Below are 71,499 nucleotides of genomic sequence, written 5' to 3'. Positions count from 1 at the left end.
AAATACCTTATGGACAGTTCAGGCAGCTGATTCCAGGAGTAAACAACAACCAGAGAGTAAAAAAGAAGAAGAAAAAAGTTAAATTTCAAAAACTCTCAAATGATTCTTATGACTTTTTATAGTACATATAAAAAGAAAACTTTGATTCCAAGTGCAAAAATGGTTATTTTTGAATATCTTAAAGGGGAACTTTGTTTTTTTTCAACCTGGGTTCTGTTTCCATATGTAATTTCATACATGCGAGTGATGGAGAAATGAATTTTCGACATAGCTCCAGTATTTAGCCAGGCAGGCAGCTTAGCAGCTCAGCTAGCAGCTCGGCTAGCAGCTCGGCTAGCGAAAAGTATGGGGCAGCTGGCCCCCCCGCGTCAAAGTCCACCCTTTATTAAAATAGAAGCATCAGCCTGTACTATTCTACACATGCTGGAATGTCCACAACTGATTTAATGATGTGTCTTAACAGTTTATGTCTCTGAGTGTAGAGAGAGAATGTAGTGTGAGCCCAAACACCATTAGAGGTGACAGAGAGGTGCAGACAGACAGAGAGAGGCTGAGTTTTCCACTGCTTTTCCGCTGCAATTTAACATAAGCAGAGCTCCTGCAGTTTTCTCTGTGCTGACTGTGCTGAGTGGGGACAGCTGTGAGAGTTGTAATCACCGTCAATAGACAGCCGCTCTTTTCCCAAGCTAACACTCCTACCCACAACTGGTCAGCGTGGGATCATTTCGAGAGTGCGTACATTCAGATTCTGTTGAGGGTTTTTTTTTTCTTATTTTTTATTTTTGGAAGGCAAGCTTGCCAAAAAAAATCCCAGAGGCCAGGACCTCATTCTGTCATTTTTCAACATTTGGAATTTACATAAAAACCAAACCGCTTCTGCACTCAGTCCATGTCAAACTGGCTCTGTTATTCTCGTTTTAGTTTACACTGATTGAGATTTGTTTATTTAAAGTCTCATCAGCTTAGATAAAGTTCCATTGTACTTAACTGGAAACCAAAACTCCCTAATTACACAATCAAATTTTGCTCTCTGGCAGGAAACCTTACTGTGCACGGAGTGACATACTTTAGCTTTTAAATTATGTTACAGCTTTCACCTCTAACAACCACCAAAAAGAATAAATTCAAATGTGAGACACAGTTTACATTACACCTAATTATGCACATGATTTAGGGTAATGGCACTCCAAAAATCCAACTTTCAATGATCATTTGGGACTCTCATGTATCTAAAATAAAACAATGTGGCCAGAACATGAAAATGTGATTGGATGAAATGATTCTTCTTATTCACTGAAAGGTTAGACTTGCATGGAAGATATTCAAGTACACAGATCTTCCAGGAAAAGCTCCTCTTCAGCTTGCTTGATGTCAGACACCAGTTCCCACACACGTGGCAGCAATAAGGCACTGAATTTATTAGCTAACAAGACCCATCTGCTGAAATAAACAACTAAATTTAACAAAGGGACCATGTTTGCAACCCCACATAAAGAAACCTTACTGGTTCTTCTTATGTATTTTACTGGACTGAAATGCACGTGGAATTTTGCTAATCTGAGATAAAACCAAAAAGCTTCGCAAGCAAGAAAAGATGCTTTTTGTATGAAGCTCCTTAAGTTGCCAGATCCTCAGCATTTGAATTATTGTGATTTATGTAATGGGCACAGAGGAGGAGTGTCCCCAAATGTGGGTGGAAGAGAAATACTAAACAGTCACATTTGAAGGCTTCAACGAAGATTTTACATTCTTGTGTTTTTGGAAACATTCCAGTAATCCTTACAGAATAGATACACATCAAGCAATTTACTTATTACTAAAGAATACACAGAAATATGATTTTAAAAAATCACATTATATGTAATCTGTCTTGTTGTTGTCAGCTGGATTTTGTTGATTCATGGATTCATTGCACTGTTATTGATGATATCGATGTGTAGTCCAACAACTAGCGTGTCAAGAAAAAACACTTGGCCTGAAACATCAGTATGCATGAAGTTGCATGTGTCAGTTGTGAAGCACCTCTGCACTATATTTAAGAAATGAACCTTGAATCTGAAGCATTTGTTTTACAATAAGTTGCAGATTTATCTTCTTATTTTCAGGTAATAGTAAAGAAAAATATTCAAATTACGGTGGCTTCTTCGACAGATAAACAGTATTTCAGTCTGAATGGTGCTTGTTTAAGATCTTTCCAGTAGGAAAAGTATCAGTACAAACACACAAACACACTCACATTTATAACACACACACGCCTCCTTGTTCACCTTGTGGCAGGCTGTTGACAGGGGAGACAAGGGCTCCCATTGACGGGGTCGCCCTCCTCTCCGTAGGACCAGATGTTCAGTGTTAGCGGGCAGTTTGAAAATGACACACTCATTCTTGCGCCATGCTGGATTTCCCACTTGGCTCCTGACGGATGGGTTGAAGAGGTGAAGAAAGGTAGAAAGAGAAGTGGGACTTCAGTAGGATTTGAATGTGCAAGGAAAGCCTGTTCAGAAACAGTACAAACAAGAAGTTATTTGAAAGGACAAAAAGTGACAACGTTGCAATAAGGTTGGCTGGCCTGGTTCTTATCAGCATCTTACTGTTGAGATTTAGGGAGAGCGTGCTCATTCTCACATTAAAATAAAGCCTTGTGTAGGCAAAACATGCAAGGACCGTATGGACCATCACAACATTCCTGCATCATGTCAAATGGAAATGCTCCGAAGACTAATTAAAGAACATACAAATATCCCAAGATGTCATCCTGAAAGAGACAAGAAACAGAGCTGTTTCTCTCACAGAACAGCACAAGGTCAGAGAGAGAAACATAGCAGCTGTAAACAATCTTCTGGCCACATGCACTCTGATGTGTTTCAGATGATTGTGAGTAAGAGGGGTTATTCCCTGGGTCTGCATGGAGCTTTTGCAATGATACTTCCTGGCAGGATTGCATACCAGATTGGTGAATGTTGATGCCAAACAAAGCAGAACAATTCTTAGTTAGCAGCCCTCTATGACTAATGCAACAGGATCTTCTGCAAGTTAAACATCAGATCCAACCACCTGATTGAGTTAGATGGAGAAGTTGAGACGAGTGCCTCTCATATGTAGGTGGAATCAGGTGTCAGTTAAGTTAGCTCAGTGTAAGGACACAAAACAGGACATGCATCCACAGAAAAGGCCAGAAAAAGTTCTCTGTGTGTCCTGAGTACAAGCCCAGAGGTGCATGGGAAATATTGGAGCAGTGCTGCATTGATCTATCCAACCCACTCTGACTTACAGATGACCACCTACTATCCTGCTATCCCATATCCCCTCACTCTCACACCAACTGGTCAAGGCAGATTGCCACCTTTTCCCTCCCTATCGAAAGTTTATTTTTGTTTTGGTTCCTTCACACTATCGCCGACTGCTTGGTTAAAGGTAATCCAAAGGCAACCTTGGACTGTTGGATTCTCTGTTCTTTGTTTTAAATATGTGAGGTGCTGAGATGACATATGCTGTGAATTGGCGCTATAAAGATGAAACTGAATTGAATTGAAATGACTGACTTTCCAGACATGGAAAAAGTCACTGAATATGACAACTATTTAGGGTAAGAATTACTGACTCTACTTTTAAGTCACACTTTGTGGCTTTCGTTAAACACTCAATAATAAAGTGTCTCTATTGATTTTCCCTTGAAAACTGAACACATTGACCATCACATTGTTGCACCCTTTTATTTGTTTGATTGTTGATTTTCAATGCATAGAGAGAGACAGTTGATTAATCACAAGAAAACAATCTTTATCTTTTTAGACTTGGTCGGTTCAGTTCCCTGATCACATTACTGTGCCATGTGTATGGTGCCACAACAAAGTCTTCTCCTGCTGGCACCAGTTTTACAGCCACATCTAAGTTGCTGTCTGTGACTGAATTTGGTTTTTCTGTTTAATGTGGGGAGAATATGAGGACTAGTGGTTTTGTTCACACATTTGTTTTAAATGAAGTTATCACGTAAAGAGATAAAGGGACCCCCCTCTAGAGTAATAACGCTGATTTCAAAGTGACTAGCTGAAAATGAAAGAATCAACGATAGAACAAAGATTTGACAATTTGTGTTTTTGTGGCACTGTATCCCTTCACTACTGTAAATATGTTTCACTTATAAATTGTCTGTTTTATCATGTGTTCTAAGACTGAACAAGACTGAAGACAAACCTAAAAAAAAGAAAAAACAACTTCCAAATGTTTTCCCTCTTTGCTCCTCACATGGGGACCGTATGCTCTTTCTGTTTCGAGGCCTGTTTTGCTGCTTGCCAACAAAAATGAACTCAGCTGAGAATGTCTGTAGTGCAAACCGTAAAGCTGCTAATCTCATCTTCTCCTCTTTTTAAGAGTCTGTCAGGTATTGACGGAAAACAAATGCTTGTTCAGTACTGTCTCATTCAAAGGGAGAGTGGATATTACCTATACAGGTTTATGCTTTTGGAAGGTAAGAATAATTATCAAGTCATTTCTGGGCCAAAAGTTCATCTTGTATAAATATCAAAATGCATTTGCATCAAGAATTGATTCATAACTGGAAGACGTTGCTGGCAACAAGGTGGTTGGAGCATTCCTACAACTGCAACCCTGTATGGAAGAAACAGTTTGGAGGATTGTTACAACCCAGCTGTCTAGGGTGAGCAAGGTGTAACAAAAACAGCAGATGGACATTGTCTACCTGAGTGAACTGAGGGGATTATTGAAAGGATGTTAAGGGTCTTCCTATCTATGCCCTCAACCCTCAAATGTAACAAGTGTCTCAACCAAGTTTGACACAAGTTATAGAAACACACATGGGCGAGCTCATCACTTCTCACAACAAACGGTCCCAGAAGGCCAGGTTGACGAGACTTTTAAAAGCAGGTGTGCAGCTTGATTGGAGACTGGAGTCAGGATTGGCCCAATCCAGCTGCAGCTACCAGTCGGGATGAGGGTACGGAGGCTACACACAATGCACTTTACTATCATAAAAGGGGAGAGTGAGTGCAATGGCAAAGGGCTGTAGCAAGAATTCTAATAATGGTGGTGATGAAATATCAAAATTGAAGCACAGATAGCTATTTGCGATGTATTTTCATGCTCCTTAGAGGTTGAACCTGGGGGAAACCACATCTCCCGGCTCTGTCCTGGAAAGGACAGTTTGTTCATGACGTCCTTCATAAATTTTGCTGGATTCATGTTCATCGCAACTGACCTCGAAAATACCCGTTTTTGTGATTGAGTGAGGGCAGTATTTCTTGTTTGCTTATCTGCTTGACTGACACATTAGGAATAACATACCAAGTGCAGCCTGGGCCTGCCTAGACATTGAATAATCATTAGGGAGTGAGGGCACATGTTCAGTGGAGCAAACTTCCACCAGCTCATCATTCACCTGCATGAAATCTCATGCTCAACCCTATGAGGCGTAGATCATCTGATTTTATGTGGCGGGTACTCAATGTTGTAAAGCCATTTGTTTTCAGCTACAATGCAGCATACAATTTGGTTTTGCGTGTTTTGCTCAAGTGCCTTCACAGGAAAGCCCATAAAGCCTTACCATGCCTGACACAGCTGGAGACTTACATTCACACGGTCCAACAGACATAAACACAGAGTAATAACTACCAGGTTGATGCAGCTGTGCACTTGGATCGGTTATTTCTAACACATTTTTAGCAACTGAATACACTCCACTACCAATAAAACACACGCACAAAGCTATGATATGACTGCAACATACACACGAGTGGAAATGTGGATCCCTGTTCATCCTTTGTTATTCATGTCCAGCTGCATAAATCATGCTCTTTTCTAGAGAAACCTAATATGTAATGCTCTCTAAGGTAATTAGGCAAGAGCATTGTAGATGTCTGACATAGTCTTTAATGAGCACTTGTTTGTTTGAGATACATATGAATCCAGGATGGACCTCCTCATGGCCAGCTGGTTGTAATTTATGGGGACAAAGCATCTGTTAAACTTTGACCCTTGAGATCTCTGGATGTTTCCACCCATCTTGACATGTTGGAAGAGGGGTGCATGATCCAGAGGAGAGACCTAATCGAGACACAGAGGGGTGTGAACGGTTACAGGCAACTCTTGTTTTGAATTAGTATTGTTGCCTTTGGGAACTAAAATGCAGACCCACAATGTACTTGTGGGTATGCGTCAGTGGACTAAAGCAAAGGCTAATATGCTGACTACACAGTATTCCATGTGTCATTCACCTTTACCACAGATTTAAGCCAAAATATCTATCAGGTCTGCTTATAATGGCTTTGCGTTTTGGGCATATATAACATTTCTAATGGAATTACTGCCAAGCTCCAAGAGGATGTGCATGTATTCAAAGACCCGACGTAAGGTGAAAGCTCAGCAGAGAAACCCACAGGGTACTGCAGCGCTGCCAGTCAGCAGGAGGCTTCCTGTCTGAGCAGGTCTCCCTTGGTCTGGCCCAAAACTAGACTCACCACAAGGCTGAGGCACTATAGACGTACAAAGAGTCAGTTTTTGTAGTTTGTTTAGTCTTCATAAAAGTAATACAATGTAAAAGCACACACAGATGACTGGCATAGACAAATAATTTATTATTTTTTTCTATGTTGTATTGCCCACATCTGGTAAAGAAATATGTAAAAGAATACTCAGTATTATGTCTTGTAAGATTCCACATTATATACTACTCTTACTGTGGCAGTTACATTTTCAAAGAAATTGCTCCACCTAGTGGGGAGTGTAAGAACTCATTTAAGACGTGACCAAGTTGAATGTTTCCATATCAAAGTTTATTGCTGACATGCATGTAGAGATCTGATGAAGTACAAAAATATGTTTTTTTATACAAACGTGTTTTTCATCTGTACAATTACGCAATTTTCTCTATTTCGATGCCCATATCCAACCAAGCAGCTTACAACACATTATCCCATTGGGTTTAAACTACACCACTTTTCACATCCTATACCAAGTTTCCAGTTGAAACAGTCAGCAATATATCAGTTTATATACTGACAACTTTAGAACCAGGGTGAAAAAAAAAAACTCAACTTTTTGAAAACTAACAAAGGTTGTACTGTTCATCCAGTTGCGGGGCAGATAATTCTTACTTTTGAAGTACCTATTTTAGGACCCAAAGGGGTGAATTAAAATTAAAATTTTAGTTGTTCTGGCACACCTTGCAAGTTCAAAATCATGCAACACTCACATGTTTTACAGAGCTTAACCTCACACTATTTCCATGCTTTTCAGTCCACAATGCAGTCTACCAATACAACTCCGTAAAACAAACATCGAATGTGGTACAATCCACTAGCTAGGAAGTGAAACACTTTTTGATTGGGAGGGGGGCTGATATTAACATCTACATTAAACCTCTAGTTACTAATCTGTAGTTGTGTCTCATGGAAGATGGCGTCAGACACTTTCCATAGACGATCACTTAATGTCAGCATTCAGCAATGGCTACGGTGTTCAGGAAACACCCTTTTCTGATGAACAACCTAAACTACTACAATACTGCTGTATACCCATGGAATTCACATTGAGGTGGGAGAAAGCCGGCAGCTCTCTTTACATATTATTTTAGCATCAAGATGTGGTGGCTGATGGCCAACGTGGCCTAAAATACACGTCAGTCGACATGTGTTGAAACAGAGTTGGTATCTCACTGGGTGGAACTACATACAACATGACTGGCGCAGTTTGTGATGTTACATTATTTACATACTGACCAGAGTGTAGCCTTGTGTGGGGAACTGGGGGTAATGGCAGAAAAAATACACTACAAAACCCTTCCCGTAAATCAAGATAACGTGCGAGTATTATTTAGTTTTCTTTAAAAAATAGAACTATGCAAAAGTCAGTCTCGTTATTAGTGTAGCTTAAGGTGACCACAGAGTTTGTGGCAAAATGGCAAGAAAATGATTTAGTAATCCACAGAAGAAGAAAAAAATGCTACCATTTCATGAATGTGGCTGAAAAGGATTAAAATTAGATGGGTAAAGTTGAACCACTGTTGGAGTTAACAACACTTCTTAAAGCTGAGAGAGAGCAAAGAGTTTTGGGGCCTGTTTCACTAGCAAAAGTTCTGCCAAGTCTCAGACAAATTCAAGGACATTTTTTTAGACTGTCTACAATCAATGTCTGTGATACAAGCCCCAGTGGTTTGGGTGAAAAGTCTACACAAGTGAATAAATAAATCAACATGAAATTACAAGGAAAAACAAACAAGTAAAGACATTTAAAAATATTCCAGAGCCTATGTTCATGCAATCAGTTTGAATATAAATAGGAAGAAGTGTAGAGAGCCTAAAGCAGGTACCAATAAGCAAAGGCAAGTCGCAGTGTACAGATGCTTAACAGTCACTGGTTAGTAGCTTCGCCATGGTTTCAAGAAACACTTTGATAAAACGGACGAATGCATCAAGAATGGCAAGAAAACCCAGCAACTAAAACCTAAAATCCATGAGTCTGTATTTTCATTTTTCTATGAAATTGTACAGTACAACACTTATCCCATGGTCTGTCTTGAAAAGGAGAAACAGGGAAGCTGGAATACCTGGAAGCCATCTGATTCTGAATGAGCCTGTGGGTACCAGTTTCCTTGGCTAAGAGTAAATTTAAGACAAGATTTTTGGCAATAGAACCGTGACAGTGCCTGATCTTCACTATAGTGGCACTGAGGAAGCGTTACCATCAATATGCCTTGGCAGGGAGGATCCAACAGTTTTTCCCCATTCAGTTCTTGGCATTGTGACTTCCAGGTACCTTACACTAGCTGCCTAGATGCTAAAAATAGATTTCCACAGGGATGAGCAAAAGCAGGAGACAATGCACTCCACAAATATCAAAGGATGCTTGTATACACACTTTGATATTCAGTTCTCTCTTCAATGCAAATATAGGGATGAAATGCTACTTATTAAGGTAAATATGATAAAAAAGCTTATTCAGATTTTTCGAAACCACTGAAAAGGTTTCAAAGCATGATCACTCTGACAGAAAACATTAATGCTTTATGTCACTGGTGGCATCAAGACTAAATTGTTACAATCCCTTGTCTCAGAACAGTGAACATGGTTTACCAACAGAGAAGAGAGACAGAGAGGTAGATTGATTTGAAGTCAGAGTTACAGACAGGACCAGGATCATTTTCAATACAGGAAAACCGTAAAGAGGAAAAGGAAGGAGTGAGAGGAGGCGGGTGGAATGGAGGTATACAGAAGTGACATCTGTGATCAAGTGATCTGACTTGAGGCATACCATTAACCACTAGGAAGAGAAGGGTTGCTACATGGTATCTGGCCCTGTATTGCTCAGGGAGCCCAGAACTGACAGAGGAAGTGTTACGGTAAGGAGATTCAAAAGAGGAAGAGGAGGAGGAGGAGGAATATGGGGTTAATAGTTTCTTCAACACTCCAGGCAGAGCCTTGTGTTAGCGCCATGTGTGACTGTGCCATCAGGTTAGTTGCACAGTGAGATCTGTCAGTGGGCAACCTGAGGGCAAGGAACCTTTGGTTCTGATCTTCCTCCAGGCCTTTCCACATTCTACGAGAGGATTCAGACATGGGGAGAGAAGTTCCGGGTTGGCAGTTTTTCTGGTGCCCATTTCATGTCTGCTCCACCTAGTTTGCCTAAACCCGCCTACATACGAGGCCGTCCGTACTCCAGCTCAGGCTGAGCTTTCTGTATGCCAGTTCAGTTTTTGGATTTATCCTCCTCAGCTCTCTCTGGGCTCTACAGTTTTTTTTTAAATTTACTTCCTGAGGAGGCCAGAGAGGCTGGAATAAGTGTGAGTGGGGACTACTTCCGGAGGAAACGTTGTGCCAGGATGGCAGCATCTAGCGGGCTGACAGGCTGGGCGTCGTGGCCCAGACGCCTTACAGGTGGGATGCTCCCAAACTGGCGCTTGCTAAGAAAGCTCTTGGATTCATGGATAGTGTTCTTCTCTTCAGCCAGCAGCAGCTGCTGGCGCATGTAGTTCTCAAACTCGTACTGTGAGGACTCCTCTATTACTTTGGCCTGGGGAAAGAAAGCATTAGTTCAAGGTGTTGCAGTTATTGTGGTACCATAAGGAAAACTGCAGTCAAAAAGTAAACATGATGTAAACTGATGGTGAACTATGTCTACTACTTGATAAAGGTTGGCATAATTAATTTTAGTCTTAGCTTATTTGTTGCACATGTTAGCATTTAGCAAGGTATCAAGCATCAGCTCAGTGTAACCTAGACACATTTACTCTTTGCAACAGTAAAACATACCTCTTGCAGATGTTCTGGGTGATTGACCTGATCATCAATATCAGGAACCACCTGCAGAGGGCCACTCATTGATGACACAGACTGCCTGTGATTAAGTAAACACAACATCATGATTAACAAATGACCAATGATGAGCGTGACAATTTGAAATGGTGAGTGTGCAGTTAGTAAACAATGCAAAGCAGAATTCCTCAGTTCTTCTATAAACTGCAATCCAAGACCAGACAATCAGCACATCTGATGTAGTTTTTCCAAACATCCAGCAGGCGGTGCAATTACCATGAGGCAATGATGGCACTGAGAGACTCCAGCACCTCTCCTGCAGTCAGCCTCTGCTGAGGATCCAGCACCAGCAGTTTTCGGATGAGGCACACTGTGTTCTCTGACACACGACCGTCCCTGTGAGGAAGTGGAGGGGACAGGAATTGCCAGTTTCATTAGCAAAAATGTACCAAATCTATAAAGCCAATTTTGAAAGGTTATGCCTCAAGTTAAAACAGAGTATGCAAATGTTAGTAAATGCCAGTAAATGTGTTAAAGCCTTTTTCAGGAACTTCTACAAGATTTTAGTAAAGGACTGCACACCCTATTGAGGCTACAATTATGCCTCTGATCCAGGCTAGAGCACGCCAACATGCTCATTTTGTTGGAAACTTGCTGTTAATTACAGTTGATTCCATTCTGCATTATAGAATTATAAAAGACTGACAACAGAATTAATTGTGTGCTTTTAATTTCTTATGCAGTCAGAGCATCGTGATTCCACTGCTTTAAATTAATGTCCACCAGGACAAATACTCACTCTGGGATGGTGTACTCGGCAGCTTTAATCTTGCGGAAGAGCTCTTGAGGTATGCTGTCATAAAAGGGGAACTGGCCATAAAGCATGGTGAATAGGACTACACCGAGAGCCCACATGTCACTGGGTTTACCACGGTATGGTCGACCTGGAGACAGGACGGAGAAAGAATCAAGACCTGTGCTCAGTGTTCACAAATGTGTGGACGGTAGAATACATTGATCTAGTGCAATGACAGTTTTTGCCCTGTATGACTCTGAAGTATCCAACCCTTTAACAAACTCAATTCCTACCTTTAAAGTCTAATGATTAACGAAGTGAGCAAACATCAACACAAGCTACGACTCTGTATTCTATTACATTCCCTGGAAATTTCAAGCACACTCCTGACTTTGAAATTGGCAGAGCTGCTTTTATATCAACACTGAGACACTAAATCGGTCATGAATCAAATGCATAAACTGGAGCTCGTGAGGGTGGAGCATCATAGCTGTGCATGACCATAGGCAGTGTTGTTACAGTCAGGGAGGCGGCAGCAACAGCAGTAGACAATTATGGTAAAGCTTGTGACACACACACACACACAGAGGCGGGGGATGGGAGGGGAAGGGGTAGATGGGAGTAGTTTCCCTCTAGTGAGTCATCAGCGCATGAGTCACTGAAGCTCTGTTTAATTGTGTGCCTGTCACGTTATGCTGATATACACGCAGTGGTTTTATCTACAGTTTTCAACTGGCTGGACATGAAAGATCTGTGTTTGAAATTCTTCTTCTCAAGCTTGTACACTGTCAAGAATGTTGCTCTGGAAATCAATGATTAAATTGATGGAACTCAGGTCTTGAATGGAAGAGAGCATCAGTGCGACTGGTGTGTGTGGTGCTCAGGTGTGCACATTTACTTTGACAAACGGCCACTACACAGCTGAACAATAAAAATGGATTTCTGCTTAATTTTCAGACAAGGTTTCACAAAGAGCAAAGCAGCTTCTTCTGCATTCACATACCATAGCTGAGAAAATGCAACATCACAGAGATTACACAAACAAAAGCCAAAAAAAGCCATTTCTTGCTTTTACCAGTCCGAGATTGCAACATAGCCTTCTTCTTGTTGCTTAATAACCGGAAAATCAAACACAAGACTGACTCCTCAATGTTATGCAATGCAATTCAAAGAATCTCAAGATCCTGTCTGCAAACAGACCAACAAGGGTTTTAAAAGCAGAATTTTGGGGGTCTGGCATTTTGGGAAATACATTGGACAGTTGAATTTCCTTAGCAGTTAATACACTTCACAATCCTACTAACAGTGCGAAATGATAAATCGAAGACAGTGAGGAAGTTTTTCACACCTGTGTACACATGGTTAGTCAAAGCAAAAACAGGTCTGATTGTTGCAATTGGTGTCTAAAAGTGACAAAAACTAGATGATCCATCGTCCCTCCCCTCAACCAAATGTCAGAGAGAAGCTTTTCAGAAAAAAAAAAAAAAGCCTCCCACCACTTTTTGGACTGTATGAAAAGCACCTTTCATATATACAGTTTCCTTAAAAAGCAGATGCATACAACATATGTTTTACACTCACCACTTAATACATCGGGGCTAATGTAGGCCGGACTTCCTCTCTGGTCTTTCAGCAGGTCGTCTTCGCTTACAAGGTGCTTTCCCAGGCAGAAGTTGGTGATGGTGATTCTGTGAGTCCTGCAAATACACACAGACACACTTAATATATAATTTATACATCTGAGTTTGGTTCAGAACTCAGTCTCGAATCAAATAATGAACACAAGTGCAGCAAATTTAAGTGTAGAATGTGAACACTGCACTGCACACTTGGGGCAAAACACAAAGTAAACAAAAGAAACAGGGACAACTTGATCGCACAACTTGTTATTTTACTAATCCTATTGTTTATTGGGCCTTAGAAATATACATATAAGTATCTCATAAAAGCCAAATGCAAAGCAGAGTATGCACAGCCAATAGAAGCCTCCCATTTTGCATAACCATTAGAAATCTAACATTTCCTTACATTAGGGATGATACATGGAGTTGGCCATAAACACATACATTTTGGTCTTCTATTCTGTAGCTTCTTTGTTGCACTATTCCTCGTGGCAAATATAAATAAAAGCAAAGATACAGGATTGACGTCATCTCCATACATAATAAATTTAGAAAGAAAGTAAAAAGTGGAGGTGCAGAGGGCAACTAGAGCAAAGCCATTGCACTGCATTGAGATAAGGTTCTGAGTGACTAGGATAAACAGTGTGACACCAGATGGGGACCCTGTGCCAGTCTCTCTGCACACCCCGACATCAAATCTGTCAGCCCTAGGAGCAAGACGCTGGGACTACGTTGCTTAGATGGATCTGTTGGGGGGACACAGAGTCATGGATGCAAAGCCCATCTTGCAAGGGCAAAAATCGATCAACACATGCCTCTGCTAGGGGAGATCTGCGGGCCGGGAAAGAGCAAGCTGACGACGAGCACGCTTTAGCAGAACTGCACGGATGCCATGGAAAGAGCGACCACTGGTGCTGGGGCTTCATTAACAAGGTATAACGGGCTGTTTAAAAGTCAGGGAGGAAGCGGGTTTGGGGCTTGATCAAGCAACTGAACTGTGTTTTTGCTGTGTCTTCATCAATTGGCAAATATTCTATGAACCAATTTTCTCATTGCTATTGGTGTGTCTCTCGTCAGTACATCACTGTTGTTCTATTATCCAGGCCTAAACAGAAGTACAGAACTAATTTTAAGATAACAATTGGTTGGTAAGTACAGACTTCTTTTGTAGCCTGATGTTTTCTAAATGTTCTTGCACTGAATTTACAGATGACTGTTTTTGACGTGAGGGGCCTTTAAACATTTGTGCACCCCGCAGGAAGTATTCACTGAAGAGAAATCGCTTGAATGTGAAATGTACTCTTGAAATACTTGATGGCATTATCATCTTACATGTTCCTGTTTTTTCCAGTATAAATTCTTACACTCTGCATGAACTAAATTTTGTACCAATATCATAGTTTAATGCAGTGAGCATCTATCTTCCAGACACATTGATGCTTCAAAGTCTGAGAAGACACCCTGCTTTTACAAGTGACATTTGATAAATTTTATTACTGTGTACACTATGTTGCATTGGAAGGTTTTCCTCTAAGTCATCAAGGGAAATTTTGTTTGCTTATGACAATGTGAAACAGAACTGTATTAAAGCAGAGGAACTATGGACTGTGTTCTTTTAGCAGAGAAAGAGAAAATGAAAAAGCTGCACTTTGACAAACATATGAGTCAACCTGTGGTTTAGGATAATTGTCTCGATGACTCAGCCTGCATGGTGATGGGTTGGCAAACGAATATATAAAGCTCAAGAAGATTTTAAATATGTACACAAACACGCAACTTCAAGTGCACCCACACGATCACTCCCATGCTGACCATGCACACACACAAATGCACTCAAAAGCACGAGAGTGCACAAACACAGTACAGCCCGAGTCCTCTCTGGATCATGCTCTTCACCCACATCCGCTTTCTGAAAAGCATGAGGTCAACAGCTTCCCCTATTCTCTCTCACTTTCACACCCTGCTCCATCACACACATTCACTGCTCCCATTACAGCGTCTGGAGCCAATTTCTGTTAAATACTCAATTTTCGACCAAATGCTTCAATCTTAGTCCTCTCCATAGAACATTCGCTCAACATAATTTCCAGCTTCCTATGAGATCCAAACCATTCAACAGCCTTTTGTGATCCAAGTCTCTATCTCCATACAGACGCCTTGTGATCTGCACGAGGATGGGCCAAAGAAGCAGCGTGCGGTGTTCAAGGACCCCCAGCAAAAAAGCTTTCTTTATGCAGGAGTCTGTTCTTTTGTCTGTGTGCATCACGACCCAGGCTTCTATTCTTGTACTGGAGATTGGGTAAATGAAATTGCATGTTAGCCTCATGAGGCAAGGGTCCCTCAGGACTGAAGAGAGACCACACCATCTTTGCTTCCTGGTCATGTGACCCTGGGTAAGTCAGGAAACCAGAAACCGAAACATCCCCCATGACATCCCTCTCCCTGGCCCTCCTTCCCTTCCCGCAACATTCTGATGAAAATACACCAGCTGACTAGAAAGAAGGTTACATAGAGGGCAACTTCTACAGACACCAGCAAATTTCATTTCCCAGAACTGTTACAAACCAATGACTTTAAGGCCTTAAGCATAGCAGACGTTGGAATGCTATTTTATGCTAAGGTATCTCTTACTGTATTGTGGGTGGTGCATGTCTAATAGCATGTTCTTTAAAATACAAATCATCGATGATTACAGTGTGAACCATTTCTCCATTTTCACTGCATTTAAAAAAAATAGGAACACCTTGATGTAGGATATGTCCAGATATGGCTAAGGATCCTCAGAAATACAATACAATTTAAGAAGTCAATACGCTCTGACATTCATTGTGAATGACCCTGCAGATTGATTTATGACATCCTGCTGTCATAGCAGCTGGCACTGCAAGAGGAAATCGTATCATTCTAGCACAAACTGCTGTGCTGTTTGATAGCATTGGTGCATTTCCCAGGATGATGACATGTAGCATGGGTGGAGAGGGAATTTTGGAATCTGTTTGCCTCTAAATTAACCATGTTCATCCCACACTAACAGTACTTTCATACACATCCAGGGCAAGGTGATGAAGAAACATGAACAAGGAAGTATGATGCATAGAAAAGGGAAAGGTGATTAAAATAAATAAATGATGTGATAAAGGGAATATATCAGAAAAACAAGAGAGGCCGGAATGAGACTGCAGTGTAAAAGAGAGAAAAAGCACAGTATAGGGTAAATAAATGATGACTGTGTGTGCATGTGTATGTGTGACGTGCATTACAGTGTGAGTCAGCTCTGAGCTATGGGGCCTTTGGCAGGCCTCTCCTTTGTCTCCAGCTGGGACGGAGTGTTCCGCTCGTCTGCTCCTCTCCTAGCCACCCTCCTCCCCTGGTCAAAACACTCCTGTTTCATCACCACCACCACTACTAGTACTACTGCTGCTGCTGCTAGTGGGTGTTATGGTGCTGTGCATGAAAAGCAGAATATGTGTGTGGTTAAAAAAAAAAGATAAAAAGATAAAGCAATGCACATACTCAGACATTTAGATCATGTTATGTTACGCTCAAGAAGTTACTGATTGTTTATGAGACAACTCTAGGCTCACTTGCACGCAATAAAAGCATACTCAATGTTTGGGTGTGACAGTGTGTACAAGTGAGCGTAGCAACAGAGTGTGCATGTGTCAGCTTTAGTCATTCAGACCTTGCAAAATAAAACGACTGGCTTTATGGAACGATCGTCAGATTCTTTAAGCCTGCACACTTCTATCCAAAATCTACCTTGCTTACTTTTATTGCAAAAATTTCTTATATTTTCTAAATGTGGACAAGTGTATTTAAAAACGATATGAACAGTCAAAAACAGCAGTATCTCACATTAGAAAGAATGGTTTTCATCCCTTGAATACACACTATCTTTCATACACTCCATACATGAGGTGGTTGGAGGGTTTAAAGTGGAATAGTTTTTCATTCTGCACAGCCCATCTGAACTAAGCCTTCTTGCAACTTTTCCACCAAACCGTCTCTTGTTTCTCAGCTTGTTCTGCTCAAGATTCTTGGAACCTTAGTACAGACTAGCAAGCCAGCCTACAGTTCCACCAGTATCAAGAATGCTTCATCATGGACGACACGACTGACCCTTTCCTTTCAAACTGCAGAAAGTGATATGTCCTCTGATGTTGTCACTGTCTGCACTTCAGGTCAAGGAAAAAGTGCTGCTTTTTGGGATTCAAACCAATACATTTGTCAGTGGTTCAAAATTAAGTCCAGCTGGCCGCCTATTTTCAAAAATTCAACCATTGGGAATGAATCATCAGGCTTTACTCACAACACACACTCACATACTCAGTCAGGCACAACAGAGTGGGGCTTTAGGTTCCTGAGACTGATCTCACTCTTTGCCCAAGAATCTGACCTCCGTTTGAGTTTACAGCCAAATGTACACAAGATACAGGCTGCTGGGGCTGACTGAGTGCTCTCACACACATGAGCTGAGGCGGAATGACTTACTGGCAGGCTAAAATGACTGACCCAGGATAATGGGAGAGGTTATTGGCCAGCTAGCTGATTGACAAGGCTGAATGAATGACTGAGCATCGTCTTACCGTTTGTTCAGCACCATGTTTCCCAGCTTGAGGTCTCTGTGCACAATGTTTTTCTGCAGGCGGGAAAGAAAAAAAAAAAAAAAACACAGAAGAAAAATAAACAGGAAAAAGTTTAGTCACGTTGCGCTGAGTGAATCACTGGTATCATGACAATTAGTTTGTTTCAGGGAGTGGCACTCGAGCATGGGAAGTGAGTACATCAGAAAGGATGTGCAAACAATAACAAAACCATTTCTCCTACCAACTGACAACAACACTGTCGTATCAATGCTTTTTATTAATTAAAACTGAAAATTTTGCAGTTATATTTTCTTCAATGTACACTGTAGAGGACTAAAACAGAAAAGACCCTATTAAAGAAGTGCAGCTTTTCTTGTTCTAGTCCATCTAATTCCACTCGAGACTCACCTTATGAAGAGCCTCCACTACACGAACCACATCATAGAAGATGACAATTGCCTCGCGCTCACTCAGTCGCTTCTCCTTTATGACGTAATGCTGGAGGTTTATTAGATCTGCTGTCTTGTCGCTGAAGTCATGAGCACACAGGCAATCCAGCACAAGGCAGATTCGCTTCTTCATCTTGCGCACTTTGTTCGCCTCCCTGTCCTCCACTATTTCATAGGCTCGATCCTGGACAGCAATAACAAAGAGAAGTGTGAGAGAAACGACCTTTGGGAAGATCCTTATTTGGTAAGTGGACAGAGCTGTTGATGTATTTCAGAAGCATTTTCCACAAGCATTCAATCAATATAAGTTGAGGCATCCACAAATGCACAGAAGGGATTCCTGTACTATATCGGCTGATCAAGCTGATTCATTCAGCTTAGAAGGACAGATTTAAGGAGGGTACGGTCAATCAACAGCCAGTGTGTAGCCGATATGAAAAAGAAAGACCTCTATGGTTGGAGGAAGAATAGCAAAGGTCATTCCTCTTCTTCCAACTCCAACCTAAACAGAGTCACCACTTCGTGATTATTGATTTCTGTATCAGGTTGTCAGTACTTTTTTTTTTAGAAGCAGTCAGCAGCACTGAAAGAGTACATTATTAACTGGTTCTCTCACAGTGGAGATGCACTATAATAATCCAATCAATATTGCAGGCCTAAATGAATCAGAGTACATGGTTCAATGCTGCTATTCTGAGAACACCGGCAAACTGGAACAGACAGGATGTGAAAGAGAGACAAAGAAGGAAAACACAGAGGGAGAGAGAGAAGGAGAGAGGGAGAGAGAAGGCAGATGGAAAAATAACAAAGTTAAAGGAGGCAGACAGGAAGACAGGTGAGGGAGGGGGATTCATTGTGAATGGATGGGGCTAGGAGCAGAAAACGACTGCAGATAAATATAGCTTTTAATGGTACTCCCACTGCTCTATTGAAACAACCTTGATAAGGAAAGTACAAGCAGCTTGCTGGACTAATGACAAGCTTACCACACTATTACTGAGCTGATAAGAGCACGCTGTTACTTGTACTTGCATGGTGAAAACATATTCTAAACTGAACAGAAAGTGACAGAAATTTCTCCATAGTGTTGTTGCTGTAGTTATTTATTAAGCTTAATTATGCAGAATGCCTGCCCACACAGTACTGAGTGAATCACTATAACCTATAAGACACTGGTTTTGGCCATGGCACTGGTTAGCTGACAAACTATGTACCTGTCAAAAGATGTGTCACTTAATTGACAAATGTGTGCAGGTCACAAACTACCTGAAAGAGGCCATGGTGGTGGACCACCCCATCCTGGTTATGCAGCAGAGAAAGGAGGGAGTATTCTGTGTGCAGCAGCATCTTCCCCTGCCTCTCCTCCTGAGTCTCCCCAGCAGAGTTCACTCGTTCCTCCAGTGTCAGGATCTATCATAATCACACATGTGAAGCCAACAAAGGTGGGTTACAAAACCAAAACTCACAAATGATTAGACAGCAAAACAAAGAGATATTTAGCTATTTAGTATAAGCTAACCTTCAGTCATGACACTTAACATTTTAATGATTGAAGGCATGACAGTAAGTTGCAACTTTGTAGAATTGTAACAGAAATTATAGTCAGGAGTTGGTTAGCCTAAGCACAACTGCCGTTTTCCAACGTGGTCTCAGATACAAGTGTGAAGTTAAAAATAAATTGCACAATAGACACTGAGTCACTGCAGTCACAGGTATTGTGGAGGGGTCACTACATGGTTACAGGGGTTAAAAGTTGACATTCCAGGTGAGGTGCTACTTTGCCCTCTTTCTTTCTCCCGTTCTACAGCCCCTGTTTAACAGAAGCTGGATAGCCCCAGTAAACGGACGGCTCGGCTGATGTTTTGTTGGTGTGCAAGACTGACAGGCAGCAAGAAAATGAACACCAACAAAGGAAGGTCAAAGGTTCAGAAGTCTACTGGGACATAACAACGTTGTTGTGAATGATATATATATATATATTTTTTTTTTTTTTTAACTATCTGTTTAAGTCGTTGTGTTTCTGTAAAAGCAAAACACCAAAATCCTGACAGACTTACTTTGAGCTGATAGAAGTCATCGGTGCCGTCTTTTCTGGCCAGACATTGCACTATGCTCGGCACTGGTGAGTTGCCCAGGCGAGGCCCTGCAAGGATAAGAAAAAGAACAGCTGCATGACCAAAAGGCAGGCTATACGCTGGAGTGTGTGCTCTCACTGCAACTCATTAAAGGCTGCATGTGCTCATTAACACCCCAAGTGTAATGTTTTCTTTGGCACTCTATATTGCAAACAGTGGAAGAGTTGTGGAGCAGAAAGCATATACGTTTCAGTATTTGGGAGAGAAATACATTTTCCAGAGGAAGGAAATAACCTTGCTCCAACACCGACCTTTCTAGCCAATGTCATAGACATCAGCAAAATTTTTCACATTCTTGTCTCAGGTGTGCATACACACAGAAACGTCCCACAACTCATACAAACAAATACCTTTCCCCTTCTTTCCCTCACAGGTTACCTGTATTCAGTCTGCACTAGATGCAATTTCATCTACACAGATATGTTTTACAGGGTAACATTTCCTTACTTTTAAGGGTTGTGAAAACACCAGTAGCTTCCTTACCAAGGATGAAAGGCCCAGCTCTCTTAGCATTACTGCCGGATATCCCAGGACATTGCAACTTGCTGGCTCTGCCTGATGTCTCCCCAGCCCCCCTCTCCGACGAGCGCCGTTTGGACATAATGGAGCACTACGGGGGAATAAATCTGATTAGTACAGGGGATAAAGATAGCCAAGTTAAAGGGAAAGGGCATATATGTGATGGCCAAGATATAAACTGTCAATGGATGACAAAAAATAACATCACTGATCTGTAACTTATCCAATTGTTTTATAAACAGTAATATATATTGTTATATAAAGACTATATTGAAAGCTTTAGCAGGCTGGTCAAGAGCACAGTGATTAGTGAACAAAGGTGAAAGGAGGTAAAATTCAGGGCAGCTCCTCCCAGCCTATTTTAAATACCCCTCCCTCACATTTACTAACACTTCAGTGTGAATGTGAGGCCATTACGGCTCCATTCAGAATAATGACTGCTGGTGTCAAGGGCAACACCTCAAATTCAATCTCCCCAATAGGCAACATCAGTGTGCCACAATCTGCAATTCAAATGGTTAACACTTTCAAGTAAATGTGTGGCACAAGCACAAGAGTCTGTAAACAGATGCATTTTTATTTACTCCTCTAATCTTTAGCTTTTCCTGCTGCAGTGGACATGGGTTCAGAAAATCCTTTCGCTCTTAATCTGCATGCTGTATCTCAAAATCTGTACAGCCAGCTTATCTGCGCAGACCTTCCTCTAATAAGGACATACATGTTCTAACAAGGCTGAAACAAAAAAATAACAAGCCCTTACGCTATGATAAGGAACTAGATTCACATGCCAGAAGAACCAGTGACACAGTGTGACACATCATCATTACACAAACTACTTTAACCGCCGCGATAGATCTGATCTACCTCCCAGAATTCAGAGCAAGAGGTATGCTTTGTTTACTGATACCGAGTTCCTACGTGATGAACCCCCGTCTGTTTCCCGTAACAGGGAAGTAGTGCCCTGAACCGAGAGGAATGATTCACCCTGCTGTCGTCCCGAGTTTCCACTGGACAGAAGCGCTTAAATGTCCAGGTGATGACACCGATAAGAGAATGCCCCCAAGCCTCTGACATATGCATCATACAGACTGAAAAACAACTCATAGAAGAAATGTCCAGAAGCAAGGCAAAAGAAAGTCTCATATCTGAAATAAAAATGTCACTGATAACTGTGCTGTGCATATTTTAGCTAACAGGGGGAGGGGTCAGACTGATAAAATCTAAAGCACCTCATAAACTGATAACTAGACATTGAGAGCAGAAGCTGAAAAACACCAAAACTTCAGAATATTTAATGAGTCATGCATGCGGTACAAACTCCAAATCATTTTTTTTAATGAATTAGGCCTTCTTCCTGTTTTAAAACTAATCGTGCACCACTCGCCAGTTGGCGTTTTTGGGCAGAAAGGAGGCAGGACAGTTGGCAGTCAGTATGGGCTGGTATGAATTCTCACTTCCATGAGGCTTTTTGTGATCCCAGACAGCAGACAGTGTCATCATCATGTCTCTCGCCCATCTGTCTCCATCTCCACTAGTCATCACCCACTGAGTCTGATGAGCTGAGGTTTTCTGACAGCATTTATGGCACAAGCCGGAGTGACACCAAGTCACGCTGCCAATAGTAAGAGAGCATCTTACTCTAGAGAACACAAAGCGATAGATAATCAGCTCCTGCAATTCATGAGACTCCTGGGCAGGAAAATAATTAACTATTTTTTCATCCAGCAGCCAAAGTGGTTGGCAGACGGAACAATGTACATACAACTTCTAGTGCTGCCAGATACAAACATTTTTAACTTGATGGTTGAGTGCTTGAAATCCTGCTCGATAATGAAAAAAACTGCAGAATGTAAGGCACTGTAACTCATGAATTTTGTTTCAGCCACATAATCACAGAAAAAGCGGTAAGCCATGCACCTTGGACTTCAAACACTAAACTGACTCAGTGATACAAACTGCTACACAACACACAACTAATGGACCCAAGGCTATTTGTATACCAACTGAAAATCAACTGCAGTGCTCTGAAGCCAACCTCAGACACATCTAAAAAGCAAAGGTCAATGTAACCAACTAATGCACACTGACCTAGATGACATCAGTGTGATGACAGCACACAGCTATCCTTTTCTGACACTACTGTGCCTTTCTACACGGCCAGTGATCTGGCAAGCAAGCCTGCCTCTGCCTCTGACTGTACCAGAGGGAGGACAAGAACAGATACAGCCTCTGAATCATATCACACAAAAGGAGGAGAGACACGCTGCCAGTGCCCACGAGAAATGTGGGCTCCCTAAATAGTATCAGAACAAAACAACCACGTAGGTGTCTCAAGATCCACCCACCCAGACTCTATGCTACTTGTCTGGCTCTGCAAGAAAAGCTTGACTGCAAAATCAAGGTACTATCATGATGGACAAAGAAAGCAAAACGACAGCCCAGCAGCTAGCAAACATGTAAGTGAAATACAAAATTACACCACCCAGATAGTATGATCCAAATCAATGAATCCACAAATAGATCAAACACAAAAGTCCGGAAAGAGGTACAGCAATCTGAAGGTCATACAGGTTTGAATCCTCCGGCTTGAGTGAAATGTCACTTTTGTCAGCTCATACAGTGTCCTACCTATAACTGCAGTCACTCACTGCATTATTGCAATAATAACGCCCTTCACCGCACAACAAGGCTGTGGACACAAGGTCACTCTATAAATGACTTGCCGAAAATAATTACAAATGCACACAGACTGTCACACATTGATTGGTGCCATTTTGCGACCACAAGGTCTGGACACTGTTCAGTTCTGGCAGCGAGCAGTGTAAACGAGACGAGTCGTAGAGTAAAACGCTGACGTTATGCCTTACAACTTGGATAAATTCACTCCACAGACAGCTCATAACTTAAATAGCCAGAAGCTAAAGTATTTTGCCCCCGTCAGTGACTTTCTGGCCGTTAAAACGTTTTAAAACACGGACTAAACTGAACTACACGGCGTGTGAAACGTGTGACTGATGTGATTAATCAAAGAATTATGACTGCACCCACTATTTTACAATGTGCATTAATGTGGGGCAATAACAAAACAAAGCTTTAATGCACCTACAAACCTAATACGACAGCAAAGCTGACCAAATTCCTCGGCTAAATACGCTACTACAGCTTCGTGCTCACCGGCCACACAAAGGGGCACACAACACAACAAGGAGTTGGGCTTTCAGTGCAAACTACATAGAGCAGCTGTTAGCTAGATTGCGACAGCTTTAGCGTTTTCTCCCACGTATCAGACAAGTTTAAATGTGCTTGTTGGCGAGCGACGTTAGCTAATGCGGAGCTGGAGGCTAAAAGGCAGCCGGGAAGCCATTTAAACAAAGTAGGTAATATTACAGCTGGCTAGCTGTGCCAGAAAGCTAGATAGCAACGTAGTCACCACCTCGCTTACCTCGAGCCAAAACCGCCAGGCAAAGTCTGCGTTGTCTTCTTAAAACATGGACATTTCTACAGGTAAACGCTATCGTGGATGTGCGGAACTTGTCGCTTAAACAGGAGAGACCACAGAGGTTTGGTTTCGGGTTGTTTAGCCTCTGTTACTGCAATGAGCAATTAAGGAAAAGCCTCCGCTCTTCGCTGATCGCATCTTTCCACAGCGACAGCACCACCTGACAACGGAAATGACGCACACACTTATTTGAGTGACAGCGGCGATCGACCAATGCCAGCAGCTCTTTCCTAGTAAATGGTTGCACTGATGATGAAATTCTTTGCATAATAAAAGTTGCTAAATGAAGCACATTACATCATGCTTGTCCGTAAGGGTAAAGTTTATTAGATTAAAAATAAGTTTTATGTGCTATAAGAAACAAATCACTTCCAAATGTCAGTGTAGATATGCAATATCACAGATTAATATTTATTGTGTTGTTCGCATTCAAAGACCCAAACCACGTGAATAAGACACTAAAAAATACCTTTGCAGTGGCGAAACATTGGTCAATTAGAACATAACTCCTGCTTACGTTTCTTGATCTACTTTATCAATGCTTTGCAAACAAGAAGTTTCATTCTGTTCTGGCTCAATAAATACAACCAGCCACCAAAACACAATCCAACAAGAGAATTCCAACTAGAGAATGCAATCACAAGATAAGCCCATTAAATATTTATATAATAAAAATAAATGGATTAGAGTTCAACCTAATTCACACAAAAATCTTTTTTTCTTTAGTGAAACAATTAAATCTATAACTAATCTAAAGTTTCAACAGTATTGTAGCTGAATGTACATGTGTAAGTGGAGATTTTGCTTCCCTAAAAGGACTGTAGATGCCTTTCAATAAGGTACATATTGCTGTTAATTTAGGTGTGGCAAATGACTCAGTGAAACTGCTCATCACTGAACTCAGTCACTACTTTGATAAAAGCATATAATTTCTACAACATTTAAGCTTCACTGTCTGCTCACAAAGTTTCTGAATGAGTGCTACCTGTGTGTTGAAATTGCAATTTGGCAAGATTGCATTTCATTTAACCGACAACCAGTAATATCGCTCACAAAAAAGTAAATTTCTTACTCATTTACTCAGCAAGCAAAGTTTTGTATGATAGTGGCATTTAGGAGTACGCACCTATCTTCCCAATTTAGATTCACTGATTAAACACAAATTCCACCCACAGCTACCAGTTTCAAACCAGTGGGTCGACGTGACAGACACAGAGAGGGCAGCCTAAATGGCAGAGTCTCATTTACGTTGCACAAGTCTTCCTGTCTTGACTCAGCAATGCATAGGCCCCCAGCCACATGAAAGACATGTCAGCTTGTGGCTTTACAGTGTCCTGCCTACAGTCTTTAACAAGGAAACTGAATCATAACTCAAATGCAGGGTCTATGAGAGAAACATGTTCTAGGGGTTCTTTCAATACGGTAAGGAAAAGTTTCAGTGGACTTTTAAATCTACAGATTTGTAAATTACTGTGCTGCCCAATGGAACCAGAAAGCTTTAACATTAAATTTTAAAAAATGAAGTCACTATTTACTATGCTATCAAACAACTTTTCTGTGGTTTGCAACCACACTGCTGAAAGGGGATTAATAAGCCATTAGATACAAAATAAAGTTTTCAAAGCTGTATGGTGATAAATGGTCTTCTAGCAAGCTCTGTTGATTCCAATGAAGTCTTGCAGGATGACTGGCAAGAGCTCTGGTTTCTGTTTGTTTTGCAAGTAGGCTGTATCCTCAGGGCACATTGTGTTTCTAGTCTTTAGTTTGCCAAGATTATTGGGAAGACCTCACCAGAATCCTCCTCCCCCAAATCAATTGAGAGAAATGTCCCAGCATGTTTTGCCTACATGGTATGCACTGTGTTCGTGTGTGTCCGTGAGAGAGTACGATTGACTGGGGGAGTGCAGACTATCACAGTCTCACTTTGTCTCGTCTGCAGACAGACTGCACACACATACAGTATCATGTGTACTACAGGTTGCCGTTGCTATAGCAATTCTCACTGTAGGTCACTGCTGGAGGAGGGTAATGATGTTGTGGATGATACTGAAGCATGTTGCTTTGGTTGTTCTGGTTTGGTAGGTAAACCAAACAACAATTTAAGCATACATAAATGTAGCAAAACTGACATTTGTATTTTTATAATTCATTGAGCTCTGCACTTCTAAAGATGGAGAATTAGCAAAGAAGAACTAAGTAAAGACACTATAGTATAGTGGTACAAATAAATACATTGTAGTAATGTGTGGCTTTAGTACATGATCAGATGTCTCCCCCTACTGCTATCAGTTATTAACTACAACACACTATTACAAGGTTTATGCCATTATTAACATGCTATTGCATCAGTAACAAAGCACATGATTCACTTTATGCATTAATTGGTGTAAAAGATGTTTTATTTTTTCATCTATTTGTTAAAAATACTACATTAAACATTCAACAATTGAACAAATGCAGCAATGTGCACTTCCCTATACACAGAAAATAATACAATCAATAAATATAGTGTGCCAAAAATATATTTACAATTAGACAATTATTTATATTATATCATTCTATATTTTTACCAATGTACTCACAAAAGAGCACATTTCTTGGTGTTATCTCAACATTCACTGACATCACATGGAAGAGAAATATGTCTTATAAGTAGCTCCTCATGCTCTTTTACGGTAAAATGGAATAGTGTAGGATAAGCATTTCTTACCAAAATAAATTTTGAGGGTCTTTAAATTGAAATAGAAAAAGCACTTGGGTTGCTTTAGCTCAGTACAATTTAATTACTTGTTCATTAGAGTACAGAGGAGGGTAACATTCTCCTTTTCATATTTTGCAACGATAGTACATCCTTGGGATGGAAAACAACGTAAAACAAACTATCATGAAATAGTGGGCTACAAGCCTCAGTATCAATGTGATGTGATTGTACATGCGACTGACAAGATTAAATGACAGTGTGTGAAATTAAATGTAAGGAATGTGTATTTTACTGGATTACAAAAATGAGACATCTTTACATTATATAAACAGATATTTTGCTGTTATCACATCAACATGTTCAATACACTGATATAGACCTACTTTATATCTTGTTGCAGTGAAACTCCTCTCAGTTTGGAGCACACTTACTATTACAGCATATTCCATCTTAAAGCTTGTCTTGCCACACATTCTTGTTCTGTAAATACAAATACGCCAATGTTTGTCTGAGAACAAATGGAAACGCTTGCTCACATCTGCACTTCAACACCATCCCAAGAAGGCTTTGTAGCTGCATGTGGGGTTTCTGCAGTGGATTTGTACAGACAGCAGATTGGTTGTCAGGAGTGCAGACTGTTCATGATGCATTGTGCCCCACTCCCTGGGTCTTTCTGTCAGCGTGGCAATATCACAGACCATCCATCATGGCTAGAAGGTCGTCTCCTTTGCTGCTGGCACCTGGTGACTGATCTCCTGACTCGGTGAACTCTCCCATGATCTTGGCCAGTTCTGCATTGGCCTGCAGATCCTGAAAGACAGTGTTATCCACCAATCACAGAGTTGGAGTTGCCATTACACGGACTTAGACCTCATCACAGTAAATCCTGTTACACTGGCAAAGCCTCACATCCTTGATCATTGACTGTATAACCTGAAGACAATCACTAAGACGAGCAACATTAGGCCAGTCATGAGGGTTGCTTAATAGGGGAAAAAGAGAACCTACCAGTTGTAAGGCTGAGATGTTAGGGATAGTGCAGACTACAAGGTTTTTGCCAAGATTTTCCTGTCCCAGTTTTAGTAAGATATGAAACTAAAGAGAACACAGTAGTTGCAAAATCTGTGCTCATGCTGGTCATGAGTCTAGAGTTGAAGTGTTCTTAGGATTTGTCCTGACCATGCTGTGAGCTGTTCCAGACCCTTGATCAACTTTAAAACATGCCCAATTTCACTGTAGCCAAAAGCAAGATGCACTTGTAATTGGTTTACCTTGGAGACAAGGGTAAAATGGGAGGAGAGCAGAACAGACAGCAGGAGGAAATTAGGCTCTAAACAAAAGGGAATCAGATATACAAAACAAAGCAAAAAACCAGAGCTATGAGCCAGAGTAAATTTGGAATCAATACACCTTGTCTTAGATGAGACGTGCAGTTTTCTGCAGTGATAACAGGGACAAACCTATCCTGTGGTTGAGCAGGCCAACAACTCTGAGATTTTGAAAGTCAAGTCAAGTTCCTTTTTGATCCAAAGTGTTTTCCATTTTGGACAAGAGATTAAGAATATAAATAAATCCCACAGACGAGAAATGGTTACACATTTTTATCATTAAATGTGCTGTCAAATGGAGATCATTATTAAAGAAGTAGTTCTTCCCTTCCAAAAGAGTTTGCTAAGGAAGATAACTAAGCTTTACCTTTGTTGCTTGGATGTTTATGACTCCATATGAAAGCTCATCAGGTCTTGATATCAATGCTTCTCTGCAATACAGGAAAGAAACAGCCTTATCTCTGATATTCTCAAAGCGAAGTAGTACATTTTCACAAAGGGAATAGAAATGGTTTCATTTGATTAAGTACTGCACATCGCATATAAAGACACTCACTCTTCTTCTTCATCTGTGGCAAAGAGATTAACTCGGAAGCCACTGTCTGTGTTTCCTGGTTTCTGAACTTCCAATCCTCCCATTAGTCTGGCCAACAAGTTCAGCTCCTCTTTGGCTAGAGGGTTAGGAGCAGCATTGACCTGTTGACACACAGCAACTTGTTCACTTCAGCATATTTACACTGAAACTGTTGTTTGCAAGATCATCTTCCTGGTGATGACGTTGCATCAGGAAGTAAAGTACAGCTCTGCACCACGGTTTGTACATCAACTTTGTGAACATGTTATGTCCTGTGAACACCGTAAAGAGCTAAAACCTGTCCGTACCAGTTTTCAAAGTTCAATTTGTGTGCCTAAAGTGTGTCATGTTCTTTTGCTTGTTCGTTTCACCTTTGTGTGCTGAGCAGAACTTTTGGATGTGCCAGACATGTGAGTCTCCACTGGGCGGCTTACACTGTACCTGAATGACAGGATGAAAAAGACAGAATGAGCACACATATGTACATAACACAGCGTCAAAAAATGATTTGCACACATTTTATTTGAATATATGTCTTTGTAACTTTGCACAAATATCAAACTTGAATGTGCTTTCAGGTTTAAAATGGTAAAAACTTCCTCAATGGTGCAGTAGACTTCATACTTTTTACTACATGGCAGAGTCACATTTATTCCTGTCAGATGAAATCAAACCACTGATTCTTGAGTGCTTTGGATGTCTCAAAAGTCAGTATATCTGATCAAACAGCTATTGCCTGGACTGTCAGGCATACATTTCTTTCATTTAATGTTTTTACATATTTCTTTATTTGAATGACTTTTTTTTTCTGTTACCACATGACACACAGAAAAAAAACACAGTCATGTTCATATATGAGCAGCTTGCAGCATCTTACATGTTTGTGCCTAGTTTTGTTACTCTGTCTCCAAAAATCTCAAAAGATCCTTCCCGGAGCGCAGCATTGTAGTTCCCTCCATTATTGAACTGCTGTCTGCTCAGCTCCTCACCAGTACAGCTAAAGATCCTAAAATCACCAGATAAAAACACAAGAGCATTGATTAATACCTGTATTTTTGTACACAGCAACACATTTTTAATGCTAATAAAAGTAGTTTTCTTGTGCAAGCCTGAACTCATTTCCTCTATTTATGTTTTAAATGTTCCACTGTGCAAATCCATCCATTCATCCATTATCTACACTCCTTGATCCTATGCAGGGTCCCTGGAGGGCTGGAGTCTATCCCAGCTGACTTAGGTTGAAGGCAGAGAACACTCTGTACAGGTCGCCAATCTATCACTGGGCCACATAGAGGAAAAAACAACCAAGCACACTCACATTCACACCTATGGACAATTTAGAGTCACCAATTAACCTCAGCATGTCTTTGGACTGTGGTGAGACCTGGTGAGAGCCCACATAGGCACAGGGAGAACATCCAAACTCCACACAGAAAGCTGTGAGGCAACAGTGCCAACCACTGCTACACTGTGCAAATACAATCCTTAAGAAATTCGAGCCAACCTAAACATGCAACTCAACTAAAATTAGAAGTCAAATGCTTGTTCAACAAAACCCTTGTAATGCGATTAGCTGCGGAAAGGTCTACTTAACATCAGATTAGAGCGTCTGGTTAAGATAGTAAACAGACTATATGAGAGACAAAAGGGCAAACATCAAAGATTATTGGAAGGACCAAAGACAAAGTTCACTATCAAAACCATTTATTTAATCTTAGTGTCAGTTATCTCTGTCATTGTTTACAGTAAAGAACACTTGGGTCTGAGGAATAAGAGCCTGTGGTACCTTATCAAGCTAGGGACTTGTGTTCCATGGGGAACAGGACCACTGGTGGGAAGCACGAAGCGACCATTTGAGTTCTGCACTTTATCTTTGAGGAAAATAGACACCTAGTGCAGAAGAAGACACAGACAGAAGAAAGGCATGCGAGTAAAATAAATCACAAAAAAAGAATGTTCTCTAAGCAACACTGTACCTAGGATTGGAAGTTACATTTGGTGGACTTACCCTTATATGCATGTCTTGGAAGAAGATAAGGAGAGTTTGTCTAATCAGCTGGAATTCACCATGGGACAAAGGTGTGTACATCTGAAAAATAAGAAAAGTAAATGTATAAAAAATTAGCGTGTACTCAAGAGTTGGAGGTGCTGGCAATTGCCCAATGAACATAAAGTCAGGATAGATAGATTCATCTTTCAGCTATATTCTACAATAATTAAAAAATATATATGAACCATGTGTACTACAAAACACTTCACATCTTTGCATAACTATAATCACAATGATAAACATAATCATATACTGAATAGTAATTTGAGAATTGAATTTTTATCTAAAATGATAATCATACTATAAACATCCATCGATTCTCTATACACCGCTTTATCCTCATTAGGGTCGCGGGGGGTGCTGGAGTCTATCCCAGCTGACTCGGGCGAAGGCAGGGGACACCCTGGACAGGTCGCCAGTCTGTCGCAGGGCTACATATACAGACAAACAATCACACTCACATTCATACCTACGGGCAATTTAGAGTAATCAATTAACCTCAGCATATTTTTGGACTGTGGGAGGAAGCCGGAGTGCCCGGAGGAAACCCACGCATGCACAGGGAGAACATGCAAACTCCATGTAGAAAGATCCCAGGCTCAGGTCGGGATTTGAACCAGGGATCTTCTTGCTGCAAGGCGAAATTGCTAACCACTACCCACTGTCCAGCCCTTACTATAAACATGATATGTATAAAACTTACATGCATTTTTAATGGCATTTCACATTAGTCTATTAATTTAATAGCTAGTAATGCAATAGCTAACTGAGTAAGCATGTAGACAAATAATTATAATATTTTAAATCTATTACCACATACTATGTGGAATCAGCAAAAACACTAAAGACACCCACAAGTGCTAGCAGCTAGACACATTATTAATTTGAAATAAATTTTTTCTTAGTGATAGAAATAAGGCACTGCCACCAAAAATGCTTATATTAGAAGCTTCCATTGCTACCTTGGTATTCTCTTTGTAGCTGAACTGGATTGCTTTTAGTGTCTTTTTGTAATGGTCTGACATAGGCACTCTCATAAATTATTTGGTCATAGGACTGTGAAACTAGTAACACTGATAGTATTTTTCTTCTTGGTCATGTAACTACATTGTAGTGTCTTAAATCCTGAGTCAGGAAAAGCAGTGAGTTGCAATGTATCACTCGCTGTGCGATTTTAAGCTAGTTCATACCGCACAGCTGACCATGCACAACTAGACTCTAATTAAAATGAATCTAGTCTTTCTTTTTTTTTTTTTTTAAAAAAATCTCTTAACTGCTTTCTCTCCCTTCTTTATTCTTTTTATAATTGAGGCATAACTACACAAGTAAGGGAAGATACTGTCTCTGTTGAAGTAAATAAAATTTAAAACAGGCCATATGACAAATTGCTAACCATTTGTGTTCACAGCAAATGCAAGGACAGTAAAGTCTCACAAATCATACCTCTATGAGCTGTCGGTACGTTTCATCAACCTGGCTGAGAATGGTGGGAGTATCTTTCACAAAGTCTTTGATTGCGTCCATGTGGTTGAAGGAGACGAGGAGGATGTCCTTAGGTCGGGGACAGAGGAGCACCTGATATTTGAAAGCCATGGTCATCAGGTCATAGAGCTGTAAAGAGGGACACATGGAAACTTTAGTGTCTAATGCAGCAAAACAAATGCATGTTTACTGATAAACAACAGAGGGAGCCACATACAGCACATATGAATGGCTCCATAATGCAGCTACTCTGCATCATATAGTTACACTTAAAGGCAACACAATCATATACACTAGTTGTATATTTGATACATAAATAATTGATTAATATGCAGATTTATCTAATTCACAGACAATTTACTTGATTTAAAATACTACTGTAATGTGTACAATGAATGCGCTGTAAAAGAAACTATCATCTCTGCGCAATTGATAAAGGTACGTGATTCTTGTGCACAAATGTGTACTGGACAAAAACTCAAGTTACAACAGTGCAGTAAACATAAACACAAGGGCAACTGTACGTCTGTGTAAATGATGACTTACTTTGTCCATACTGGCTTGATTGAGCCTCATTATGGATGCATGAGCCAACCTGTCAAACACCGTCCGCAGGGCCTTCTTGGAATAAAGCTCCTGTGGCTTGAAAAGCTCCTCCAGGAACTTTTTATTGAACATAGTGGTGATGATGTCATTCATAACTAGTCAGACAAACAGCACGACACACAGAGTTAAGTGAGGTTAAACAAATGTACTTTCCACATTGCAGGCTCAGAAGCGGGCAGATGAGCATCTATACTATATATTGGCCAAAACAGCTCCTTCCAGTTTAATCCCAAAGGCCCTAACAAAGCAGTAGCATGGCGAGCCAACAGCAATTAACCCACTTGATAGCAGGCCAATAGTCAAATTGGACACAACTGGGTTTTAAAATTAGGTTTTGCTGTTATCACTTCAGCGCATCACTGCTGCAATTAATCCCAATCAGTTGTATCTGTAAGAAGTCAAACTTACTAGTTAAAGTCACCTTTTTGCATTTGTTCCATTTGTGGTAGCTCTACTTACCCCAAAACCAAGACAAAGCTTAAATGATGACAACAAAAAACATGAAAGACTAAAACAGGGAAAATAACATTAGCCTATCTGCTGACACAGAAAAAAATGTGGTGACCTCAGATGAAGTTGTCAATATACAGGAAACCAGATAGTACACTTACTTAAAATCAATCGAATTTGCAGCTAGGACATGAGCATTTATGTCGTCCAGCCACTTACATGATGTACTTGGCTGGTAACTACAGGACATTACCTGTAAGACGATCTGTGTGTATGAGGTCTCATCTGTTGGTAATTTATCATATTCTGTTGTTGATGCAGCATATGGGTTACAGCTAGGCCAAAGCAGAGCAAATAGCTACTATTGCACTAGTGCACGATCATATTGAATCTTGTACTAATACCTCTCTTTCTGTCCTCCTCTATCCAGGCAGCTATTGTGGAAACTTAATGAATTAAAAGCAGATAGATAGATGAAATGATGTTCTGGACACCAGATTGTTGATTTAAACCAAAAGACTGTATTGGATATGAGTTTATGCTGAATTTGGGTATATGCTTAACACATATATACAATATACAGCATCCACTGTCATTTTGTGAAAGATATCTTTTGTAGCTCTTTATGGTAGAACACTTTCCAGCATATAGACAACGGAACACTCAAAATTATACAGTAAAATTTGTTTGAGCTTCGATTTACACTTGTTCCACGCACCAGCAATTGCGGTCCATTGAATCACCAAAACTTACCAATACACTAACCAGTCCACAAATCGACTCACCAAGCTGAATCTGTAACTATCGCGGTGTAACAGTACAGTTTTGCCACAGAATGAGTGACATTAGTGTTGATAACTGGCTAGCTGCTAGGCTAACTACCTTTCTTAGCTTTGTCAGCAGGTATATTCTGAGCTCGAAGCCGCTGGTCCAGGATGTACAGCATTTCCCCGCCGAGATTAATAAAGAGTAAAGGCAGAGTCCTCGACGACATGACGGATTTTGAACTGTTAAATATGTTCAGACAACGTAGGCAGCTAGCGAACACAGCTAGCTTCAATGTTTGCTAAAGGGGATCTGTTTGGTAAAGCCTCCTCTGGTTGCCAGGCCACGAATACAACTGCCAATCAGAGGGCTGTAACGTTATGACATAAACAAGGGGTGGAGTCAGAGGAAGATGGGAAAACTTTTAATATCACCACAGCATGGATGAAACGGAGCTGTCTTTGTGCACTTAATGCACATGCAGAAAAATACTCTTTTGTTCATCTGCTCCATGCTGATATTATAGTCTCTGGTATAGTGTCTCAAGTACGTTTATTTATAAGGGTCACAACACAGACTGTTTGGATGCACCCAAATGGAACAACGTTTGTTTTGTTAGAGGACTATCACATCAGGCACCATCACTTTCTGAATGCAGATGTTTTATTACATGGACAAGTTAAACAAAATGAAAACATCACATCTGAAATGACAAAGTTGTTCAAAATGGTGTAATTAATCAATGTAAACGATGCATGTGAACAATGCAGTCTATTTACAAGAATTCTAATTAGCACTAGCAAGTTGTCATACTGTGCAGGTACATACAGGACTACTGGAAAAATTACATTTAATACATTGAACTGCATTCTATTAGCTGCCACATCTGCATGAAAGCTTTCGGAATGAAAAGATTCCTTCCTCTAACTGGACATCATCAAACACTCTGGTTACGATGAAACCTCTCCATTCCTGATGCGGATTTCTCTCGCCATCCTGCACACTTCACAAATTCCGCAGCAAAAGAGCATTGTGGCATCATTGCAGATTGTTCCCTGTGGTTGAAAGATTACAACAACAATAACAGTCAGACAGACAAACAAAAGAAACACATTATGGAAAGTCAAACCTTTTATGAGAAAACATGCTGCAATTCAGATTTCTCAACTGTGGGGAACACCCAACATTTCCTATATCCGTGAAATCTCAGTCTTTCATAACATCCAAGTTGAACCTGAGACAGGCTTCCTCTATGAAACTTGAAGCACCACCCAAGGCATTAAAATGTAGGAGAACAGAAACATACCTGAATACCATAGGTCAGTCTCATATGAGTCCTGATAGCTGTTAAGCCTCCTGGCAGGAAACCCAAACAGCAATTTTCTCCATATTTGTTTGCCGTGTAGCAGCTCAGTGCAAGTGGACAGAGAAAACCAAGGGCACCTGAACAACAGAAGTGTATTTCACTGACTTTTTATTTTTGCCAGCAAAGACAATATCAAACATACAAGAGTGTGTGTGGTTAAATAATTCAAATTCTACTCACAGATGAGACCGTCGCTGAAGCAAGAGCACACGCCTGTGCTCCACTCTCCTGTTTGGACATTTGTCCCGTAGCCACCTGCACCTGGTTGATGGGTGACCACTGGGTTTGACATTTATAGGACTGGATTTGGTTGTTTTGATTTATCTATCAAGGCACAAACACATTCAGCCATTAACACCGCAGCAAACGTTTAGACTGTTGTGCATGGAAAGCAGAAAGGTGACCTTAATCAATCTTTCCATATGCCACAATTTTCATCCACATTCGGTCATATATGTACATTTACAGAGTAGGAAATGCTTGACTTTTTCTAGAGCCATATAGACAAATAAAGATAAGTAAATAAAGATATTATAGTGCTCTTGATTTGAGAATAAAGCATTCATTAAGCTGATAGCAAAGCATTTTCGGTTTCAACAACTGTGCCACTGACTCTTTCCTTGACACCAAATAGGAAACTGGTCTGAGGGCTTTCGAGCTTGTGATTTGCACAGTGTGCTGATTGCTGTGTATGCTTTAGAAATATACCCATATTTTTCATAAAATCCTTCTCAACACAGTCAGTATCTCATAAATAGCCTCTAATTCAGAACCATCCATCCATCCATCCATTTCTATACACCGCTTTATCCTCATTAGGGTTGCGGGGTGTGCTGGAGCCTATCCCAGCTGACTCGGGCGAAGGCAGGGTAATTCAGAACCAGTGATCAGAAAATACTATGTTTTGGCAAGACTCCATTCAGTTATATTGCACCAAATCATAACACAAATCATGTCAGGTCACTTTACATAGTACCTAACAATATTAGAGATAAACAGTTCCACCTTGAGCAAGAAATTGGAGACAATGGAGGTGTTAAAAAAAAACACCTTTAAACAGAATGAAACCTCCAACCAGACATAGAGTGGACGGTGGTCGGCTCAACTGGATGGGGTTGATAGGCTTGACTTGAAAAATACTTCTGGAACTTTCCCTTAAGGATGATTTTTATATTCTGCAGTTAATTAGGTCAGTAGTAGCCATAATACTGGTAAATGGCACTATAGTAAAATACAAATGGTCATAGAGCCATTTATGCAAACTGCAACTTTAGATCAGTGCAGTTGTAAGTAGCGTGATTTGACAGCAAATAACATTTAGAGAAAATAATATAGATGTTGTGCAAATATTATTTATGAGCAATATCGGTTTAATCCAAAGAATTGTGAGTTTTTATGGTAATCTACAGCTGAAGGAAAAAACGTGTCACTTACCAGAAGAGCCTGCGAGTTTGAGCTTCTCTAGATCAACTTGACAAGTTGCATATACCGCACAGGAAACTATGACGAGCTTGAGCTGTGAAATGCTGGTTTGCCAACAAACTGCTGTTTCTGAGGATGACAAAGATCTGTGGTGAATAAATGACAAATTCAGAGCCATTAACGAGAAGCGCTACTTTGCTTTGAAGCTGATAGCGGGTGCAATCCCAAACGGTTGCAGGTCACTAGCGCATGTGTCGGTGAAGGCTTCAGTTTAAATGGGTTGCCAATGTCTCATCAGATCAGCACAGTTCAGGGAAGTCATGCAGTCGTCAGTTTCATATTGCACCCAAAAGTGTTTCACGTCCCTTGTCGTACAACTTGAGGCTTTGATCGACCTGCATGCAATGTCACCACCACTGCAGTTTGTAAAAGAGGGATTGTCTCGATTTTTTTTTTTTTTACTAAGAATTCAAACCAGCACAAAACTGCATGCTATTATAAAACCTTTTAGTTTTTTAAAAAACATATGATTGATGTTTGTATCATACGTACACAGAACTGCATTTTTTGTTATTCCAAGAATGAGGTGTGTAGTAACTTGAAATATAAAAGGAATTTCACAAAAGCATTTACTTACAGTCGTCACAAAGCGGTGATGGTGCTGCCTCTGAAAATTATTATTGCTATTCCTCATGTAGGATATTAAACGATGACCGTGCATGACTGTGTCAGAGTAAGATACTTTCACTGAGCACTGTACAAGACACATTGCAAAATTAATGCATTTTGTTACCACATCAGTATCTCACCAAATGTGAAATGTACCCACAATTTCCCCATCTGTTCCTGAGTTAGTGGCATTGCTCTGCCGCAGTGAAGTTGATCTTTGACATGTGAATGTCATCATGTAGAATGCTCATTTTATCTTGTTAGACATTTGAGTGAAATTCTATCAAAATAACTCATGCATTCTACAGCCAAAAATGGGTCTATTATAAATCACCCTTACGCCCAAGTGAACTTCTGTGCCAAATGTGAAGAAAGGTGTCCCTGAGAGTTCAACAGAGTCAGACAAATGCACAATCCAATAACACGAGGCTTCTGGTCACAGCTGCTGTAGAGACATTAAACATTAAAAGCCCGTATGTGCAGTCTGAAACCGACCTACCATCAAGAGTAAACCAAATTTGATATCATAAGTTTGTTTTCTAACTACTGTTTGACCTCGAGCCATGTAAACAGTGCTCACAAAGACGAAGCATGTTGTAATATCCTGAGAAGGCTGGGAAAATGCAAACCCACAATTTTTGCACAAGCCTGTATGTTGTCAAAATGCCAGTAAAACAGGGAAACTGGGATTGCTTAATATTTAACACTGCAGTAACTTTGACATAACAACCATGTTCCCACTGACAACTGATGGAAAAATACCAGCTTTGATATCACGGCAGAGAAGCATCATAACAGACAATTTCAACCTACAGATAGCAATGCAGAAGTTCTCTGTCATTGAATTTGACATTGAGCTATCTTATTTAGCTGCATCTGACAGTGGAAAATTTGTAATCTGATTATCTCAGCATGCTCAGTTTCTCTAGATGTTGTCATTTGAGTTCCCCACTTCAGTAAATACCTCATACACGAGACAAATTTTTGTGCAGAAAAATCTTAAAGCACATCCAATACTTATATTTCAGTGCAAATAAAGTTCAATACAATTATCCAGGATGTTTTATTTCCTTTAATTGCTTACATTTATAGATAACTGGGGCATCAACCTAAAAACAAAAGCGAGTAATATTATTTGATGGCAACACATTAAGAAAAAGAACCCACTTCTCCATATGTCACATTACCACAACTAAGAGTCTCAAAGTAAAGATGTTGGTCAAGACAAGCTTGTAGAATTAGCTCTTGTAATATACAGCATATTGTCTTTTATTGGGTCTCAGCCATTTTTGCTTCAGTTGCTGCGGTCTCTGTGGAGGCTAAACTTTGCTTCATCTTCAGCCTCTGCTCTGCTTTCTGCTTCTGCACTGCTTTGAAGACCTAAAAGGAAGACGCACATAGCAAAGTGTTAGCTGGTCATAAACTAACACCCTTGACGTGCTAGTCAGATGAACTTACAGAAAACTTGAGTGATGCCCTTCGACACTACATGTGATAGTTTCACTAATGTGAGTTTGCACAAGCTTAAAGTTCTGCGGAATTATTGTACGTTAATGCTGACAATGAAAACCAGTATAGATGATTGCACATCCAAAATGTAGATGTAAATAGAAGGTCATTCGCTTTCTACCTTAATGCAGAATTCTTTCTTGGCCTTCCAGCGGCGAGTTTCTCGTCTGTAGTACTCTGGGGGGAAGGTGTAGGTGATGCCCAGCTGCTCACACACTTTTTCAAAGGCATCGTAGTTAACCAATCTAAGGTTTTTCAGAAGCTTTTTCCTTCGGTCAATGGACATGAGCATCCGCCTCTTGTTAGCTTTGTCCTGGCAGGAAATGACATAAAATTAAACCACAAAAGTGATTCAAGCAGGCCCAAATCAGTGGAAATGAGGCCTTTTGAGGCCCACTATATGCTCGTCTGCATATGACGAGACAGTTAATTACAAATACAACAGAGAAAGGGTTTAAAGTTACATCACTTCCATACCCGTGTTAATTTTATTAAAAAGCTTGAAGTTGTGATGCAACATGGAAACTTCCGACCATGGCTGTGCTGTGCGTGTTTTTGTTTAATGTGGGCGAGTACACAGGATATCCTGTAGCGCACGCACACCTCACACCAGAGGAAGGCAGAGAGGTGATGTGGAGAGACATTCATATACAAAAGTTCTCATGGTACAAGTCAACCGCTCTAAAATATGTCATGGAAATTTTACGAAGCATGTCCACAGAACATGCGTTACTGTTCAGCAGAAGACCAGTCAACTCCTCTCACCTTATGATGTTTTAGCAAATGCTCCTGATAGTTCCGAATTCTTGCTGTCAAAATTGCCACTGTAGAAAGAACGATTAGAAGGAGAACTTAATCTTTAGACAATTATTGTAATGGATGTTCTATATTTGTGCTTTGGTGAAAACACTTTGTGAAAGGTTAAAGAACTGCACCTCACCTTGGACCTCCACTGAGCTGCGATCATGCTCATCCCTTTGGACTTTTGCTATCAGCTGTTCCTTTTTAATCTGCAGCTTGTCACTCTGAAGACATCCACAATATTAGTATTACTAGTTATGAATACTGAGCTACTTGTTTTGGACTGCATTTTCTGAAAGTGGCATATCAGTGTACACTTCTAGAGAAAGCAATCATCACAAAGTAAAAATAGCAAGGTAAAACATGACAAAGTGATGCGCCCAGACACCACAACTTACATGACTTGCTAACTCCAGCGAAAGAATGCGCTTAACAAGATCATCAGTCCTGTTAAAAAAAAACATAGTGGGGTTAGAAGACAGGACGCTCAATCTGAAAAGTATATGTTTATAGATTTAAAATGCATTAAAAATTTTATTGAATTTTTGCTCATTTTAAGGTGAGGGCCATATGTATGTTTACGTTTGAGCAAGGGGTACAGCTGCATAATCCATCTTCAGCATTGTCGGAGCAAGATCACTAAGATGGCTCTCAGGGCCTGGAAGAAACAAAATGCTTACGTGAGCATTCCAGAAATATGTACACATGGTTTGGTGAGGACAATGCCTGTGCCTTGAAAAATACCTGTCTTCCTTTTCTTTGCCACCCGAGCATAGTGCCTGACTGGTGGTGGAGTCGCAAAGCTTCCAGCAACTGAGAAAAAAAGAGCAAAACAAATAATTGTGTATACTCACACATGTGCAGCAGATTAAATGACAGAAATGCTCTTTTAAAAAGAAATGTGTGCCCGGAGGATCACTGGTGTGATGTGCCAAGAGAAGAGATGAATAAGAAAACTTAATGATATATGACTGGTAGAAAGGCATCTGCCAGTCAAAGGTGATGAGGAAGTATGTATAACTATAGGGGAGGGAAAGGTATGTTTACATGATTAAAAAAAACGTTACTATAGAACTAAATCAATGCAACTGACAACATAGTGTCAGTTTGTTTAACAAAAAAATGCATGTTAGAAGCCTCACAATTGTGTGTTTCCAGATTAGGTCAAAATACACAGCTCTATCAATGAGCTAAGCTAAAGTAATATACATATATGCATTCTGAGAAATGACTTTCAGCGGCTGTATGATGGCCAAGGAAATGCATTTAAAAAGCCATTTGTACGACCAGAAGCTTTTTCATCTCACCCCATTCTAAAATAATCCCAAACTCTCCTTCCTGTAACATCACTTTAAGAATGAAACGAACCATTTCAAAAATAAATTACGGTCCTACTCTTTATTAGGTAGACAACATTACGCATTTAGAAAGGCATTTTCTTTTCTGTGAGAAGAATTTTACAGGATGATGATGAAACTGATTTACAAGTTTAAGTTGCGTGACTCACTGAATGATTTGAAGAGCACGACCAAGATAATCTACACAACATGGCTGTTTCACACCCCTGATAAAGCACAACTACGCACATATGAGATAGTGAGAGGACAGCGGTTAACAATATCATCAACTTCAAATGATGTAATATCCTCAAAACACTGATGCCTTATCCCTCCATCAGTAATCCAACCACATGTAGAATTAATTCTATGAAGATGTTCTCATGTCTCAGTGCTCTTTGCTGACAAGAATACTTAATGCAATTCAACATTACATATAGTAGTAACAATGCTCACATATTTGAAGGCAGATTACATTTTTCTTAAGAAATTTCTAACTATTTAAGTGATGTTTAACAGCACTGTATAATTAATTTGACATTCCACAGACTAGCTACTGCAGCCCCAACATCGTAGGTTAGAGATTTCTTCATTCTTGTCACTGCATTTATCATAGAGTCATGGACAGATGTGGCCTGCTGGCTAAATTGTTGGACTTGAGGGGGAAATGAAACACAGCTTCTGTAGATGTTGCAGACAACATGAGAATGAAGGAAGGTGTTGCATCAGGTTGAGCAGACAAATACGGGGGGAGGCAACCTCAAACGCAGAAAAACAAAAGTAACACGTTCAATGCTGTTAGCCACACTTCTTTTGCAGGCTTTGTGTCACGCTACAGAGATGTCAGTTATTAAACTTCACACCTTTAGTCTGTTTCAACTAGCTAACAAGTAAACTAGTCATATTGTTGTAAATTACATTATTATCAAGTACCCCAGAAGTGTTAGTAGCAATATAGGAAGATCAGCAATATTGTTAAAGGCCTGGCTTTTATGACTTGTCTCAGTAGTTTGTAATTAAGATGAATAGGGATTTGAAGGTAACGCATCAACATTATTCTCCAGGATCCCTATTAAAAATCCAAATAAGTTTTGACAAAATGTTTGTGCATATATTTTGCAGTTGACTTGATTGCACATGTAGCTTTTAGTTTTATTCTCTGTGCAATTAACAGCGCTGCCACTAATTGGTTGATTTGATGGTTAGTCTGCCACCACCAACTGGTTTCAGTTGAACAGCCTGTTTCTTCAGCAAGCAATCCCGCAACTATTCTATAACAGCTGTTGTCTTTACGTGTTTTGTAAAATATGTGATGGAAAAATGTTGAATTCAAGCATTTTTTTCCTACTCCACAAAAGCCCTCACTAATTATTGTGATCAATGATTTGTAGTTTGTTAACTTGATTTTGTCTGTTTCCTGCTAAACAGACTAGAAATTCATTCATTAACTGTTGATTTTCCATATGGATAACTATCATGCATTTTACTCTTCTATCTTTGACTCTTGTGGCTCCTATGTGTTGTATACATTTTATCAAAAATATTTGTAAACAGCTGTCTTGAATCTTTACATTCATTTTTTAGGCGTGTATTTGTTCATGATGCTGTGAGGTGTTTTTCTAATATGTAGCCTAGCTTTGTTGACATGAAGGTCTTACCTTTAGCTACGTCACACTATTGAGTGGCAAAAGCGCGTAATTACGAGTATAATCATGGACTACAATGATTCAAGGCAATTAAATTACGTAGCCCCCTAAAAAAAGCGCACCACTAGCTTAAATGCGGCGGTTTTACCATTTATATTCCTCTTGATTTCATAATGACGTTTGACTTTTGTCTCGAATCCACTGACTGCATTTGGTTTGTTTTTAGATATACATGCTATTACAAGTGATAGCATAGCCCCCATAATTGATATGATAAGGAGAAATTCTGATTTTTTTTCCTCTTTGTAGTGACATAAGTTATGCAGTCTCGCTTAGAGTAGATCACATCTCCACCATAGCAGATGTCAACAGTGCCGACTGGTGATGCCATAACTAGCTACCTGCTAACAGAATAGCATTGTTGGAGAGTAAACTGACAGGCTTAGTGAAATGTGTTGCACTGACATTATTCCGCAAAACTGTACATTATCTACATTTTTAAAATTCTTATTTATTTGTTTATTTTTGCCTTTTCCAGTCTTACCACGACTCACTATCGGTCCGGACAGTAAAGCCGAGCTGCACGTCCAGGGTTTCACTGTCACAGCAGAACACAGAGCGGAACTTTCCCGCAAAACACCAGCGGACGATTTCAGAACAGCCCGCAGGCCTATGTTTGTGAACATGGCTCACGGGATAGGTAGCAAGGTAGAAAATAAACTCTATAAAAATGCTGAAAATGTGTCAAGCAGTCACACTCGACCCCTACACGAGACTCGCCATTTTGGTTAGACCAAACTAGCTGAGTGAAGATGGCTGTACTAGACTACGCCGATAATCCCAGAACACATCGATAGGAGAAGTAAAAAAAGATTGATTTTTTAATGATTTCTTTATTGAAAACAACAACAACAACAACAACAAAACAGTAAAGAGTAGAATTGTAGTCTTTTGTTTTAAAAGTAAATCATTACATCCACGGTGATACATCATGTTTTTGACATTAGGGGCTTTTGGTTGGACTGGACCATAAACTCTATATGGCTACACTGCTAAAAAAAATTAAGGGAATTCATCAATCATTGATATACACTATGCATTCATTGAGAACAAAATGATGTAAGAATGGACAGTGAAAACCAACATTTTTAATCCACAGAGGAGGGATTCATAATCACTTAACAGTTCCTAACTGGACAGATTAAGATCCCAGAAATTTGTTTGAATTTTTGTTATGTTAAGTGTTCTCTTTATTTACTTTAGCAGTGTATATAAACTGGAGACAACACAGTTTGCAGTTGGGGTTGCTATTTAAACAACTCAAGCAATCAGTCAGTGAATCACAATGCTAGCATTATGTATTACAGTATACATATACACATATATAAGAGAATATACCAGCCTCTAATTTCATTATTAATTTCCTGAATTTCATACAACTAAGCGGATATATAAACCAGTTGAGGTTACAGTGACATTTCTATTCAGTTTAAAGTGTAGCATAAGTCTCTCATCTAAACAACAGAAGTGTCTCACTGACCTCAGATTTAACCTGTGAATGATTTAATGGTTAAACAATGCTTTTCTGCCTTTATAGGTTTTATCTTTTTAGATTAAAATGTTTGAGTATGTTAAAATGTATGCACATATAACCCACAGTGACATGATTTCAACAATATATAGATATATTCTTGCAAAAAAGTTTATTTTCTAAAGATGTGATGTATGTACAAAGTGAAGTACAGACAAAGCATTGCCATCGTAATCATTAATTTTCAACATGATTTTAGCGTTATTTATAGCTTGCATTAACAGCTGTATACTGTGCCGGGTTACCATAAACAAACTCAGAAATACATAAACATCTTACAAAATGAGTGAAGTACTTTTAGTCATTTTGAGTATCATTCATTGCTAATGCTCGTAGAAAAGGAAATTCATCCCAAACAATGACTGGATCTGCCCCAACTTTGGGTACACAATCATGGCATGGCCCAAAAAAACACTGCTCCCTCGGCATCTCATCGGACCCCATATTCTGATAGCACTTTGGAGTGAAGGATTCTTCTGTCTCCAAGAGGGGTTGTGTGGATTCAGAGCGCAGGTAGACATGAGGCTCTTTGGGGGGTGGACTGTTGCATGGACTAGAGAATATCACGGTAGCATAGGGGACAGAGCCGCTGTTTGAACCAGAGTATCCTGGGATGAATGGTGAACCACAAATGGACTCTCCCAAGTCACTGGTGTCCTCTGCACTGTTTAACCAAAGATCATCTTCTTCTTTGCTTAGCTTCATAGGGAGGTCCAGGAAGCTGAGATGGGACAAGTACATTGGATCCTCATTGTCACAGGAAAGACATGTATCCTATAAATGGGAAAAAAAAGAAAAAGAAATGATGTCTATAACAGTAAATGACAATTTATAGACACTTGATTATGTCAGGCATATAAAAGGATAGTAAAATTAAAGCTAAAGTTTGCTGGCTAAAGTAGCATATTTTGACCACTTGAGGGCAGTGAGAATAGCTGTGAAATTCTAAGAGTCATAAAGTTTTGTTGAACAGGAAATAGCTATTGCTTTTACATTAAGTCAACAAAGAGCCACATTAATTTGGATGCCCTATATTCCTGTCCTATACTCTCCTGTTAGATTCATTTTGATCCTCACAGCTACTGATGGAAATATATCCTTGCACAGTTGGATGTCAACCTGCCATACCTGTGTTGATTCTGATGTCCATCTTTTAATGCTGCTGTTAGCTGGGTCTGGAACCACTGGCCAAAAACGCCCCTTTAACCTTGAAACAGAAGAACAGACAAATGTATGTTGGGAATAAGAAACAGCCCAGATTCATAGCTTAACACAGCATGGCAACAATCTTACCTTTTGTGTTTGGAAAAACAAGTCAGGACTGTGAAAATGATCAACAATGACAGCCCAACACCAGTTGCAATTGCAATCATCACACCAGTAACTGCATCTGGGAAAAGAAAAAAAAAAACACATAATGTCGATTCGAGAAAACACCCTCTGTTCATCTCTAGTTTATATACACAAAGTGCAAAATGATAATACCAACCAAAAGGGTCAATTTCAAAATGAGTTATTGAGCCATTCTTGCTCCCACCAGCAGTGCTAACCATCATGAAAGCTTCATAGACAGACGCAGTGCTGAGATGTTTAAGGATCACCTTTCTCTCTTCTGGATCAACATGCACGACTGAAATATAGGTCAGACATTAGGGAACACTAAGTACATAAAAATGTTATACAACAGTATGATAGTATGGATTTTTAACCTACTCTTAATGGGTCCCTTCTCATCCCAGTAGAATATTTTGTAGTTCAGGATAATTCCATTCCTCTGGTCTAATGGTATTTCATCCCAAGTAAGCTCAATATGTGATTTCCAGGTCTTTTTGATTTGTATCTTTGGAACCATGGCTGGAGCTTTAAAAAGGAATATGTGATTGTTAAAGCTGTAGAGACCAATTAGGATTTGACATTATATATTATAGCCTATGTCTTAAGCCATACTGGCCAGCAAAAAAGTTATTCATTTCTTTCCACAAGAGGGCATTATTCCATCATATATCAGCTATTCCCTGAGAACTTGCACAATATATATATTTTTAAACTCTTGTGCAAACTCTTCTCACTTCTTCAAAGTTGAGGTAGCCTGACTCTCACACCTCTGCTTTCTCTTTGTGTGATCCTCCTCGTGTCTTTGGTGACTTACCGTCTTGTCTCAAGTAGGCATTAACAGTCTGAGGAAGGCCTATCCCATCCTTAAACCTAGGATATACAGAGATCTCGTAGGGCTTGTAGGGCTCAAAGCTGCCTATTGATGAGAGAGAAGAGGTTAGAGTGGATCAGTGCCCACAAGATCCTAACACTGTGCAGGCAGGTTGCGCACAGGAAAAAAGAAAATCTTGAATAGGAGGGGATTGTTTGAATTCTTGTCCTAAAGGATGATCATTCGGTTAGGAAAACCAAACAAAAGGTGAGTGAAATAAGAAGTGTAGGGATCTTCAAGCATGTAATACAAATACTATAAAACATACCTGTAATAACAAGGCCAGACTGGTTCTTGTTGGCAATTTCATACTGAATGTGAGAGAGCTCTGGCTTCAACAAAGGCTTCCATTCCACCACATAATCAACAAGATTAGAAATGACTTTACTTCTCCACTGGACCATTAGTGATCTCTCATCCTGAGGAACAGCTGTGACGTTTAATATCACAGCACGAGCTACAGACAAAAAAACACGTTATGCATACTGTTGGAAAAACAAACTTCACTGTATCTTATCTCAAGCATTTTAAAGATGTCAGTTACTTGTAGGTTGGCATATCCGAACTTCAGTGGGGGAGGATTTCCCTGCTGCATTTACAGCGCTCAGGTACACTTTCTTCATTCTCCCAGGAAGCTGAAAGGTGCAGTAATTCTCCCTTGTAGAGCACACCTTTCCTTTTTCACCTGGCACTTTTTGCACAGAGACGATATATGACACATTTTGGCCGTTGGCACGGAATTGTTTTGATGGCTATAACGGAAAAAAACAGAAAATAAAGGGGGAGAAGGCATTTTAAAGACAGACCGCACACACTCCACCAAAACTATAAGAGAAAATACATCAGTTTGTGACAGGTATCAAGCAATGTGTGTGATGTGTGTACCTTCCAAAACAAGTGTATGTTGAGTTGTTTGGGCATATGGTCCCCCGATACTTTCATCCATGAGTCTAGGCGGCCAGTGGGAGCTGAAAAGAAAGAGACGGCTGTCAGCATTGCAGTTTGTCAAAAGCCTCCACTTCTCTTCTCACTCTTTAGAAAGTGAAACTTTTCTACACAAGACAGGTCTTATGGATTCACTACGAGAGTGCGCGACAAAACTCAATACATCAATTCAGCCTGTGCTATAGAGCAAAACAATGGGAGATGCGGAACATGACATTAGCATATATTGAAAAGACCAGGAAATGGAAGAAAAGGCAATAGATTGGAAAATGTTAAAGCGACTGAGTGTGTCACTGAATTGATCTCAGCCCTACCGCTCTCCAAGGTGACTCCAGACTCACTGCTGCTCCATTCACTCCAGGGGCTCTGCTGGTATCTGACTCGTATCTGGACAAAATACTGGGTCCCATGAAGGAGATGACACTGGTCGACATGTCTCGATGGTCTAACGCGGCTCACCAATACCTGACATATGTCCCAGAACACACAATTCATAGAAATGTGACTCTAGATACAAACACTGTGATCTTCACGCAGGACATATGGATGCTTATATCAAATGTTAGGAAACATCTCCACAGGAATTCTCTTTATATCCACAGTGCATTAATTTGAACTTACTGTTGGTTCCCTCCACTGGCTGCTGTCAATAGTCCGAAGACGGACCTCCAGGTTCAGACGGTACTCACGCATCCAACTCTGGTGCTGGGATAAGCTCCAGCTCAGCCTCAGGCAGCCATACCTTTTAGGCACCACTTGGATGTTCAGAATCTTGGGTGGGTCAAACTTAGCTGAAATAAAACAGTTACGAAAGCAAAAGATCACATAGAATTAGCATTTTTTTTTTAGCATATATTATACTCAGAGTGTTCTCCTCTCATGCATTACCTTTATACTTGAATAACAGGCGAAAGCACCAAGTGTTTAGAAAAGCAAAGGGTGACTTTTGGAAAGCCTTCAAGAACATCTACTGTCCTTAAAGCATTTCTGTAAGCCACAAAGACTCCTCTAACCGTCCGGATGAACAAATATAACTTTTGTTGAACAATACAAAGGCTTTTTAACCTAGTTTTCAAAATTTTAGTAATCCAAACAGATGGCTAAACACGCCGCTTTAGTTTCTGTTGTACTATGTTGTGTAATGTTGTGAGAAAGGAGAAATGTTATTTCTAGCTACTTGCATAGAAATATATATAGTTTCAACGTAGCTGTTTTGTTCATCAAGATAGTTAGAAAAGATGTGATGAGTCTAAATATTCCTTCTGAAGAGCACATACTGTTGTTGAATAACCTTCTGAGTGGCTGGATTTTTTTTTTTTTTTTAAAAAGTCATGCTAAGCTGAACTAAGCTCTGTGACTCAAATGTGAATGAGATAAACAAAATATCTAAATGTAAGGTTATGAAGGAAAAGTGAAGGAGTAGAACTAAGCATTGTTCAGAGAAAATACTGGATAATGGCCGCTAAATTGCTTGTCCACTCCTTGTTTGTTATTTTCATATATATATATATATATATATATATTTCTTACCTGCACTAATTGGTTCCAGAATGATTGGTGCTGAAGTTGCCTCTCCGAGGTCATTCTCAGCCTTCACATATATTTTCATTTCAGAGAATAGAACGAAACCAGAGCGTGGGATGGTGTAATGCTGAACTCCTGGTGGCAATTTATAAGTTTGGTTCTCGTGTGTATCCCTGAAATGATGAAATCATAATGTGGGAAATGCAGTTGTGTAACTTCACACGCATATTTTGTAAGTGACATTTGTAAACATTCCTGTCACCAAAATGGGGCTTGGTTTCTCACAGCTGTGTCCGTAAATGTGCGTCTGCAGGCAGATAATTACCATATCTCAGTGTGGAGGGTGTACTTTGTGGGAAGGTGGGTCTCCTGTTGTCCTGAGTCCCAGCTACAGGTCAGGGTGTTAGAGGTGGTGAGGTTTGTCTGACAGCTGAGATTCCGTGGTGCTTCTGGTGGATCTGGAAAAACAAGATTAAGAGCTTTTTTTTTTTTTTTTATATGGACCTTTTGCAGTAGGTCATATTCGTACACTGTCAATAATTATGTTTTTTCGAACAGCCATCAGGGGTTTTATGGCAGTAGTGATGCATCTATGGTGCGATTATATTTAGTATTAAGAGATTTTGGAACACAATAAATTGCATTAGCCATAATAGTGTTTTTAGAATGCATGTGGAAAATCTGATGCAACACATCTCTATTTGCAGGAGCTTTAGAGTTTTAATACAATGTTCAACAAATAAGTGTAATTAACAGAAAAACTAAACACAAGTTAGGTTCAAAAATATGTATCTCTCCAAAGATCTGTTAGTGTCACATTTGTTAGACTGGATAATAGGAAAGTTACGACTAATTTTCCTGTTGAAGTATTGAGGTTTTATTTTCCCTTTTCTAACAAACACAATAAATTCTCCTTTGACTGCTTTAAAAAGGTGCCAACTGTCCCAATTATGTCGCTATTTTTTCCCCACTGGAGACACACACAAGCAACAGTGGTGAGTTAATCTGATCAATGAACACACGTGTGAAAGAACATTAACTGTTTCTCACATCCGGCTTGGATCTCCACTCCTGCAACAACCTGAGTGGGAGAGGACTGGATGCAGCAGGTGAGGGATGCCCTGGTGTGATTGAAGCTTGATATAACAGCCTCAGAAACCAAGGCGCTCTCATTGGAAGCAGAGCTGCTAGGAATAAAGCGATTGTTAAGGCGCCACTCTATACGAACAGCTTGTCCATTGACTAGAGGGCAGTCCTCTCTGACGACACAGATTGCCGTGACAGGTGACCCCATAAGCACCACCGAGCTGGACGTCTGGACCGTTGCACATGGCTGCATGTCAGCCTCTAAAATTGAAAAAAAAAAAAAAAGATTTTAAATGTGACATTTTGAAGAGGGTATTAATTCCCAGCAAAGGAAGAAAAGGTGTAATAAAAACTGTCTCCATAATTGCTAGTTAGGTATTTCCATTTAGATGTGCTGTTTCATACTGAGAACAAGACTCACCATTCCTCTCTACATTCACAAATGCCACCACTACGGCAATCACTATCCATGTGGATATCATGACGATAAAACCTGTTAAGCAACCAAAAAGAAATGCCTTATTCTCAAATTAAAAACATTCATATCCTATCAAAACAATGAGAATTGCCTTTTCTTCCCAAGCGACATTGCACTGTGTGAGGGAGAAACTGAGAGTTATAACGTGTGTCGCTTCTAAACACATCATCAGGACGTTTATTCAAGGGTTTGGAGGTGATCTCCATGATGCATAATATTTCAGTATAAACAGCATGCATTTACTTCTTCCCAGAACTCTAGCAGTGAAAAATCTACAGTGCTGTTTGTGTCTGTCGAGCAGATACGGAACAAATCCCACCACTGACACATGACACACTCGGGAATAATAAAAAGCCACATTCATGGAAGCTTGGCTCAACGTTTATACAATATGATTACACAGGAGATGCAACATTTAAAGCTGTGCTACCAGATAAAAATGAAATTTGAATTCCCTGTAAACAGAATAAGGAGATATCACCAGTAGCTGTCTGTACACATACTTTCCCTGTTCTCTGACACTTTACTCCTACAAAGGAAATTGGTATTTGCTAGTTTTAAAAGGCTAACTAGCCTTGTTGGGTGTGAGCTCCACAGTTGATTGATCCTATATGTATAATAAGCAGAAAATGGGGGTTTATGCAGATGGAAGCAATTTCACAGCACATTGTACTTCTGGTGTTAAGTCAGCAACCTGCTTTTTAAATCCAAGAATAATTTGGGACACCACAATCAGGGCCGGCTCTCCCTATACGCGAATTAAGCGGCTGCTTAGGGCCCGAATTGACTGTGTCTGATGGTCTGACCCACAGACTGCCATCGAACATTACTTGCTTCGGACTAACCTGGCAACCACCCAACACGCGTTGTAAGTTCAGTGTCGCTGATTGGGCGGCAGCCGCAGCCCCAGACATGTCAAGGCACTTTTTTCAGCCGTTACAACAGCTAAACCCGTTATTAGCATCCAGTAACGTGTTTTCCCGAGCCGTCTTTGAATGCACCATGAGCGCATGCTAACGCAGGTGTTCCAGAGGAGACGTGCTGCTGTGCTGAGCAGTGCTGAACGTGGGTCTGGAGTAATGTTTAGCAAACCAGCCAGAGCCAGCAAGAAGCAAAAAACTTTACACAGTTTTTTTTCCAAACAAACCGTGTAAGTTGTGTGACCTTGTTGGATGCAAACAATGTTAGACTTGTTAGCTAAATGATGACAAGGTAAAACGTGGCAATATATCAATATGTTAAGCTAGTTAACAATAATTTAAATGTGGTTGCCTCTGTTACATTACTGCTAATTAGTTTATTCTTGGACTAAACCCAGTCCTCTTTCATTTCTGGGCAGAAGATGTGCTCACAATTGCTCTCCATGTATTTAAGTCTTTTGGTCCCAAAAGAGGAGAGTCAGGGAGGAGAAAAAAGAATAGGCTATCTATGGTATAAATTTACAACTATTTTTTACTCCTTCTCTTTCTAATTCTATCTCAGAATTTTGATTTTCAGATTTTTTAATGATTATTTCCATAACAAAGAGCAGAGTCAGGCAGGAGATGGACCAGAGGCGGCAGTAATGTTGACCATGCAGGGTCTGCAGAGGTGAAAAAAATATATAAGTGGCTGAGAAAAAAATATGTATCTATGGGTTAAAGTGATTTTGAGGTTAAATTCTACTGCAATTTTTACTCTTCCTAATGCTATTTCAGAATTTTTCTTACCACATTTTTTAATGTTTATTGCCATAACAGAAAGAGCAGAGTCAGGGAGGAGATGGATCAGAGGCCAGCAGCAGGGACAAGGATGTAGGGTCTTTACAGGTAAGGAGAGATTATAACTTCCTGAAAATAAGATATCTATTGCAGGGAGAAACCAGGCAGTACTGATCATTTCATGTTCAGTGTTTGGCACCTTTGGCTACTCGTCCAGTAGATGTTCAAGGGACATTGTTGTCAACTCAACTAGAGTTTGGCCACTAAAACTTTAGATTTTATAGTTTAAAGTTTTATACTTTATAGTTTAAAGAACTAGCCTAGTTGGTCCCCTGGTATTGTACTGTGGCTGTTAGGGATTATGTGGTTCTTTAGCCACTAAGGACGGTGCAATTAAATGTAAGAGAATGATAAATCGCTCTGAAAAATTTGTCCCCCTCACTTCTGAGATGGTGGTTACGCCCATGCCTGTCTTTATTCCAATAAAACATAAATCATCATGGTAACATATCAATTTAAACTGGCTCATTAGAAAACTATACGGGAAAAATACAGGAAAGAAAAAATAAACCAGCAGTCAGTTGGTGACTCCATGTTTCGTGCGTAAGTTAGGCTACTGTGACACCACGGCACCGTTTCAAACTTGATCGATTACACTGGTCTGGAGAAGCCACAGATGGAAAAGCAGTAGCACTAGAGATGGCATCATGGCTCCAAAAAGGAAGTTCAGGAGTGGGCTGAATATTTGCTGTTAATCATGTGCATGTGTGTTTTAACCCAATTACAAGCTGTGCATGTGATTTGGTAGTTGCCCTGTGCATGTTTTGGGGCCACAAAAAAAATCTTGCTTAGGGCCACCAAAGTTCTAGGGCCGGCCCTGACCACAATACAAACACAGGTATGAGGGAAATTGAAATGAATTGTGAGCACTGTGTTTATGAAGCACTCACCATTACACAGGCACGGAAGTTTAAAATTCACAGAAATGTGGTTGCGGGCTTACAAAGCATCACCAGCAAGACATGGCTGTGTATCTCCGTGCTGTAAGAAAAAAAACAGAGTCCTGATCCATTAATTGACTGGTTGAAACAAAGATTTTGCCCTGACAATTAAAGTGTTTGAAAATTAATCACACATAGAACACCATTTTCCGTATATGTCACTTATAAATATGGTTTTCAAGTATTTCGCATGTTGAAAATCGCATGTGAAATGGGATTTCATGTAATGAAGCACATGTATTTGTGTTTTTTTATACACCACTATATCTTTCACTTATGGAAACCTTTTTTTTTTCTAAATTACAGGACCAATTTGTTGTATTTTTGACTCAGACAAAAACAAAAAAACACCTCACAGTTTTTGTTTGTTTAATGTCACTTTATCCTCTAGGAAACTGGTAGAAGCATTTTAAACAGTTTGTTGGAAGTTTAAAGAAAAAGAAGGTTAATAAATCAATCATTAGATGACTTGGTGATGAATTGCACCTGATGACTAGGTTTACACTAAGAAGAGCTCATTAAATGTGTCACATTTCAAGTGCGATTTCATGTACAGAATCAAATACGATTCATTCCCGCGAGTAAATCAAGCTTCAAATTCATTACTTAATGCTACCAATAATTCTAACTGATACCATCATTAAATCCTAAATGCATAATCATTAAGTACTGCAAGGAACGCAACAGGGAGGAAAGCTCTCGTGTGTTATCTGACAGTGTGGCAGATAACCTTTATTGATTTCTCCATCAGAGACACATTACACACAGATGTGCTCACACACCCGCGTAACATAGCAACACATACATGACACATGCACACACACAAATTCAGTAAAGGAGACCACAGCATTGAGAAATTTCCTGTGGGCTTCTAGCATCACGTCTTGGTCTCCGTTCCTGATTCTGATGACGAACTGAAAACTCTTAAGTCCTTTGGAAAACATGTGTAGCGCAATATCTACATCTATATCATCAGCAGTCTCTTGAGAGTTCAATTCAATGTGTTCTTGAGGCTGAAGACGTAAATTGGAATTATTTGCTATTAGATTTCCATTAATCTAATCTTCTAAGTACATCTGGTCTGGAACAATATTCTACCTTTGGGCAGAAACTTTAAGTCTAGACTGTTAAATTGCAACAAGCCCATAAGATGAGGAAGTATTACTTATAATTTGTATCCATCACTCAAACTGTCTGATCGCCGCCCTCAGCCCACAATGACTGACTATTTGGTGAAGTCTGCCTTTCTCTATTAGAGAAAAATGAAATTTCTCACTGTTTCTTATCAGCCATGTGCAAAAAGGCCCCCATTTCCCCTGCTTTCCTTTTTAAATATCTGCTTACTACTAATAGGTAATTGCCCGTTGCTCTGACAAAAGGCAATTGAGAGAAAAAGAGGGGGAGAGAAGGGGGAGAGCTGGCAAGAATATTACACTTGGAGTGCATTTTATAAACAAATGCAATGACATACTTAAAATACAACAGCATAAATTAAGTCTGGCTCGTGTTTTTGTATTGGTAAGTAATGTTTTTGTTTTTTGTTTTAGCTGGGAATACGTTCAGGATTCATTTTCATTTCTCGGTGAGTCATGTCACTATGTGTAAAGAACTGTTTTGCTAAAGCTTCTGTACATTTCCTTTCCCGTTGCTGTTAGGGGTTACAAAACGCCCACGTTCAGGATTTAGCAATATCCTTCAGACAGAGTGCAATGACAAACTCCACTATTTCCCCTTTTCGTTGTATTTCTCATTCCAAGTACTACACTTTCAATAAGGAATCTGAAGGAGTTAAAGAATTTCTTTTTGTATCTGAACACTTAATTATCAAATGATTTTCAGAAAAGATGACCTTCTGTGTCAGCAGTTGTAAAACTCCCAAAATCCAAAAAGAGCTAAAGTAATCTGTTTCATGTTCCTCTTTTTTTATTGGATCATCAGAACATTACTGTGTCATCTGTACCTTAACACACTTACACTTCTCCCATAGAGACTTTCAAACCAAAAGAATATCCCAACAACTGACAAAATTTTAACACATTTGGCCCATTAAGCTTACTAAACCTTACTAAATATCTTCACTTTATACTTCTCTTTTAATCCTAAATTTTCAAAAATGTGTTGGCTGTATTAGGCATTAAAATGGCAAAGTATGATAAATGGCACAGGTACAATACAGTATGTCCAGAAAATCAGATCAAGTATGTGTTTCAGATTAAATTAAGTTGAGTGGTCCATAGCTTGGATGAGGATGCAAACATCTAGCTTGACCCGGTGTCATTCCGAAACTAGTTTTGTGAAGTTTTCCCTTTCAATCTGGCACAAGTATCAAAATGAAAGGCCCAGCAAAATCACTTGATGTGAAGATAAAGGAGAGCCATCAGAGAGGCTTGCCACTCACCACACAGCAGCTGCAGCAGACCCAGAAAGACAAGAGGCTCTCATCAGCCCTGATAGCACCAGATGAAACACTGTGGCTCAAAGCAGCTCAGATTGCAGGACATATGTGTGTGTGTTAGCCAAGCAGCGGCAGCGGCAGCAACATCCTTGTTTTGAATGTGTGAAACTTCACTATTTTTCAGGAAGAAACACATGACTGGTGGGGCCCTGTTATGGGTAGGAAAATGCTATGTTTAAATTCAGGGTTTGAAAAGCTCAACTAAACGTGTTCAAATCTGAAACAAATGCCATAATTCTTCACAGGTGATTTTGGATGTTCACGATTTTGAAGATATATTGATTTGTGATGGTTGACAACAAAAACAGGCACAGTCATTATGCCTAAATTTGTAGCAAGGAAATGCCAATCTCTTAACAGGCGAGGTGTCTGACCTTGCTGCTTGCATGAGAGAATGAAAGTATTTCATCCTTATTCAACGGTTTCCCTATAGGTGCTAATACGGCAGCTGTCAATGTCTTACCATATGTCTCCAGGGAGCCTTCCTGCTATAAGAATGTGGTAATTCTGGTTCAGGCTGACCCCTCTGTGTTGAGTGTGACCTCTCAAGTAGCATATCTGCTGTATCGCTGAGGCTGCTTCAAAATGCAGTCATCTCCCTCTCGAAGCCCGTCGAAGCCTTTGTCAGCGAGGTAATAGAACAAGCTCCTAAATGGGATTGTAAACCGTGCCTTGACCCCCCAAGGGCACTTGAAACTAGTTGCCATATCACGTTTATTAGCTTATTAAATCGTAAAATGATTCAGAGGCTGAGGACTCATTTCAAATGGTGCACGAGGCGAGCCAGTGAGCTCACCCACTCAACTTTTAATCTAACGGCTGCATCCCTGCTCGGTCACTCTACTGCCCTCAAAAGCATAATGGAAGCTAACTGTTAATCAAAGGGCCGCTGGAGGAGGAATTAAATGCACACAGTGGTAGGTTTTTGAATAGGAACCAACGGGAGCAAAGAAAAGCAGGCACTAATTAAAGACACATTAACTGGTTATCATGAGTTGACATATTTTGCTTGATCTTTTTTCCTAATCAGCAGTAATGAACGAAGCATTCTCCATCCACTGGGTATTACATGCTACGTTTCAGTGAGCAGTAAAATTAGCTGATGGCCCCGGAGCTAAGTTGAACTGATGAAGCTTTGGTGAGTTTGATTACGGTTCTTGTACTGTACTTAATAGAATGCTGTCTCCTCTTCAGATTCTTATTCACATTAGAGATGTGACTAACCCCAAATTAGTCACTGCTGGATATATCAACTCATATGAATCTGCCTCTATGCAGAGAACTGTAGTTAGCCGCCATCTCCATGCGTGTAATCATGGTTTCTGCTACCATAAATGCTTACATTCAGATCTAAAAATATTTCATTGGCTTCTGTTCACACAATGTCATCTTACTACTGCACTCAACCCTATATACTCTAAATACTCAAAAATCAGCATACCCAACCCTGGTTCTAACAGTGAAGGAAAGCCTGCATCAATGAGGAGATTAGGATTTTTCTTTTCTTAGAAATACCTGAAAATGCCACATTTATGTGACAGCATGCATGAGATACACGGTGTGTGTTTTTAAGAGTTTACTGGCTCCAAAAGAGATTTAAATGCTGATAAAAGACCAACACTACAGTTTGTCTGTGAATATATTGAAAAAGACCAGGCCTTTTGGAGAAGAAAATATTTCACATAATTCCTTTTACCGTCACCATTTCAGTAAGGATTCAAGTGTTTAAATTAAAAATTCTCAGCAGGTTGCCTATTTGATTGAAAATGGTTCTTTATAAAACTGAAATTCAAGTATGCTAAAGCCACAAACCAGGATTTCAGAGTATGTTAGTAATGATGATATTTGCAGCATATTATTTTCTCGACTGTCTGATTGGTAATCAGTGAAAGTCACGCAGAGTTCACACAAATAGTATTTGGGTAAATTATCTGTTTAAAGGCTACCGGACAGAGGCAGTCGTCTTCACTTCCAATGACACGGACATAGTGAAGCCAGTAAAGAGGGAATAATGGTGCCACAACAGCAGCTATTCTCTAAATCTGGAGTAAATAAAGCTATACAATATATTCTTGGACCAATCAAAAGTAGAGTTATATGGCCACTGTAACAGCAGCCATGTTTGGTGCAGACCAAAGAAAAAGAAACTGTAGTAACTGTGTTGGAAAGGGCATTGGAAAGGTTATGGTTTCCTACCTCAGGGAGTGGACAGCTTGCAGTCACAGAGTATATGAAATTAATGTGAGACCATCTGTCCGAAAGTTCAAGATCAGGCATTAAATTGACAGACTTAAATGAGATGCAGTAAAGAAAAACATATTTTATTCAAAACCATGTTGGAGCTGAGGCATAGGTTTAAAATGTGACAGGTAAAAACTGTACTAATCAAGGTATGGACTCAATACAACATGCTATATGTTTTAAGTAAATGCATTTCACAGTGATCTTTGCTGTCCACTTTTTGTTTAAACCAGTACTATAAACCAACAAATAAGACATTTTCAGGATAGCTCAGCAGATTGCATCCTGTACAAAATTTACCTGAACAACATTTTTAGCCATGTAGGAGAACTAACAGAGTTTGATGTCACATGATTCCCATCATAGCTCTAACCATCATCAAATTAAGCAGAGGCATAACTAGAGAGACAGCTGAAAACACGTGTGTGGATGTGCAGGGTGTTTAACTCATTGCAATTCATCTAGGACATGACTGACTATATGTCCTGTTAGCGACTGTTCAAGAAGAGTAAGGGGTCATGAAAGTCATTAGTCAAAGTCAGTCTCTGAGATCTACTGACATCTACATCAGACCTCAAGAAAGTCCATCTAATAGTAGCAGGGAAAGGAGTTACTGGGATCTTTATGTCAAGACAAAAGTCAGGGGCACAACTTGGTGGCCAAAGTTGATGGTAAAGATTAGAATATTTGCTGTTACCAGCTGCTCGAGGATGGTGACAAATTCTGGCAATGTGTGCATTGCTTTCAGATTGTACCATCACTGTTATGGACATAATCGATTCAATTTGCATATGTACTGAATTTCCCTGTCATAGTCATCCATCCATCCATTCTCTATACACCGCTTTATCCTCACTAGGGTCACGAGGGGTGCTGGAGCCTATCCCATCTGACTCGGGCGAAGGCAGGGGACACCCTGGACAGGTCGCCAGTCTTTCGCAGGGCTACATATACAGACAAACAATCACCCTCGCATTCACACCTACGGCCAATTTAGAGTCATCTATTAACCTCAGCATATTTTTGGACTGTGAGAGGAAGCCGGAGTGCCCGGAGAAAACCCACGCATGCACAGGGAGAACATGCAAACTCCATGCAGAAAGATCCCAGGCCCAGGCCGGGACTCGAACCAGGGATCTTCTTGCTGCAAGGCAAAAGTGCTAATCACTACTCCACTGTGCAGCCTGCCATAGTCATATTTATTGTAAATATCTTTAGAAATGTGGCTGCAAAAGCAAGTTATATTTCCTTGAAACCCATTGTCATGTGAGATTAGTCACGAGCACAGCTGTATTTAACATTCACAGAGCTTGATGTGTCTACATACCCTTGACTCGTTGTACACTGAGGAGAGTGGCCTCTTGCACTTAACTGCTGTGTCCACCATGAGGATTGGTCCAGTGAGCCTGAGAGAGAGAGAGAGAGAGAGAGAGAGAGAGAGAGAGAGAGAGAGCGAAAGAAGCTCCGACTTACGCTTCTGCTCCTTACATGCACCCAATCCACTCCTATCTAGTACCTGTCACACGCTGGCTGCAAAATGGAATTGACTATTGATTTCCCTCTTACTACAGGTCAGTTGTGCTGGCAGGCTATAGTGGGCTCACTGAGAGCCTCATGTGGGACAACAAGAAGGGGAGAGAAGCAACACAAGAACCAAATACACACATTACAAACCACACACCACACATACACATTCTCATATACCGCCATATTCTCCAAGCTTGTGTAAAGGAGAGTCAGTAATGCTTTAAAAGAAGCATGTTGTGATAAGAGCTTTGATTATTATTATTTTTTTAAAAACTGTGGTGAGATTTATGGGATCAAGAAAATATAGGAAGTATTGTAAGGTTTTGTGAACCTGAAAAAAGCAGTGGCTCACAAAAACTTTTAGTTCATGACCTTTTTAAATAACATCATGTGTTTTTGAGAGAATATTCCAAGACCGTTTTGAACAGTTTTCAGGGACCCGAGGAAGTGAAACTGCAGTATTTCACTAAAAAAAAGAATGTATCAGGTCACTTGAGCTTATAGGATTTGTTTTATAAATTCATACTGTAACTGACAACTGTTCTTTTTGAATTCCATTTGAGATAAAAGATAAACATTACAAATTTACATGACAAACAGCAGTAGGTAACACCAATCGTTATCTCAAGGCGTTTAGAGACATAACAGTGATATTGCTTGCTTTCCTCCTTCCTCAGATTTTTCTCCTAGATACACTCATAACTGTTTGCACATGGAGTCAAGTCCCTGCTTTAGCATCTTATTTATAATAATGTGAATGTCTTAAAACGTAAAACCTTCAAAAAAAATTAGCAGCAACTACATCCGTTAAATACCTACAGTGAAGATAAAGGTACATTATTTCCCTTTCTGGAATAAAGTAGAAATGAATAGAATATAATTATTCCAAGTAAGATACTACACAAGTAACTATAAACTGTACTTTACTTGAGTACCTGCTTGACTGGCAATCTTCCAGGTTTGGAAACACTAAAAAAAACAAAACAATAGACTACAAAACAAAGTTGTTTTATTAAAGCGAGCAAGTTTTATGAAACCAGAGTGCCAAAAGCTTTATTCAAAGACAACGGCCACAACTGCTGCTGTGGCTTGTGTTTGTATGGTCTGCACTGTTATTTATTGTCCACTGTCGGTCATTGCTAAATGTGCCCAGTAAAGCCGCTAACATGACCACAGAGCTATTTAGAAGTTTATTGTTTCATTTGCCACTTTCAGAAAACAAAGAAGTAACCAGCGCTTGCACATTTTTCAAGCGTGCAGAAACATTTTGTGTAGCAGATATGATAAAGGCTGTAGACTTGAAGTCACTTTCCCAAGCAGAGGAGTTTGCAGACAAAAACCTGCACGACAATGGATAGTTCCAAAGTCAGTGAGAAATGGACTTTGTGTTATTTGCATGTAGATAATAATACTGTGAAGTATTATTCAGTACAAAAGCCCTGCAATAAATACCTGTTTAGGTGTCAAGACTGTCTGAGGCATGTTGATTTAAGTCTGTCTTTGTGCCCCAACCCCTTGTAATGTCCCAGCAGTAGAATAATCCAATAGGTTAAGAAATTTAGGCTTGTGTTGATTTCCTGGAATAGATAAAAGCAATAAATATCAGCACAACACAAATTATGGCTATTTAATCAGTGTGAAATAAAAACAATTAAAATGAAACTAACCTCTAAAAGTGTTATCAATCCAGTTACTTTGGCTGAACTGCTCTACATGTGCAGTCAGCTTTTGTTGACTGTGCAGTTTTATTTTTGTCTCCTCTTTAATATGGTTTGTGACATCAAACCAGATTCATTTAGCTACAGATTCTTCTACCTGCATGCACTTTTACCCTTTTTTGAAAAGCTCTTCAAGGGGTCAAATCATTGATTGAGGTTAAGGAACCAAACAATCACAAGGGTTCATAGCAAGTGTGTGTCACAGTCAGTGACAGTGCAGACTAGCTGAAGCCCGTGTTAGATACGTTTTCTATTCTCCCTCTGTAGAAATTCATGAACTAGTCTGAAATCATAAAATATGTGATCTCCAGGTGGGCTTCAAATTCCCTCCCTGCTGCTTACGTTCCTCTTTTTCCGCTCAGCCTGCCATCCTCTATGATGTATAGCCATTCTTAATTGCCTCCCTTCCTGCTCCCCATTAACAGCTGATTGGTTGACTTTGTTCTGTCACTCATTTCTTTTTCGCGTTCTGGATGAATGCTCATAACCGACTCACTCTCAGGCTCCTGATTGATTGATTTATGGGTCGATCAGTGGATAACCTTATCCACCTACCATTTCACACACTCAGACTCTCTTTTAGAGAGCAATCAAAGCCAGGGGTAGAAAAGTGAAGTGTTTCTTCAATTACTCGTGTAGAAAATGTACTTCCAGTTTGTGTTCTGCATCAGAAAAACAATGACTTCTAAGATAAATGTGCAATATTTGCAGACACAGCAGCCCTAATTCAAGCTCTCAAGCTGTATTTTAATAATGCATTGGCTCTAGCAGAGGTGCCAAACCAAGACTGAAACATGCCATTGCTAAAACACCAAAGCTATTTGGAGAAATTACCATAGCCACTAGTAATACTTACAAACAACAGATTGTAAACAGATTATGGGATTTGTCAACGGCTGACCTTCTGTTAAGCAGCACCTGTGTAAAACAATGTGAGCCAAAAGGATGTCTACCCATTAATACCAACAGATGGCACTCTGGTAACACCCAGACCCCAGCCTGTCATTTATGACATGCAGGAAAAAGGAGAGGCACTGAGAATTAGAACCATTTCTGACTTTTATCGTCAACAGATAATGTATGATGATTTAGAGTTACAGGTGAACAAGCAACAACTCAGGAACATTTATATAGATAAGTTGGACACGACCACAAAACATGAGTCTAAATGCAAACTGTTTATTCCTTATCAGAATGCTTGTAGGAACTTGCTTCAGGGATGCTATTTAACAAGACAGCCACTGTATGCATCAGGATCTTTAGCTCACTGTGTTATTCTAACTGAACTTGATTTTAGGTTTTATCGGACGTCTCAAAACAGCTTTACCTTGAACAAACGGCTGGACATTGAGACTTCTGTGCAGATACTGAGAAGGACGGCCTGGAGACCTTATCCAACTACCAAACACAGGACCTTGGCTCATCCGTGCTCTGTTGCGTCCTTTTTTGATGAAGCGAGATGAACCAAGGACAGGGACCTCTCTTCCCAGGCCATATCCAGTTAGACCCCTCTGGAAAGCAACGTCACCCACGGTTTTGGGAAGGGGGAGTTCACTCAGAGACATGCCATGTCTATTTGGGTCAGACTTGTCAACAACAAGGTCATGCTCATTGTAGACAAATGAGAGGGGCTTGTTGTGACCCTGAGGATCCCAATTCATAAGGTCAGACTGGCCAGAGGCTTGAGCTAGTGTTGGTAGGGCAACATGCTTGACCTCTTCAAAACTGGGCTCGTGGTTACTAACAGAATGTCCTCTGGGAAATCCGAAGACTTGGTCGACAGTGTATTCACTTTGAAGTGGTTTGTAGGTGCCGTGGCTCATTAGGAATCTGTCAGAGCTCATGGGGTACGACTGTTTATATATTCTGCCATCAAAGAGGGTTCCTTCTGGATGTTTTTTTCTGTAGGAGGCCAATTCTTGGTCGTTCATGTTATTGTAAGGTTGAGGGTGCACTGCATGATGAGGTGGTCCATAGAGATCAGGGGCTCCATGGACTCCAGGAAACTCCAAACCCAAGGCGGCTGCTCGGGCTACAGCAGAACAACATGCACAAATATTGGATAAACTGCAGTTATTCTCTGCTGTTACTTCATTTTGAAAAGTCAAATATAACCACTAATTGGTAATTATAAGAATGCAGTAACATCAGTGAAAGTACACTACATACCTCTTGCTGTTTTAGCACAATAAGCACCTCCAGCTGACACAGAGTGGAGCACCATAGTGCTGTAAGAGACAAAAAACACAGTAAGCTAAACAGCACAGCTCAGAGCAGCTATGATTGTTTTTTAACCACAGGAAACCTTAAGTTTCAAAGTACCTGAGAAAAACCCCCAGAGGTATACACATCCCTGCAGTTACATCAGCATGAACTTCATCACAGCACAATTACTAAAACACTTGCCACTCTTGACTTCTCCTGCAGCCACTCGGACTGCCTAAAACCTCACCCTGGCTTGATTTACTAATTACCGACAGCTGGTTGTCACAGAAACCAAAACTCAACCACTGAATCCAGTGAGCCACTGGCAAATTGCTTCATTATAGGAAATTAGTTAAAATGCTTGCTCGCAGCAGAATTCAAGCAAAAAAAAAGCCATTTTGATATTTTTCATTAAAGACAAGTGAAACACATTTAAAAACTGCAGTGTGAGTCATGCAAACATCACGGTTTAGTGTGAGTACAAACGTATGATTTTGTAATCCCTGGCAGCACCATATGTTTGTTAGGTGACAAAAATCTTTTTGTGTGTAATTCTAATAGCATGTATTTTGTGATTCTAGCATGACTGTAACATTAAATCAGATTATATATCATCTGAACAGGTATTTCATGAACATTTTGAATTACCTGTATCTTTCAGTTTAGTGATGACCATTTCAAATGATCTCATTGAAGGTGACCTCTTTCACTAAAAGCTTCAGTAAACATAGAGAACATGTGAAACTATACATGCAGCTGTGACAGTTTTTCTCCTGTTTCTCAAAAACACACAGTTTGCGACTCCTTTACACAATGAACTGTTTCATTTTAGAGAGAGAAAAAAAACAAAGGCTGGACTTTTGCAGCTAGGTATGTCTGAGGCGACAATGAAGCAGGTGAGAGCAGTGGAAGCATTTAATAATTCACCCAAATTATTTCTGTCAGGACTGACAAGCTAAACTGGGGCTTGATTTAATTCTGTAATTGCAAGTTCACCTTTACCCTGAACCCATACTTTGGTAATTAATAGGCCCAGGCTTTATTTGAAGTGTGGCATGGCAAGTAATGGAATTCAAATTGCAGGTGATGCGAAACCAAAGATGTGAATGCCTGCTTGGCCAAGGAGCTCATGTTATTCTCCCACCACGCTGTCACCCAGAGGAGATGCCAATAAGTAGCACCAACCCTCAATCAACCTATAGACCTAATCCTCTGCTGCTGCACTTTGAGCACCATCTGTCTATCGTTAAGGACGGACTAGTCTTGAACTTTGCTGTTTGACTTGTGGATTTAACAGGCACATACACACACATTCAAACTGTCTAATACACACTGTGGTGTCCAACAACAAAGGGACTGTGGTGGGTATTAGCTAGAGACTCCACAGCACACTTACTGTATATCTCATATGGAAGAGGTTGAATCACTTGACACACATCCTCTAGAGCCCGGTGTTGGTATACAAGGTCAGCAACAGAGGGTCAGTGCTCCACCTCCACACCTCAGGGTGACGGTGAGCCTCCTCCCTCGGCTCCCTGAACCTCCTGTAGGCCTCAGTTATGACGAGCAGGAGGTCCGCGGTGTCATTTCCCCAAGTTGTTGACACAGACAGAGCACTGGGAAGCCAAATGAACTCTGACACCTTCACGACACAATGTGTCTGTACTGGTTGTTTTAAACCAAAAGGTTTAGATGCTCCACTGTTGGATTTATGATGAAACCACTCACATTTGTTTTGGGCTAATTTTTCAAACTCGTGTAAATATGTATCAGAATCAATTAGGCCTAATAATATACAGTCCTTAGAGGATTCACATCAAAGCACATAAGCACACAATCCAATTAAGAGTGTTTACTGTTTAGATTGAAATGCTCAGCGTTCCGCTCTTAAACCCAATCCGCATATCAGTAAACAATATTTGCCAGAGTGTCTTTTCCAGTGGTTGTGTGTAGGCGTGTGTGTGTGTCTGCATGTTCACATGTACGAATCAGGAGAGATAACGAGTGAGAATATATGCAGCCTTGTAATCTTTCATATGGTTTTGTGAATTTCTTTTGCGTATTAAAGGATCAATCCCTGATACCGAATTTGCAGACCCCAAGAAAATTTGTGTTTGGGAATTTCAGATATTTTCAAAATGTGTAAAGGTGTTTCAGTGATTTTCCATGTAAATATAAACAGCTGAAGGCAAAGGACAAACCTATCAAAGCATTTTTGTTATTTCTACCTCAATGGATCCATATACAAGACAAAAAAAATAATTAAATGCATATTTATTTATATCTTCATTAGTGTTTTATTTTTTGTAACATGTGTAATATTTTCCAGATGGGTAGACAGTACTAAATTGGTCCCACATCATCAAACTGTAAAGGATAAAGAGCATGAATAACTTAGACAAAGCATACTATTAAGCTTGAGGCTGGAAGATGACATGCAAGTGACAAAGAAACACACACGATACAGTCTGAAATAAAAACAAGATTTCTCTGAATGCAATAAAGACCTACAGTCAAAATTGTAGTCTAAAAATAATGTGATCAAGGTTCTTCTCTTGCTACCTCTAGCAACGTATTTCAGATGAATGAGATCACAGGACTTCATTTTAATGTAAAGGAGCCATTATTAGATGTATAAACTGTCTTGTAGGATGTTAGTATCTGTTTTAATGAATTCTAGGATTCTTATTCCTAATTCCTCGTTCTTCTTCTCACCACTGTGGACAAGAGATACTGAACTCTTTGAGCTCTAGGGCTCTCAAACACGAATAGCAATCAGCAAAGGGAGCGAGGGAAAGGAGAGGAGGAACATGCACCCAAAGAGCAACAGCTCCCGTAGAAAAAGTCAAAATACACACTGAGTGAAATATCCACAAAAATGTCAGAGAATGATTGTGTACAAGAGAAAGAAAAGCATACTGTATGTTTCCGTATTACCAAATAAGCAAGAAATCCAATTAATCTCCTGTTCATACATGCTCAGTATAGTCTTGCCTGTATCAGCCATGCTGAGCTTGCAATTTGAGACAATTAAATTTGGTCATTTGGAAGCTGCCTTACTCATCTTTTCACTTACTGAACATAGACCATGGCTTGCAATCTGTCCCTCTCTCCAGGCTTTTCAAAATGAGAAAAAAAAAATCGACAAGAAAATGCTGTAAGGCCCAAAGCATAATTAACAATGACACCTCTTGGATGGCTCCTTTAAATTCCATACCAATTAGGAAAAAGGAGCAGTCAGCAGCTATTGCTTGTGATATCCAAACAAATGCCCCTTGCGGCTGGTTCCAGCATGCATGCAGTGGCTTTTATTGGGGACACAGTTACCTGTCAGGCTTGATTTCAGTGCTGTGGATCCCACTTTGCGTGGTGCTGTCCCAAACCATCTCCCCACGCTCAACTCAACGTCGGAGATTAATTAGCGATGTGTGCTTCTACACAGACCAAGAAACCCAAGCAAGCTGGTCGAGAGAAAGAAAGGAAAGGGATATGATGAATCAACAATGGTGTCTTCTTCACAGTCAGTGTTGTTGCTATCCAAGCAATTTCCATAATGCTCAACAGCATATTCTGACAAGATGAACTGCAGAGGCAAATAAATCTACATCAGCTCTACTGTATATTTTAGGTCTGATGAACTAATTATGTGAGTCAATTTATAGTTTTACAGTCTCCACTGCAAACTTTCTTCAATTCATATCTTGCAATTTTGTTTTGCTTTGCATACTGCATTTTTCCTTCTACACATATTGTATGTACTGTATAGCCCATCTGGAGTCCCTAATTACTTTTCCTTGAGGACTGAATCAGCTAAACAAAGCTTACAGTGTCTAAGCTTCATATTTTATATAGTGGTGTCATTTTTACACCAATAATAATAGTAACAAATATGACAGCATTTTCCTTTCTCGAGTTATTTTCGCTTCATTATTTTAGCTGTATGAGTTATTGTATATCCCCATGTCTAGATTTTCATTTAAGTGTCTGGTTTTTTCAGTATGTTAGAACACACACTTATGGAAACCCCAATGTGATTTTGTTCTTGCTGAAAAGGCTAAAAATTGCTTTCATATCAAAATCTCTACAGAAGTCCAAATAGAATGGAATCTTAAGCGCCTACCCTTTGATTCAGTGGTCATTTTCATTCCTTCATGCGATAGCTGCTAAAACGAGTACATGCTTTCGTTGTAAATTGTCACTTGATGTGAATCTTGCAGATGATAGGCTGATAGCATAGCAAACAATTCACCCAACAGTATGGTTAAGGTAAAACTAATTAAAGGCAGCTTGCTCTGTAGGAATGATGAATGGTGTATTTCAGTCACTTTGCATCTTTTAATATGCCCATAGATTTTTTTTTTTTTTACACAGACAAGTATTAAATTCAGCATAGGGGCTGTGCTGAGAATGAAAGGTACCATCACATTGCTGTGTCTGCAGCAATAGCAGTGTTCTACAATCTGTGCTCTTGATATATCAATCTATATTATTTCTGTTCTATCTAACAACCTGTGCAATGCACGAGGCTGCTGCTGTCTACTATGTTTAATCTCAATATACAGCTGAACAAACACGTTGTATCTAAACGAAGAGAAGTTTTTCAGCATATATACGCATGTTTTTCTAATTAGTGTCACACAAGTTATTCAATATCAGCCCAGAATGGATCAGCACTTTGCTTGTTCTCTGCTGGTCATAAGGTAAAGGCTAAAAATACGGAAACTCATCTATCAGTAAAATCACCTCATGTAACTATTATTTCCCTCACTGTGGAGTCTGTGGTTGCTATCGTGAAAGTGAGCTGCAAAGGCAAGCTGAAAAACCTGAACCGTCATCAACTCAGACAGGCTTAAATAGCCATGCTTGTTCATTAGAGTGTAGAGCACTTAAAACAATTGAAACGGTGAGAGAAACCGCTCTCAACAATAGACCATTGGATAATCGAGTGTACATGTCCATGCAATGGATGTTTTGCTTGACTCCCAAAGAACTAATTCAGCCCACAGACCTTCTGGGGAGCCCTGGTCTACATGGTTCAACGCTTTGTTGTGTTTGTGGGAGATCACAGATGGTGACGGGCGTTTCTCTTGCACGAAAACCATCAGTGATAAATATTTTAGTCATAATAATGACAGAATCTGCCACTAAATACATTAACTTTCAGCTGATGATATTTAAATTGTTGTGTAACTGTAAAAACTTGAGGAATTCAGTTCAGGTTTCGGTAAGGTTAAAGTATGAATCTGGTGTTTGGTTTTGCAGAGGAGGCAAGGAACTCCTGTGAGCAAGTTAGCAGTGTGGAAGTTACTTGGATCTGGATCAGCTTCGAATGCCTCATAACAGGGAAGCCAGGAACATGTATTTGCTGGCTGTGACAGTCAATGAATCAGCTAAATATCTGTGGGTGTAGAGCCTGCTGGTAACGCCAGTCGGATCCGTTGCGTATCTGGATGCGCCCTGCAGTCCTAACCAAGCAGCTGGTGTGGTTGGTGGTAAATTTCTAGAGGCTTAATAAAGCTACACCAAGCTTGGTGCTGTAACGGAGGGAGGTAGGAGGGGGCGAGGATGGTGGAAATAGTCCTAGAAAGGAACAGAGAAAACTGAAAAAGACAGAGAGCTCTTAGGCGGTGATGGCTGATCCCAAGATTGCTGCCATGCCTTGATTCCTCCATCATCTCTATCTCCCTGAAAACCTGACAAATATTTCTTTTGTCGGCAAAGAAAGGCTAGAGAAAGTTTTTTTCTCCCTGAAATCTGCCTCGACAAAAGGGGAGTGATGCCAAGTCAAGGTCAAGCACTCCTGCCATTGTCTCCTTTTTAGCCTGCAGACAAGGAGCGTTTCTTTAATGAACGGGTGGAAGGTGGTTTGGGTGGTAATTGGCCTCGGCCTCGTTAATGAGAGGTGGACAGCTGCTGCTGAGGGCAACACATCGACTGTATTGATCGTATCAAGAGAAACACGCATCACAAATAAACCTTATAGCACGCACATCTGCTCTTCACTTACAGCCTCTGTCTTCTAAAGAAGGCAGCGTTCGCACATCACCTTGCCATCTATGATGCTGCGGGGAAAAATGTTATTGCTAACAAGCTTCACTGATTCACTTATTATACAAAATTAGATGTTTTCCACAGAGGTCCCCTCAGTATGATTCGGGATATGATTCAGCATGTCTTCTGAGAATGCCTAACATGGCTGCCATTGTTACAAAAACAGATATTTAAATTCTGCAAATTGCTACTGCAGCCTCAGTGTCTGTTTATCAGAGAGCTGTTGTGTGGCAAGAAAAGAGGATGAGATGATGGCGGGTGGAAAAGGTTGGAGGGATTTTTTTCAGCTGCACTCCATATGTTGTGTCGTTTGGGGGCTTGCTGGTGTCTGTGCATGCTTGGCAGGTCTTGGCTGCTTTCCTCTGCTCATGGTGTCTGTGCACCCGTCTCTGTCAGCACCCACCTGCCCTTCTGTCTCTCGATCTGGCACGGCACACTGTTTTAACACTTAGACACCATGAAAGTGAAATGCACAGAATTTCCCAATGAAATCAGAAATGCCATCCCCTTATTTTGTTCTTGGCCATGTTGAATTCGCATGCTGGACTTTTAGCGTTTCTCTAGACAGTGCAACAATGCCTTTACTGGGAATTATTTTGGACATACTCCTCATACGCCTAAAAATCTGATATCGTGACAGCCCTACTTCCTAATGTGTATCTTGTTTGGCAATTCCTTGAACGGGCATTTATTTATACGTGATCATGCACTTAAATTCTAGTATAAAAACAGATGCAGCAGACATATCTTTTTATTTCCAGACATTCTTCTTAATTGTGAAGAACCATAACTCACATTACCACTTGTCTAGTGAGATGTGGGTGTATTTCCTTAGTGCATTTCACACAGCTTTCTTATCCCCCTTTTCGTAATCTGCATGTTCGAATTTCCAAAAGTCCCTACTCTATGGGAAAAGAACAACTGTTCACTTTTAACTTTTGCCCAAGATTTGGATCATGCAATAGGACAGCCCTCATTGTTTTCTTGTGTTTGTTTTTTTTTGTTGCTTCCCCCCCAATTAATTAGCCATTTTGACAAGAGTGCTCACCACACTCCATGCCAGTGTTCCACTAAGAGAATTCCACCTTCACTATTTTACAGGGACACCATCACTGTATCCTGGGTTTAGCACTGCCCAAAATAGTTGCAACTGACTGAGAAAAAAACAAAACAATAAGGTAGTGTCTACAGATACAGACCCGTACCCGTAGCCTGTGGCCTACGGATACGGCACTTTCCATTTGCCAGACAGATACGGACCCGTACGCGAGTCTCGCGAGTCAAGAAGCTGCTAACCACTGCAAACTGTTGAAAGGTAAGCAAAGGTTAGGGTTAGGGTTAGTGTTAGGGTCAGGTTTAGGGTCCGTACCTGTCGTACCGATGCTACGGGTCCGTACTGCTAGCGTCTACCGGGAGTCATGTGACCAGATCTCACGTATCTGACTGGCAAATGGAAAGTGCCGTATCCGTAGGCCACAGGCTACGGGTACGGGTCCGTACCTCTAGCAACAACCAAACAATAAACAAGCCAGAGCAATTCTTCCTCTATAGGGGAATGATAATGAGCTGAGACCAAACCATTCTACAGTGCTGTGTTAGGCCTGGCTACATGACACTATGCTAATGTCGAATCAAGGAGCTGGTCTCTAGCAGTGGCTTATCTTTCTATTCTACATCAGTCTTTTTAAGATAATGTCTGTGAACAGAGTTTGTGGAGAGAGAGCAGGGGAGTGACAGGCAGTGAGGCTCCAGCCAGCATCTTTAATTCTTTAGCAAAGGTTATTTGAGTCACAAAACAAATGAAAACATTGATCAAATGCTCACTGTATATTGTAAAGAATAGTCAGCCACACTTTCCCTGTAATGCTTGGTAGGTGTCATATGTGACTGGAGTCATTTTATTGCAGTAGTAGTCACATCCTCCCCTATGGTGCATTAAACAGATCTGTCGACCATCTGGAAGCCAACCCCTAAACTTTTCAGAGGAAGTTCAGTCCTCCACACTGTAGACTGCTGCACAGCAGTTAACATCCATTTGGTTGTGCTGAATAACACAGATTTTGAGTTTTTAATTGGGCAGCATCCTTGTGGTGAAAGGAGACAGTACTGCAAATACAGCGGAAATCCACTCCAGGAACAAGCACAGCTTCATGGGGGCAATGCCTTATTTATGCTGACAGGAAATGTCAATGTTGCT

The 71,499-nt window shown here is 40.2% G+C and overlaps 4 protein-coding genes across 6 annotated transcripts; all 4 read right to left on the bottom strand.

Moving 5' to 3' along the window:
• Positions 1–6,763: 6,763 nt before the first annotated feature.
• On the bottom strand, positions 6,764–24,043 carry stk40 (serine/threonine kinase 40). The gene is made up of 11 exons (XM_022189410.2): positions 23,812–24,043; positions 20,334–20,460; positions 19,773–19,858; positions 18,982–19,125; positions 17,675–17,899; positions 17,267–17,319; positions 12,640–12,755; positions 11,062–11,206; positions 10,539–10,658; positions 10,260–10,344; positions 6,764–10,020 (listed from the first exon to the last, which is right to left on the bottom strand). Exons 2-11 carry the CDS (start codon positions 20,449–20,451, stop codon positions 9,802–9,804), a joined length of 1,311 nt encoding a protein of 436 aa, XP_022045102.1. The 5' UTR covers positions 20,452–20,460; positions 23,812–24,043; the 3' UTR covers positions 6,764–9,801.
• A 2,206-nt stretch (positions 24,044–26,249) lies between these two features.
• Positions 26,250–34,183, bottom strand: oscp1b (organic solute carrier partner 1b). 2 transcript variants are annotated; one of them, XM_022189524.2, is made up of 10 exons: positions 33,942–34,183; positions 32,550–32,704; positions 31,965–32,132; positions 30,480–30,560; positions 30,258–30,361; positions 29,349–29,477; positions 28,843–28,912; positions 28,454–28,593; positions 28,265–28,328; positions 26,250–27,379 (listed from the first exon to the last, which is right to left on the bottom strand). In XM_022189524.2, exons 1-10 carry the CDS (start codon positions 34,051–34,053, stop codon positions 27,260–27,262), a joined length of 1,143 nt encoding a protein of 380 aa, XP_022045216.1. In that variant the 5' UTR covers positions 34,054–34,183; the 3' UTR covers positions 26,250–27,259. The 2 variants fall into 2 exon arrangements, with proteins under 2 accessions (XP_022045216.1, XP_051812926.1); XM_051956966.1 differs by having other exon boundaries at positions 33,813–34,059.
• A 4,155-nt stretch (positions 34,184–38,338) lies between these two features.
• mrps15 (mitochondrial ribosomal protein S15) lies at positions 38,339–43,375 on the bottom strand. Its single transcript, XM_022189761.2, has 8 exons — positions 43,119–43,375; positions 40,336–40,404; positions 40,174–40,249; positions 39,990–40,038; positions 39,731–39,815; positions 39,556–39,614; positions 38,912–39,103; positions 38,339–38,661 (listed from the first exon to the last, which is right to left on the bottom strand). The coding sequence occupies exons 1-8, from the start codon at positions 43,258–43,260 to the stop codon at positions 38,551–38,553; spliced, it is 783 nt and encodes a 260-aa protein (XP_022045453.1). The 5' UTR covers positions 43,261–43,375; the 3' UTR covers positions 38,339–38,550.
• A 72-nt stretch (positions 43,376–43,447) lies between these two features.
• Positions 43,448–55,636, bottom strand: csf3r (colony stimulating factor 3 receptor (granulocyte)). 2 transcript variants are annotated; one of them, XM_022189643.2, is made up of 17 exons: positions 55,504–55,636; positions 53,055–53,145; positions 50,348–50,419; positions 49,891–50,187; positions 49,166–49,298; positions 48,847–49,013; positions 47,938–48,107; positions 47,631–47,781; positions 47,257–47,339; positions 46,916–47,123; positions 46,640–46,828; positions 46,315–46,416; positions 45,879–46,025; positions 45,655–45,795; positions 45,459–45,555; positions 45,294–45,372; positions 43,448–44,939 (listed from the first exon to the last, which is right to left on the bottom strand). In XM_022189643.2, exons 3-17 carry the CDS (start codon positions 50,406–50,408, stop codon positions 44,463–44,465), a joined length of 2,502 nt encoding a protein of 833 aa, XP_022045335.1. In that variant the 5' UTR covers positions 50,409–50,419; positions 53,055–53,145; positions 55,504–55,636; the 3' UTR covers positions 43,448–44,462. The 2 variants fall into 2 exon arrangements, with proteins under 2 accessions (XP_022045335.1, XP_051812925.1); XM_051956965.1 differs by lacking the exon at positions 53,055–53,145.
• Positions 55,637–71,499: the final 15,863 nt, after the last annotated feature.

Source organism: Acanthochromis polyacanthus, chromosome 12 (genome assembly GCF_021347895.1).
Source record: "Acanthochromis polyacanthus isolate Apoly-LR-REF ecotype Palm Island chromosome 12, KAUST_Apoly_ChrSc, whole genome shotgun sequence".
In the NCBI taxonomy this organism is placed as follows: Eukaryota; Metazoa; Chordata; class Actinopteri; family Pomacentridae; genus Acanthochromis; species Acanthochromis polyacanthus.
The sequence above is the reverse complement of the archived record's forward strand: the minus strand, read 5'-3'. Positions and strand labels throughout refer to the sequence as shown.

Excerpts from the sequence above, each read along its gene's own strand:
- mrps15 (XM_022189761.2), bottom strand. The coding sequence starts at position 43,260 with ATGTTCACAAACATAGGCCTGCGGGCTGTTCTGAAATCGTCCGCTGGT. Across the intron at positions 40,039-40,173 it reads GCTGTACCCCTTGCTCAAAC|GACTGATGATCTTGTTAAGC; the intron begins GTAAACATACAT and ends TTTTTTTAACAG. Across the intron at positions 39,816-39,989 it reads CGCTGGAGTTAGCAAGTCAT|AGTGACAAGCTGCAGATTAA; the intron begins GTAAGTTGTGGT and ends GGATGTCTTCAG.
- oscp1b (XM_022189524.2), bottom strand. The coding sequence starts at position 34,053 with ATGTCGTCGAGGACTCTGCCTTTACTCTTTATTAATCTCGGCGGGGAA. Across the intron at positions 32,133-32,549 it reads ATCAAGCCAGTATGGACAAA|CTCTATGACCTGATGACCAT; the intron begins GTAAGTCATCAT and ends CCCTCTTTACAG. Across the intron at positions 30,362-30,479 it reads TCCAAGACATGCATATAAGG|GTGTCTATTTTCCTCAAAGA; the intron begins GTAAGTCCACCA and ends CTTCTGCACTAG.
- stk40 (XM_022189410.2), bottom strand. The coding sequence starts at position 20,451 with ATGTCCAAACGGCGCTCGTCGGAGAGGGGGGCTGGGGAGACATCAGGC. Across the intron at positions 11,207-12,639 it reads TAGCCCCGATGTATTAAGTG|GTCGACCATACCGTGGTAAA; the intron begins GTGAGTGTAAAA and ends TCCTGTCTCCAG. Across the intron at positions 10,659-11,061 it reads GCCGAGTACACCATCCCAGA|GGACGGTCGTGTGTCAGAGA; the intron begins GTGAGTATTTGT and ends ACTTCCTCACAG.
- csf3r (XM_022189643.2), bottom strand. The coding sequence starts at position 50,408 with ATGATATCCACATGGATAGTGATTGCCGTAGTGGTGGCATTTGTGAAT. Across the intron at positions 47,340-47,630 it reads TGGAGTCACCTTGGAGAGCG|CTCCCACTGGCCGCCTAGAC; the intron begins GTAGGGCTGAGA and ends CTTTCTTTTCAG. Across the intron at positions 47,124-47,256 it reads ACATACACTTGTTTTGGAAG|CCATCAAAACAATTCCGTGC; the intron begins GTACACACATCA and ends TTTCCGTTATAG.